General features: G+C 25.8%; 11 protein-coding genes across 11 annotated transcripts; 7 read left to right on the top strand and 4 right to left on the bottom strand.

Moving 5' to 3' along the window:
* Positions 1-11747: 11747 nt before the first annotated feature.
* On the top strand, positions 11748-12630 carry OCT59_004423 (uncharacterized protein; the record flags this gene model as incomplete). Its single annotated transcript, XM_025316357.2, has 1 exon — positions 11748-12630. The coding sequence occupies exon 1, from the start codon at positions 12133-12135 to the stop codon at positions 12628-12630; it is 498 nt and encodes a 165-aa protein (XP_025180728.1). The 5' UTR covers positions 11748-12132.
* Positions 12631-13833: 1203 nt separating this feature from the next.
* OCT59_004422 (uncharacterized protein) lies at positions 13834-14277 on the bottom strand (the record flags this gene model as incomplete). The annotated part of the gene is made up of 2 exons (XM_066148262.1): positions 13834-14115; positions 14245-14277. 2 exons carry the CDS (start codon positions 14275-14277, stop codon positions 13834-13836), a joined length of 315 nt encoding a protein of 104 aa, XP_065996881.1.
* A 15049-nt stretch (positions 14278-29326) lies between these two features.
* OCT59_004421 (Developmentally-regulated GTP-binding protein 2) lies at positions 29327-31671 on the top strand (the record flags this gene model as incomplete). Its single annotated transcript, XM_025316356.2, has 10 exons — positions 29327-29390; positions 29485-29573; positions 29641-29863; positions 29931-30094; positions 30175-30265; positions 30414-30588; positions 30667-30814; positions 30894-30947; positions 31080-31152; positions 31413-31671. 10 exons carry the CDS (start codon positions 29327-29329, stop codon positions 31427-31429), a joined length of 1098 nt encoding a protein of 365 aa, XP_025180727.1. The 3' UTR covers positions 31430-31671.
* A 3018-nt stretch (positions 31672-34689) lies between these two features.
* Positions 34690-35366, bottom strand: OCT59_004420 (uncharacterized protein; the record flags this gene model as incomplete). The annotated part of the gene is made up of 5 exons (XM_066148261.1): positions 34690-34873; positions 34968-34975; positions 35071-35125; positions 35214-35226; positions 35300-35366. 5 exons carry the CDS (start codon positions 35364-35366, stop codon positions 34690-34692), a joined length of 327 nt encoding a protein of 108 aa, XP_065996880.1.
* Positions 35367-39025: 3659 nt separating this feature from the next.
* Positions 39026-39655, top strand: OCT59_004419 (uncharacterized protein; the record flags this gene model as incomplete). Its single annotated transcript, XM_025325551.1, has 1 exon — positions 39026-39655. The coding sequence occupies one exon, from the start codon at positions 39026-39028 to the stop codon at positions 39653-39655; it is 630 nt and encodes a 209-aa protein (XP_025180726.1).
* A 6238-nt stretch (positions 39656-45893) lies between these two features.
* On the top strand, positions 45894-48053 carry OCT59_004418 (uncharacterized protein; the record flags this gene model as incomplete). Its single annotated transcript, XM_066148260.1, has 1 exon — positions 45894-48053. One exon carries the CDS (start codon positions 45894-45896, stop codon positions 48051-48053), a length of 2160 nt encoding a protein of 719 aa, XP_065996879.1.
* A 4657-nt stretch (positions 48054-52710) lies between these two features.
* Positions 52711-54582, bottom strand: OCT59_004417 (uncharacterized protein; the record flags this gene model as incomplete). Its single annotated transcript, XM_025316355.2, has 8 exons — positions 52711-53153; positions 53227-53263; positions 53349-53387; positions 53461-53671; positions 53752-54002; positions 54090-54124; positions 54199-54279; positions 54345-54582. 8 exons carry the CDS (start codon positions 54580-54582, stop codon positions 52711-52713), a joined length of 1335 nt encoding a protein of 444 aa, XP_025180724.2.
* Positions 54583-56139: 1557 nt separating this feature from the next.
* OCT59_004416 (uncharacterized protein) lies at positions 56140-59072 on the top strand (the record flags this gene model as incomplete). The annotated part of the gene is made up of 9 exons (XM_025325550.1): positions 56140-56269; positions 56368-56745; positions 56892-57053; positions 57139-57452; positions 57536-58166; positions 58251-58368; positions 58440-58555; positions 58666-58741; positions 58835-59072. The coding sequence occupies 9 exons, from the start codon at positions 56140-56142 to the stop codon at positions 59070-59072; spliced, it is 2163 nt and encodes a 720-aa protein (XP_025180722.1).
* Positions 59073-60925: 1853 nt separating this feature from the next.
* Positions 60926-62892, top strand: OCT59_004415 (uncharacterized protein; the record flags this gene model as incomplete). The annotated part of the gene is made up of 6 exons (XM_025310608.2): positions 60926-61075; positions 61179-61643; positions 61756-62563; positions 62637-62669; positions 62758-62793; positions 62870-62892. The coding sequence occupies exons 1-6, from the start codon at positions 61001-61003 to the stop codon at positions 62890-62892; spliced, it is 1440 nt and encodes a 479-aa protein (XP_025180721.1). The 5' UTR covers positions 60926-61000.
* Positions 62893-64133: 1241 nt separating this feature from the next.
* On the top strand, positions 64134-65997 carry OCT59_004414 (uncharacterized protein; the record flags this gene model as incomplete). The annotated part of the gene is made up of 4 exons (XM_025310607.2): positions 64134-64177; positions 64341-64714; positions 64790-64870; positions 64946-65997. The coding sequence occupies 4 exons, from the start codon at positions 64134-64136 to the stop codon at positions 65995-65997; spliced, it is 1551 nt and encodes a 516-aa protein (XP_025180720.2).
* A 4710-nt stretch (positions 65998-70707) lies between these two features.
* On the bottom strand, positions 70708-71094 carry OCT59_004413 (uncharacterized protein; the record flags this gene model as incomplete). Its single annotated transcript, XM_066148259.1, has 2 exons — positions 70708-70944; positions 71011-71094. 2 exons carry the CDS (start codon positions 71092-71094, stop codon positions 70708-70710), a joined length of 321 nt encoding a protein of 106 aa, XP_065996878.1.
* Between the last annotated feature and the right edge of the window lie 475 nt (positions 71095-71569).

Raw genomic sequence — 71569 nt, 5'->3', positions numbered from 1 at the left:
ATTTTAAAAAAAAAAAATTAAAAATTTAAAAAAACTATTTTTGAATGGAATAAACATTTAACATTTAATAATTTTCTTGTTTGTTAAATGTCAAATCACATTATTTATATTATTTGTTTACAGAAAAAATATTAAGTGCATAATATTCGCGTCAAATATATCGTGGGTAAAAAAAAAAAATAATAATAATATTTATTTATTTATTTATTTACACAATTTCTTAAAAAACAATGTAAAGTTTATTATATTTAATACTATTTTTACCTGTACAGGTACAGATTAGTTCGGGTTATATTACGGGTTATATTACGGGTTATACATAAGAAGAGTATACATAAGAGTATACATAAGACTGATAAGAGTATATATTATATATAAGAGTATATATTATACATATAATATTATACAAGATTATATATATAAGAGTATATACATAAAAGTATATATTATACATAAAAGTATATATTATACATAAAAGTATATATTATACATAAAAGTATATATTATACATAAAAGTATATATGATAGTAATGCAACTGTAAAACTATAAAAACTATAAATTTTTATATATATAGTCATTTTCTATAATTTTCTATAACTTTGTTTTTATTTTTGTTTATTAAACTTTATTTTTATTTTATGTATCATTAAATTTTATTTTCGTGTATTTCTTTCTATTTCCAATTAGAAAGAAAATTTTATGCTTTTCGTGTATTTCTTTCTGTTTCCAATTTTCCAATTAGAAAAAAAAATTTTTATGCCACAACTTTATTTTTTACTTTGTTTAAATAATTGTTTAAAATTGTTTAAATTGTTTAAATTTGTGTAATCTTCTTCCAAACACCAATCCGTGAATATATTGAATCAATTGTAAAAAAAAAGTATAATGAATATTTGAGATTTTTTAGTTGGTAATAATGATAATGCAGATAATGCAAGAGAACTGGAAATGAATGAAATGAACGTAACTGGAAATATGAACTAACTGAGAAATATGAACGTAACTGGAAATGAACGTAACCGAAATGAATGAAATGAACGTAACTGGAAATGAACACGAAAAACTGGTAGTGAACACGAACGGAAACGAACGCCTAAAAAAAATTCATCTGCAAATTAATATAAATTAGTTATAAGGACCCGTCCCGGGGAATTATAAAGAGATTTTCAACCCACAATCAATAAAATTCAATGAACTTTTATGATGAAATTCAATGAAAATTTAATAAAAATTCAATAAAATTCTACATATGTACATAAGACGTTCAATGAACCCCTTAAAACAAGGAAACACATCAACTTTAAAAAAAAAATACAAATAATAATAAAAATAGTAATAAATAATGAAAATTAACAACAATAATATAATTATAAAGAATTAATCAAAAAGAGGATGGATTTTCAACAACAATTTTTATAAATTGTAAATTGTTTATATTTATTATATATTATTATTATTAATTTGAAATTTATGCTAATATTTATTACATTATTACACTATTACACTATATGCGAAAATCACATTCAAAATTTGTTTAAATGACGATAAAACAATAAAAAAAAACACAAATATTTCGTAAATCATTACCCATAAAAATAAATTCTAGACTTTTTATTTAAAGTTTTTTTGAGACAACTATTATAGAATTATTAAACACGTGGAAAAAAAGTTAGGATTAGTTGTTAAGATAATTAATTGTACAGTACAGTCTATATACTTCTATAGTACGCACAAGTACGTACGTACTTGGTACCACATAAAAAATAAACAAATTTTTTATCATCCATTGGTCAAAAGATACACGTTTTAATAAACATAAAAAACGTCAGAAAAATATTGTCACCTTTTTTCGAAATTTTTTCCTTTTTAAATGTAACTTATTAATTTCCTGAGTTAAGTTTATAACTGTAAATGATCTTATCTTGTACTCCATTTTAGGATAGAAAGTTTCATTGATGCATGATTAAATAAATAAAAAAAAGTTTCGTAATTCTTTTGTCTTGAAAATTAACTGTATTCCAAAATTAGCTCATTTCATATTTACTGTATATACAGTATGAGTGTATGACTGTATGATACATATATTATATATATTTATTTACATATAATTATTTCATTTGTAACTACTTAAATTGGATTTTGATTTATGCAATAAAGCTTTTAAGCTTAAATATATTTTCTCATGCGAATAAGTAATTTTATTCCGTAAAGAAAATCTTTGCATTTCGTTATTCTCGTGTACTTTTTAATATATTTTAAATATATTTGATTAAGAATTACCAAATTAATCGAAATAATAGTTAAATGTACCCGTTATACCGGTTATCAACTGAACAATTTTAATTCACCCCTTTCTTCCCCACAAAAGATGTTGCATTGCATCTTTTGATAATAAAAGTTCATATGAAAAAGTTATGAAAAGGTATTTCTATACTATTCAGATCAGATGATCATAATGAATAAATTCGCTAGATACCGAACTTTAAATTCTGCTAAGATTATCTTTTTTTTTTGTTGGCCAAATTTGGATCATGCATTTAGATAATTTAGGTAAATTAAAAGAATTATACAAACATACATACATAATATACTATATATGTATACTTTTTATATATATTTTATATATATGTATATGTTTTTTTTTATGCAAAATTCGTTCATGCGAAAAAAATTATGTAATTGAATTTTTTCACGACATGTTTGTTTTAAAATTGATCTTATGTAATTTTATTTTTATTTTATTATTATTATTATTATCATTATCATTATTATTATTATTCAATTTTAAATTCGTTCAATGAATGAACAAATTTGGTTTATTTATTATATTACGTACGACGGTTTAAAATTATAAAATTATGAATTTTATTTATAGTCTTTATAAACTTTTTTGGAAAACAATTACTGTATAAGTTATATATGTTATATATGTCGTAATTCCAGGGTAAAGGTAATGATAATCCCAAAGGTAAGTCCCAAGGTAATTCCAAGGTAATTCCAAGGTAATTCCAAGGTAATCCCAAGGTAATCCCAAGGTAATTCCAAGGTAATCCCAAGGTAATGATAATCCCAACTCCCAAGATGATTAAAATTTATGATTAAATAGATTATAAAATATATTTATAAATACACTTTTTATAAATAGCTGGAACGTATATATATATAACTAGCCGAAACATATATTATATATAAACTAGCCGAAACATATATCATATATAAACTAGCCGGAACATAATATATATAGGTATAACCAAACGCCATTGAAGTTACTAAAAATATTTTAGGTTTAGGTGAGAAAAAAAGTTTAGGTAATCTAAATAATAATAATAAATATTTTAAAGGTAAACTTTAAAGAAAATAATTCAAATTTATTAAATAACGAAAATCGATAATATTACATTTTAAAAAAATAAAATAATATAATTATAAAAATAAAAAAACACGTATTTAAATTAAAAAAATTTTAAAAATTCTATTTTATTAAAAAATAATTCTTAATTTAAAAAAAATATTTATAAAAAAATATCGCGAATTTTAAAAAGAAATAAAATAACTTTGTTAAAAAAGAAGTTATGAAGATCTACAATATATCAATATATATATGTATAAATATATCATTATTTATTTAATATATGTATCAATTTTTTTTTAAATTTCACAATTTCATATTTTTGAAAAAAAATAGAATTTTTAATAATTTTACTTTTTTAATCTATAAAATCCATAAAGTTTTAAGTTACGCGTTTTCGTAAACAAGTAAACATGTATGTTTACTAATCGTTAATCAAATATCCTTCAAAGATTTTCAACATTTGATTACCTAATTTTAAGGGGTATTTTTAAATATAACTTTTAAAAGTTTAATTAAAAAAATTCCCACTCTAAAATAAATGATTCTAGACAAAATTATTTTAGAAAATATGATCTTTTGATAGATTTACTTTAAACATGCAAGATTAAAGATTAGCCTTATTATTGTTATTCTATTATTCCGAGTATCCCGAGTATCCCGATTATTCCGAGTCTCGTTATTCGGTCATCCAAATTTTTACTATCGCGAAAATAAAAAAGGTAAACCTTAATAAACCGGTATTTTACAAAAAAAGTATATAAAGTTTTTAAAAAATTTTTTCCCCCAAAAAAAAACGCCTTTTTACTCATCTCGTAAATAAGCCCCGTAAAAAAAAAATTTTTTTTTTTTCACAATGAAAAAAAAAAGCGCACAGGTTAAAATAAAATACTAAATATGCATAAAGGTCAATGCAAAAAAAAAAAAAAAAAAAAATTTTCCTTTTTGTCCTTGTTAATTTTATTGTTTAAATTGATTGTACTGTATCAATAGCCGAATTTGAAAGTATCATTTTATAAGCCTCCCCCCCAATAATTTAAATAATCACAATAATAAAAAAAAGAATAATAATAATAATGAACTTTTTTTCCAAAAAATGAATAAATTAAAAGCACATTATCGATTTGCTTACATACTCACATGCTTATACATAAATTGTAACAAAGAAAGATATCACCAACTTGCCCAAAGCTTTTCTTGTTTAAAAAAAAAAAATCTCTCTTTTTTGATCATATTACCTAAAATACCTAAAATTAAAATTATCCGTAATACCTATATTAAGATTTCCCTGATTCTAGAACCTTAAAAAAAAAGAAAAAAAAAAATTTTTTTTTTAATATTTCCCGATCTTTGTTATCCTTTTTACCCGAAATATAATTCACAAAGTATAAAAAAAGTAAATTTTGAGAGGGGCGGACGCACATCAACTTGCATTAAAAATCCGATGTTCGTATGTTATTGTTGTTATACATATATGAGTCATCAAAATAGTTATATTATTATTTATTTTCTTCCCCCCTGTGAAACTTTTCACCTTTTTTTTTAATATTTCTCTAATAAGTTAACCTATTTTACTTCTTGACCTAAAAATAATTATATACTAATTAAATAAATGAAGAAAATTTACTATTGTGTCCGTTAATGGATAAATTTGATATAAGATTGACATGTTAATTTAACCTAAACAGGATATATTATTTCATTTATTATGAAATTATTTTAGTAAAATGGCACATACCGAGAAAAATTGGCGGAATCCATGCATTTTCCTAGTTAAAATGATATTTTATATTTGGAATTTAAGAAAGATAGAAATGTATTGTGAGTGAGTATTGTGGAAATATTTTCTTTTTTTGCATTAAATTAAATCAGGTTAAATGAACTTTTTGAAAAAATTTTAGGTACTATTAATAGATTTTATTTTTATATAATATAAAATTTTCTGTCAATTTTAATTACCTAATATTTTCTTTTTCAACTCTGAGTCTTTAATATCACGAGGGTGTCAAAAAAATTATTATTGTTAGTAAATAAAAGTAAATAAATTGTAGCGTGACGTGAGACTAGTGATATTCATTATTCATTATTCATTTAGTCATTTAGGTCATTTAGGTGTAAACAAAAGGTCATTTGTCAGAGTCAATTTATTCATCTTATTCATTTTTAATTGCCTGGGTAAAATTATTTTTAAAAAAACTTTATAAATTTAAATTTAAAATTCGAATTAATAATAAAATCAAGTTAACTTTTCCTTTTTGTTTAAATTGTAACCAAAACAACAAAAACCATATATTACATATATTGGTATTGGGTATGAATCCGTATGATAAAGAAAAACAGTTTGATAAGATAACTAAAGATAACGGATCTCTTGTTTTTTATATCTTAATATTTATTTATTTATTTATTTATTTTTTATAAATTTATTTATTTATTTACTTTATTTATTTATTTATTTATTTTATTTATTTATTTTATTACATATATATATATATTTTTTATCTTTTTTTATAAAAGCGAATGAATTTATTTTGCCAAAAATATGCAAATATGCCAAACTATCTTATCTATTACTATTTGAATAATGAAAAAAAAAATAAAATAAAAAAACGCCCAAAAAGATTAAAGCCTTTCAAGATTACTTCTTTGATTATCCTGATTTTTTTTTTTTTTTTTTTTTAAATGCCTTTTTTATTTTTTTTATTTTTCCCTTCTATCTAATAAGTTTTTTCCTTGTGTCACTTTAAAAAGTATTGAGTGTAACACATCAAACGCGCCAAGTTATGTGGTGTAATGTTTCAAAATTTTACATAAATGTTTATCAGGTGTTATCTATCAACCCGAGTTCAACCATATTAGGTGACTTATACCTAGTTTAAATTACCTTGTTGGCGCAGTTTGCTATAAATATTTCGTACGTGTATTCAGTGTATTCACGGGGAATGGGGGATTCATGGATTCATGGGTATATTCATGGTTATAAACAACTTTTATAAGCAACTTTTATAAACCTTTTATAAAAAACTTTATAAAAAACTTTATATAAACAAACTTTATAAACAACTTTATGACTAATACTTATAACAAACTTTATAAACAATTTATAACCAATACATTGCAATACATTTTAAACCCTTAAAAAAAAAGGTCCTGTATAAAATTTCCAAAATTGTTTAACATTGATAAAAAAAAGTCATGATCTCACGCGAAACAAGTTTTTATTTATACATACTTCAGATAGCATCATATATATACTATATATGCTTCACAAAAAAAAAATATTTGTTTTAAATAAAGTAAACAATAATTTAAGGTTGTCAAAAACCAGTTAATACCGGAAAAAAATAATAATTAATTTTTAATTATAAAATTACCATATTATCGTTTTTCCAAAGAAACGTTCCAAAAGATTAAAAGGAAACTAGTTTGAGTAACTTTGAAATTAAAGTTATTTATTATAATCTTTTTTAAGTGAGTGTACATACTTTATAGTCTACAATAACAAACGTGAGTGAGTAACACACATTTTACACATTTACTTGACACATTTACATTTTTACCATATTTTTACAATATTTACACTATTATTGACATACTTTTATACTTTTTTATACTTTTTTATACTCTTTTATATTTTTTTATACTTTTTTATACTCTTTATATTTTTTTATACTTTTTTTATACTCTTTTAAATATTTTTAATTCATTATTTATATATTTACAAAATTTCAAATTGTAATATTTACCTTTTTTAGCCTTATTTGTTAGTCGAGATCATAATAATCATAATATGAAATATTATAATCACGTCATCAATTTATGTTACGTAATTTATCAATCTTATACTATCAATCAACAATAGCTACAGACCCGTATATATTGAATTCAAAAAAAAAATATTATTATTTATTATCACTATTACTATTATTGAAAAAAAAAACGTATGATATTCTATTAACCCATTTCTGTAACAAATGAAAACTATTATTTGTTTTTCTCAGAGTATTTTAACTAAATTATTTCAAGGGACAATATAGTAAATGTATAATCATACCATATTTATCTAAATAATAATTATTGTCTATATTGTTTGATCCCTCATGCGAGTTTCAAAAAAGAAAATCGATTTAAAATATGTATTATTGTTGTTAGGAAAGAAAGAAATTCGGTGAAACTAATCTTAATAAGGGTTGTTTCAAGGGTTTTAAAGTGTAAGTTATGAAATGCAACGTTTATCTTTTTATATTTGACAGTAAACAAAAATTCACCACATGCCCAAGGATTTCTTGAAGGCTGTTTCAAAAAAACTTTTTTTTTTTTCGTTGTTTAAAAAAAGAAATTATTTTATTTTTATTTTTATTTATTTTTTTTGGGCGTGCTTGCTTACGCCCAAAATTTTTTTTACCGTAACTTTAATCGAATATTTATTAGAATTAATTGGAAAGAGTTTAATCAATAAATAACGTATGTAATAACAATTTTCTCGGTAATTAATCCAATCATTAATTAAAAAAACTATAAAACTATAAAAAAACCTGTAACGTTACGTTACGAATATTTGGTACATGGAAATCTTTACACGACATATAAACCAAATTATTTTGGTATGGGTTTTTAAATGGTTTTAAAATAAGTTTACAATTGTTACCTTTAAATTGATGGCTTAAAAAACTTAATTTGGGAACTTTTTTTTTTGCGGCTTTGCAGGCACAAAAAAAAAAAAAAGATTTTTTTTTCATATTTTTTTTTCTTTCAACCTTTCAACAGGTTTTTTTTTCAACCGTTTTTTTTTTTTTTTTTTTTAAAAAAAAGAAAATATTCGTTTATAGTAAATTTTTTTTTAATAATGTAATAATAATAATGAAAAAAAAAACAGATCATGCATGACAATGTTTTTTGAGGCGTGAGTAAAAATTAGTTTAGTCACAAAAAAAATCTTGTTTAGTGCTAAAAATGCTAAAAAAAAATTGGGCGTGCATTTATTTATAAAAATTTTAAAATTTTATAAAAAAAAAGCTTCCTTTTTGAACAAAATGTTTATAACAAAAACAAAGTTATCAATTAAAAAAGAAAAATCATTCATTAACCTTTTTTGAAAGAAAGTTTTATATAAAAAATTACATCTGTTTTTTTTTATTTTTTTTTCTTTCTTTTAAGAAAAAAACAAATAATAATAAAAAAAAACCGTAAAAAAAAATAAAAAATAAAATTAACCCTAATAAATTTTTCTAAGCCTCCTCCTTCTCCCTTTATTTGATGTTTAATAGTCTAGTACCTTTGATACCTTTGATCATGATTTATCCTAATTAGTATTCATTATACAAAACGTTCTTTGGTCGTTTTACGTTTCACAAATATGGCACATTTTTGATTAACGTTTCATGGGATTTACGTAATTTTACGATTTTTTTTTTGTGGGAAATTTTTTTTTCCTTATTTTTTTTTACGATCATATATACGATCATATACATTATATACATTATATACATATCATATAACATTCGATAATACAACAATAAAGTCTCCGAATATTGATGATCTGATATACTGCGCATAATTTGGAATGAATTTTTAATTCCTTCTTTGGCTGTATTTTTTTTTTTATTTCTTTGTGGTGGCTGAAATTATGTAAGGATCCAAATACTTACCACATTCTCTAAATTTTCCATCGATAATATTTTTTGATAATCAAAAAATCTCCTATTTAGAAATGTATTACCGAAATAAAGATCTACGATGTCGTTAAAAAAAGGGTAATTATAAAATAAGCAAAACCCGATATTCCAAAGAGAGGAGAGGGAGAGAGAGAGTATTATTATTATAATTATAAATGCTGTTTGAAAAAAAAAAACTAAGTATTTATAGAATAAACAATCCGTTAAAGGGAAATAAGGGAAATAAGGAAATGAGGTGATTTTATAAAAAGTTAATATTGCATTATTTGTATAACTTTCGTTCATATCCTATCGTTATAAATAATATGAATCAAATATGACATATTTATTATATTAATTACTTCATTTGTTACACATATACGGAATTTCTTTGGATATGGTTTTTCTTTGTATGGTATTTAAGGCTTAGAATAAATTTACCCGAGTTCCTATTACTACGAAAAGTTACGAAAAGGGCTACAAAAGGATACGAAAGGTTCCGAAAGGTATTTCAAAAAAGTTTTTAAAGATGAAACAAGGAAATGCACGTTAAAAAAAAAGATTAAATGTTATCATTATGCATGAAAAGAGATATAAGTATATAAGATATAATTATATTATATAATTATAAATATATAAATATATAAGTATACAAGTATACATGTATATAAGTATATAAGTATATAAGTATATGACATCGAAATAAATATTCAAATAATATCGAATAAAATATCGAATAAATATCGTACAAATATTCAAATAAATTATCAAATAATATCGAATGATTTAATAATAACGATATACGTGCATCCATTACTTCATTGCTTATACGTGCATCTTTACTAAATCGATCTAGTTCGAATGTATTTGATCATCAAAGGTCCGAGTACTTTTTTTTTTTTTTTAAAAAAAAACAACAAAAAAAAAAGAGATTGATGAAAACCCCAATTCCCCAATCAAAATTTATTAAATTTATAAGAAAGTTTAACAAAGATTATTTCATAAAAAATTATAAAATTTCTAAAAAAGATTGAAACTTTTTACAAGTGTACATAAATGCAATAAATGCATGTCGGAGAGGGATTCATTACACAAAATAATTTTCCTCTAAAGGAAATTTATACATTTTTAGTCAATATGAATATATTTATAATTAAGATTTAAAAAATCTCTGATTTTTTTTATGTAACATGCAAAGGAATTTGGAATTCTTCCGAAATTAGTTATTTTCTTCCTTTTTTTTTTTAAAAAAAAAGTAAACCGTAAGAAGGTTCATTTCCTGCGATGAGATATCTTATTTGTATCATGCAGTACAGAGATTTTTATTCGATTTATTCGGAAAAATTATGTATAATGGTGTACTGTTCTTTGTTATAAAAATTAACTCAAAAAAAAAAAAGGTTTTATTATTGTTTATTACCTCATATCTTACGATATTTTTGCGACATTATAGACGTTTAATATTTTGATTCTAAAATAGGTCATTCGATTCTGTTTCAATAAAAATCTAGATCGAATGATAATAATTACGAAATCAAAAACAACTTGAAATTCCATCTTAGAAAATCATCTATGACACGAGAAGTTTGATAAAAATCATCTGGCTCTGCGTGTAACTTTAATTGGTCAACGGAAGACGATGATCAAGACTTTATTATTACCCCATTATACTTCCTGCAATTCTTATGATAAATTAATTTAATCATGAGGGAACTTTACAAGGGATTTGTCTACAACTCGTGAATTCAGGGTGTTATAAAGAAACAAAGTTTTATTGATTCTTTTCGGATGTGAGGGTAACCAATTTTTATGAATATCGTATAACAAACATAAAACGTGGTTGTATATCTTGAGTTTTTTTTGTATATCTGTCATATTATAATCACATTTTATATAATGTTCTTAAATTTAAAAATCATAAACTTTAATGGGAATAATACACGGATTAATAAATTATTAAAATTTTAGGTTACAATCGAATTTTTAATTATATAACGAATTTTCAATTCATTCTATATAAAAATTTCTTTTTTCCTTATGCCTAAATAATAAATTTTTTTTTTTATATGTATAATAATAATTATGCATTCAATGTTTGTGTGACTATGAACTTTAGGCTCCGAATTTTCAAAAAAAGTATTTTTAATAGAAAAAAAAACCAGATTTATACCAAAAAATTCATGGTTCAAACGTGGGTCCAAAAATAATAATGTAAAGGAGACATTGAAAATTTTTTTTTTTTTTTTTGAAAAATATTTTTTTAGAATAAAGAATGAAAAAAGAATGAATAGATTTGTAAAAGAATTTCAAGTTCAACACTTACGTTATCAAACAACAACGGATTATTAATTGAGATGAAAATGATAAGCCAAAATTTTTTTTTTTTTTTTTATGTATAAAATTGTATAAATATATATATATAATATTAAAGTATTGTTTTTTATCCTCTTGCCCCCTTAAAAAAAATACTAAGTAGTTTAAAAAAAATTGTCAATCTTGCTGGCTGCATAAAAAAACTATAAATAAAATAATATATATAAAAAAAAATTTTTTTTTTATATGTCGTATTGTGAAAAAAATGGTGGGTACTCAAATATTTGTACTTTGGTTGTACAATTTTAAATTTTATTTAATAAAATAAAAAAAAAAATTTTTTTTAATTTATATTGAATTGTTACCCGAATATAAAGTAGGATAATATTATAAAAGGGACAAAATCTTCCTTTTCTTCTCCTCGACAAAGTACAACAACAACTCAAAATAACCTTTTCATAAGAATCAAAAAAAAAAACCAACAGTATTTGCACTTTCGCTTATATCTGTTGATTTTTTTTTATTTATTTTTTTTTTTTCTTTTTTCTTGTAATTTTTTTTCTCAAGAAAAAAAAAAATAACGAAAAAAAAACACTTTTTTTTTCTCTCTATTTATTCCTTTTTTAACAAAAATTCCTTCGATAAAGAGAAGTCATATAAAATACTTTTCTACATTATAATTCATATTCTCCCGATAATTTTACTTAATTACTTTTTACCTTACCTCCCGCTCCTAATTTTTTTATTTATTGTAATATTTTGAATATCACGATACACACATTTATCATTCACTTAACGATTCATCATAATAAAAAATGGAATTAGACGCTTGGTGCATTTGTGGAAAACTTGTTTTGGACAATAACGCTTTGTATTGTTCAAATGAATGCAAGAATGCTGATAGCAATAATTCGATACCCTCCTCTTATCATCAATCACAAAATCCTCAGAATCCTCCAATGAATTTACATTTTTCTATTACCATCACCCCAAACATGTATAAAGCTTCGGATTCTAATGCTAAAATCTCATCTCCCTCGTCAATGTCTTCTTCTTATTCTGATTCCAATTTGTCTTCTTCATTTAATAGTTTGAGTACTTTAGATCAAAATTTCAATGATAATTATAATTATTTATACACTCGCTGCTGTAATCAATTTGAAGATGATACATTTGATAATGATTATTATACCTCGTATTACTCCACTAGTAATCCCATTGACATTCCTAGTCCAAGAACTCAAGCTGCGAGTGATCCAGCATTAGAACCCAATAAAGGGACGTTTGGAAAAGAAAAAAGCCTTTTTTCTTGAATCTTGAACAATTTACGGGGGGAAAATGGAAAAAAAAGCATATTTCGAATCGGGAAAAAAAATCAATTCGCTATATTACTTCTTTCATAATCTTACTTTTTTTCGCACAACTCGATTTATTTTAGCTTAGTTTTTAAGCAATTATTTTTAAAAATTGAACCCATTCGGCAAGCAATTATAATCACACAAATAATTACCATATAATTTAAGATTTTTTAGATTATGATATTTTTTATGTATATAATGTATTTATATTTACAAAAAGAAACAAAAAAAAAAAAAAAACTTTTAAGAACAAGAATCTCCAATTTCTCTTTAATTTTATTATTTTTGAGTGAAACGAAAAAGTGAAACGAAAACGTAAAAGAAGAATTTATGCAACTATTTTTTTATATATATATATATATTTTTAATTAAGATGTAACGTACCTTCCACTATTATTATTACTTTTTAATTTTTTTTCTAAAAAAGACAAAAAAAAAAAAACAAAACAAAAAAAAATTTTTTTTAAGTCAATTAAAAACGTGCGAAAAAATTTAATTTTATTCGGAATTTTCTTTAACAATTTTTCTAATTACCTCATATTTTTTTTCTCAAACTTTTTTTTACCCCATTTAAAACAAATTACAACATTTTAAAATGTTTTTTTTTTTCTATTTTCTCCCTTCAATTATTAATGTTCTGGATTTCCTGATTCTTTTGTAAATCTGAAAATAATTTTCAAACCACATTCCTTTTTGTATTATAATTTTCGAATTATTAGCTTGTAATTTTTTTCCCTTACATATATAAATTCGTCTTTTAATCAAATATATCGTATATTATTTTTTTTTTTTTTATTGTACAAAAACATCTGTATTTTTTAAATATTCGTGAATCGCGTTTTCAGATAAAAATATAAAAAAAAAAATAAAAAATTTATTAAAAACCAAAACTTCTCTCGTTGTATAAAATGATTTTTTTTTTATTTTTGTTATATAAAAAAATATGTATATAAAAAAATATGCATATAAAAAAAAATGCATATAAAAAAATATGCATATAAAAAAATATGCATATAAAAAAATATGCATATAAAAAAAATGAGTTTTGAATTGAATAATTTAAAATGATTTCTGTAACAAACAAATTTAAATTATTTGATAATATTAATCTTATCTATTATTTCTACCTCAAACAGGTTTCAATCAGTAAAAAAGTTACTATTTTTCATCTCGTCCAATCAAAGATTTATATAATTTCTTCCCAGTAAATATATCAACATAATCTTTCTCGTTATTTTTATTCCCATTACCATTTGTTACAGCCTTCACTTTTTTCCTTTTGTTTTGTTTTTTAGTAATTTTTGTAGTAGCTGAAGGTTTTGCACTGTTTAATGAATCTTGTGATGATAATAATATTGAAGATTGAGATTCTGATTTTATATTATTATTATTATTATCATTATTAGAGATTATTGATTGAACTATTTTCTCTTTCTTTGACTATTTTGATTTGTTCAAATTAATAAAATTAATATTATGAATATTATGAATATTATGGATATTATGGATATTATGGATTAATCAAAAATAATTAAAAAATAACAGATAATTAAATATATTTTAACTTACAAGACGTTTATAAAATTTAGCCGATTTTCCCATCTCTAGATATTTAAGATTATCGTGATGTTTTAAGATCAAAAGTCTGTTGAAAAAAAAAAATCAAAAGAGGAGACAAAGGAAAATTTTTTTTTTTTTTTTTTTAAAAAAAAAATTATTAAATGTAAAAAAAAAAATTATGTAATATTCACGTGCGTGGCGTAACTTTTTGTACGACATCTATATTTCGTTCATATGAGACATTTCATATGCGAACATTTCATATGGAGTATGGACATTCATATGGAAGAATAAAAAAAAAAAAATTAAATTATTAGATTATTATTATTGTTATTATTATTATTATTTCTATCATATAAACAAATATTATTTAGGGTGAAACTAGGAGAAAAATACTAATTGTGATACAATACAATCAATCGATCAACTATTTAGTAATATTAAAAATATTAAAGTATTATTTATAATCAGAAAATCAGGATATGCTAAAAGGATTAAGGATTGAAAGGATTGATATATTGTTATTATTTGATATTTGTTAAAAATATTATTATTAAAATAAAATATTTTAAAAATACCTAAAAAAGTAATATAAATTGATTTACCTCGGGGTCTATTTATTTACTTTTGAGTCTATTGACTTACCTCTGAGTCTACTTTAGTCTATTTACTTTTGAGTTTATAATAGTCTATTTGGATTTACTTTTAAGTCTATTCAAGTTTATTTGGATTTACTTTTGAGTTTATAAAAGTCTATTCGGATTTACTTTTGAGTTATTCGGATTTACCTTTGAGTCTATTCAAGTCTATTTACTTTTGAGTTTATAAAGTCTATAAGTCTATTTAGTTTACTTAGTTTACTTTACTTGGACTATTTATAAACACAATCATGTGTATTTACGTCATGTTTTAATTGTTTTTATACGTTGATTTCGAGTTTAATTCACATGTGTACCGTTATTTATTACGTCAAAAAACGGTAAGGAGAGAGAGTAAGTTTTGATAAACAGAAATTTGATAAACAGAAAATTTGATAAACAAAAAAGTTCAGGGTGTATGTATATACAAATAATTCCTTTTTTCTCCTTTTTTAATAAATAAAAAACCCCCCAATTTAATTTGTCTCTTTCCCACGTTTCCCACAACAAATAATACATTTTCTCACTTAAAAAAAAAACTTCATTCATTTCATGTAATTTTAAATAATACATTAATTTACATTTCGCGTGAAATGGAAATAAATATTGAAAATGGATATTTTTAAGGATTATCTGCTATATGATATATGATTCTATTTAGTCCTATTTAGTCTATTTATTATATATATAAATGAGTTATTATAGAATCTAATACCGATAAAAAGTAAGTAAGTACTGTATATATAAATATATGTATATATATACAAATATACAATTATACAAATATGTAAGTTTATTGTTTGATATTTAAGGATTAAATTTCGGAAATTCTTACCAATAATTAAATAGTTAACAACAAACTATATATAATTTTCACCGAGTTCAAACATAGTATATGACATTATTAAAAATATTTATTATTCTCCTTTATTATTTTAAGAGGGACCCAGGTCTGTCATCCCAAACCTCTTCACGTAAATATAAATAATGTAAATTATATTACGTACGTTACGTGATTTTATTTTTAATGATTAACAAGGGAATAATTAAAAATAATTCATCAAGTGTTCGAAAATTTTGAATATCACCACATGTTTTGTTGGCATTGCTATAAATTGATAAATTGATATTGACATTGATAAAATTGATAAAATTGATTAAATTGATTAAATTGATTAAATTGATAGAATTTGATTAAATTGGTTAAATTGATTAAAATTGAACATGAACATTTTTTAATTTATTACTGCGCCAATGAACCTTTTATGACTGCGCCAATGAACCTAACTTTTTTTATGACTGCGCCTATGATCGACAATTCGAAATTTAGAAAAAAAAATACTGTAACTAAGACGGCGTAAAAGGAAAACAAAAAAAAAAACAATCAGATCAAAAAATAATTATTATATTGAACAAAACAAAAAAGAAATAATGTTTCTTATTATTTTTTCTTTTTTCGAAAAGTTAAATTTAGATTTTTTTTTCAGACAAAGAAATAGAGAGAGAGAATAGAAAATAAAGAAATTTTTTTTTAAAAAAAAAATTCCATTTTTATCTTTTTTTTATTTATTATTTTTTTTTTATTTGGCTGTCAAAATAAAAGTGTGCATATTGAGATACATATGAACAAGATTTAAAAGGTACATAATATTTTTAGGGTAACAAATAAAAAAAAAATTATATTTTTTCCTGTCAATAAAATTTATTCCCTTTGATTGATCCATTGTTCTTTTTTTCTCATGCTAAAAAATTTGGTTGGCGTTAAAAAGTTTAAAATCAAGTTGTAAATTCTCTGAGTCATTCCTGATCTTCATGCGTTATTATTATTATAATTATTAAATATTCTTTTAATTTTTTATTTATTTTTATTTATTTTTTTTCGGTTTATTTTTTCGGTTTTTTGGAAAGAAAATGAAAACCTAAAAATCAAAAAAAAAAATAACGCGTAGGATAATTTTTCGGTTTATTTATGAATATCATTTTAAGTTAAGTTAAATAACCGAATTTTAAAACAACAAAAGAAACCATTTTGATAAGTTGGTCTCTTTTCTCCGAGTCAAATAATTTATAGAAATGAACATTATATCACCCGGTAAAGTTTTTGTAATTACGGCAATTACGGCTATACGAGAATATGGCGGTTTAATTAAGTTATCAGCAATTAATGCATAACAATCTTTAATCAGGTCATAAATTAGATAAGATAATAAATCTTCGTTGTTATAAATGAGAGAGATAAGAAAAAAAAAAATTGCATCATAATCATTATAAATTATCATAGTTATCATAAATTATCATAGTTATCATAGTTATCATAATTATCCATTTTAATATAATTAATATAATTTCACGAACAAATCGTTGATCTAATCAAACGGATTGATTTTTTTTATTTCGTTCCTTAATTTTTCCGTACTTATTTGTCAACAATGAAGATTATAATAAATACGTAATAAATAACTGATAAGAATGTTTATTATTATTGTTATTTTTTTGTGCTGTAAAAAACATTTTGTAAACTTGTAAATTTGACCCTGCTGTATTGTTTATAATGTTTATAATTTTTTTCTCGTTATCTATTACCGGTTCTTTCTTATTTCGTGTGGGTCCCTCGCTAATAATAGATAATTATTTATATTAAAATATATTATTTACATTTAACTCTTATACATTTTCTGCATATGAATTCTGAAATATGAAACCAAAAATGTTTGCTTTTTTTTTAAAAAGGAAAAAAAAAAAAAGTCCGGTTAAAGAAGTCCGAAAAACGGCCGGTTATCTAGTTTTATACTAAACTCAATATAACAAAGATACAACTTTTAGTTTAATAATATGAAAGAATCCTAAACATTATGCATGTGTCTTTGTGAGTTGTTTTTTTTTTTTGTTTTGAAAATAAATTATTAAATAATTTTCTCTCAAAGATAAGAAAGATTACGAGAAAGAAACGTCAAAATAAAACTTTTATAGTAAGCTAGTTTAAATTTAGTTAATCTATAAGGGATTTGATTGACATCAATTTAGGTAAGATCCGGGAAATTCCGAAATTAAAATCGAATGAAAACTATATAGAACATAATTTATTAATCCGTTTATTTTTTTTTACACAAATTCCAAAAATTGAAAATTTTTTCGGTATTCGGAAAAAACCAAAATTCACCAAAAATCTCGAATATTTTTTTTTTATGTAACAACATTTATTTTCTCTGAGTCAATATGTTTACGAGTTAATTTTCCTTTTTTTAAAATTAAGTTAATTGAGAATGTAAAAAAGATTCTTTGTCTTTTTTTAAAAAAAAACATTCTGGAACTTGTTCTTTATTATAACTGAATGAGATTGAATGAGATTGAATGAGACTGAATGCGTGTAACAAATCTCATGACTTCTTGAAGTGCTTCGAATGCATTGTCAATCACCATTAAGACTTTTTCATTTTCAGAAAATGTTTCGCTGAGAATAAATTCGAATTTTTTCTTTTTTCTAAACTTCTTATTGTCTATTATACTAAATTTTAATTAAAAATTTTCCTTTAAAGAATGACAAGTTAAAAAAAAAAAGAATTTATTCTTTAATTCGTCCCCAATAGTTGTTGTCATTACCCTTTAAAGATTATTATTCAAGTTTTTTTTCAAGTTTTTTTTATTTATTTATATTTTATTTATTTTTATTTTTTATTTTTATTTTTATGTTGCAGGGAAGAAAAATATTTTGATAAGTTCTTTTTTTTAAGTTAAGATTAATAATATAGATTAATATTGTTAATTATAATAAATTGTATGTATGGTTATGTGTATATGTTATGTTATGTTATGTATGTATGTTTTTTTTTTTTTGATGAAATGTTTATGTTTTTAACTGGTTCTTGAAAGAAAGAATCTTCATTCGTTTATTTTGAAAATAAAAGAAGGTTTTTTTGAAGGTTATGCCGATCATGTACTGGAAATTGCTTGTCAGAAGGAAAAATCCAACGTAATTAGAACAATAGTTATTCGATGGTTACATACAATATTACAGCAATATAGACTGATATGTGATCTTTATAATTATAAATGATATCATCTGATTGTTTAAACCTTGTTTCTTCTAATAGATTCGAAACAACTAAATTTTTTTTTTGAAAAAAAAAAATCTTAAAAACAAGTTTGAAACAAGTAATATCAATAGAACTTTAAAAAAAAAATAAATAAACAAATAAAAAATAATAACAAAAATTGAAAGAAAAAAAATTATATATATATATATATATATATAAAATAAAAAAGATTTTTTTTTTTGTTTATTTATTTTTAATAAATAAAGTTCTTAAGGGTTTTTTTTTTCGGACTTAAGACAAGAAAAAAAACAAATATAATAATATAATAAATGCGACATTTAAAAAAAAAAAAAATGAAATGTCCAACCTTTTTCACATATCACAAAAAAAATTATTGTTTATTTGACAAATCCGCCATATTGCCAAATTTTTCAATTTTTGATTGATTAGATGATAGTCAGATAAAATCATAGTTTGGGCCTAGTCGGGTATATATTTTGACCTTTTTGGTTTATTATTTTTTATTTTTTCAATAAAATTTTTCAGTGATACATAATTAAAGAATAAACAAAAAGAATAATATTTTTTTTTTCATTTTCTTTCTTAAACCTTTGTTCTTATAAGTGATACATATCTTTTTTTCAAATATGTTTGTCAAATATGTTTGCAATGTGTTACAACAATTTTAAAGATGCCGAATGCTGGGTTTAATGTTTTACCAGAATATATTTATAGTAATTTAAACCAAGATTCTAAAAAATTTAGTATAACAAAAATTCTTATGTAATATTATTCTGAAACTTTTTTTTTTTAAAAAAAAATCGGATTATCGAAGGATTAAATTACACAAGGAAAAACAAGGAAATAATGAACCTTAATCCAATATATTATTACAAGGTACCAAGCCACCAAAAAAAAAAAAAATTTATCTGTTTAATCTAACCAAAAAACGGGATTTGTTTTCAAACTTTAAAATTTTTAATACAAAGAAAATATTTTTTCAACATATGATTTAAATAAATATATCTTTATAAAGTTTAACCCTATTTTTTTTTTTCTTTCTATAAAGTTTACCGGGTATTATGAAAATGGATTGTGCCCTGTTTTCTCTCTGTCAGCGTGAACCAAAGAAGATTACATGCATAATCTTTTGAGAAAAACAAGTTTTTTTTTTTTCTTTATACCAAAAAAAATTATTAATTAATAATTAAATTCTCGTTATTAGTATTACCCGAATAACCAAAAACAGGGAATAACGAAAAATAAATATCCATTTTAAAAAATACGTTCTACATAGAATTTAATATAATTTGTAATTTCGGTTAATTCTGTAAATTCAATTAAATCAATTAAATCTGGTAAATTATAATATAATGAATAGATATATTTTGGCTTGCAAAATATCCAAAGAATAAATAGATAAATAGATAAATAGATATGAATAGATGTATTGAAATATATCAAAGAATAAATAGACATGAATAGATGTATTAAAGAATAAAAGAATATACCAAAGAATATATCAAAGAATATACTGTATCAAAGAATATACTGTATCAAAGAATATACTGTATCAAAGAATATACTGTATCAACTGCTGTATTAAAGAATATATAAAATATTAAACTAATATCAAAACAATATCAAATAATATCAAACTAATATCAAAACAATATCAAACTAATACCAGACTAATATTAAACTAATATTAAACTAATATCAAACTATCATTAAACTAATATTAAACTAATATCAAACTATCATAATACTCGTCGCTTGCGAAACATTAAATTATTTAAACAATTTGGGTAATGTTATTCCCGAGTACTGGTAAAAGAATATTCCTGTTGTGTTAAATTACTGATAGACAAAAAACCACAAAAACCAGTTATTCTGATTTCACATTTGGAACATTTCTTTTAAAATCATTTCTTTATTGTAAACTTTGAATCTTCCTCTTTTTAGTTAGGAAAAAAAGAATTTTCTAATATGTTTTGTGTAATCATCTAAATATGTTTTAAATACGCAAGTGATTGTATCCAAATCCAGATATTTGTTTAATATCATACTTTTTTTTATAAAAAAACTTTTTTTTATAAACATATTTTTATAAAGCATATGATTCTGTAAACTTTATCAAAAACCGTTCTTTTAAGTGACCAATCAGAAAAAAATGAAAAAAAAAATGTTTCTTTGTTTTTGAAGCCACCCGTAAATAAATAATAAAGTACGCCTTAATTAACTTAAATAACTTTATTATGAATTTCTTAAAACATAATAATATATAATATAAATTTATTGTTTTAATTGTTGCGGTAACAACTGTGTGTGTAACATAGTTTTTCCGAATGTTGGATCATCCTCACCAATGTTAGTTAAATTTATTTTAAATTAAAAATAATTAAATAATTATTATATATATATATATATATATATATATTATTATATTATTATTATTATTATATTTTAAGACCTTAATGGTTTATATTTATTTATTTATTTTTTATTGTTTGGATTACAAATGAACAAAGATAAGGTTTTTGATTGTAAAACGGAACCTTTCAGAGTACAACACCAAATTTTTTTTTTTATTAAAGGTTTTAAATAACAACTTTTTTTAATCTTAAAAGATGACACGCATTTTTCTCATTTTCCCCAAAAAGGGATAACTCAAATATGATGTAATTTAATACATGCATATTTTCCGTTTAATTAAGATTTTTGGTTAATCCAAAATACTTAATTATTCAACCATTTAATTATTGGTGAACATCTTCCAAATATATTAAGAATCGCGATCAAAGAATCCATTGGGAAACAAAGGAATTTTTTAAAATAATATAAATAATAATAAAAAATAAATAAATAAATAAATTATAAATTATAAAAAAAATAAAATAAAAATAAAAACAAATAAAAAAATATTTTGTCATTTCATGTAAAAAGTTTACTACAAAGTTTGACATTGAGCACAAAACTTTACACGTAAAATTATTTGTAATTTGAATTATTTCTAATTAGTTTCATCAATTAACTCTTTGAAATCCTGTGAAACTGTTCAATTTTATTCCCGATAACATTTTCGATTATTTTATTGACTCAGAGAATCTTGACTTTGTTATTACGATGCACAAAATATAACATATCCTTACTTATTTAAGATTATACTGGATGAATCTTAATCTTATTTGGTGTATATTTTATGATTTTATGTTAATTATTGTAACTCTAAAAATGTGAAAAGTTTATCGTTCTTTCTTAAATTTAGATAAACTGGCGGGAAAATTTTTTTGAGATCATATTTCACGTGAAGTAATCTCAATTTTCGTCTCACATTTGTTATTTTTTTTATGGATCTAATTTGTCTGCAATTTCTGGAAATTCGTTAGATTTTTTAGACTAAAGAAAATCTTTGACATCTTTGATTGTTCTTTTTTAGAAAGTTTCCTTGTTTTTTTTTAAATTACATAAACTATAAATGGTTAAAAAGAAAATCATCTCCTATAAATATAAACTCATACGGAAAATTAAGGAACGTACGATATTTAGATTAAAAAATATTAAAAGATAATTATTATTATCTCTAGAATATTCAAGAGTTTCGATCACGTGGAATCGGACGATCAATCACCTGTTAATTACATGATACGATACGTACGAAAATTTATCATTAACATTGATTTGCGATGTACAGAATTCACGATGAGATTGACGAAATTCAATTGTAATATTTTTTATAACTTGCAATTTGCATTCATTTTTAAACTTTTTTTTTATAATTAATTCCGGAAAAACTTACACAAGAAAGTGGGGAAATTAATTTTAATCATTATGAATGAAACCATTTTTTTTTTTTCTCATTGATTCACAATTCATATAATGACAGTATTGACATTATAATGACAAAAAAAAAAAAAAGCGATTAAAATTTTTTTTTCTAAATTTCACCAATTTTCACCATAAAAAAAACGCATAAAAACGTCTCAAGTATTTATACACATTTAGTATAAAAAATTAATTACTAAAGAAAAATTACCTCATTTATGAGTACAAATGATGATATTTATTTAATTATTATGACAAAATGGTACAATAAGAAATTTTTTTTTGTTACTATTTTATTTCTGGAAAATTTCAATAATATATTTAATCAATCATATATATATAAAAAGTCATTCTCTTTGTAAATCTTTTTTCTTTTCTAATTAGGTTACGGGAATGTGTCACAACACAAGGTTGTTATACCCTTAAACATTTTAAATAAAAAGGTAAAAAAAGGTTCTTTTGAAAAAAAAATATTTTTTTTTTTTTTTGATTCATCATAATATATTCGAATATAGTAATTCATAAAAGTGATCGTAATATTATGTTTCTCTATGATATCAAAATAGGTGAAATTAAGTTTCACGGGTACTATTACACTATTACACAAGCACAACAAAGAAAAAATATGTCGATCATTTATTAGTGTTACTAACTACCCTGAATTGTCTTAATTTTGGCCCTTTAAAAAAAAAGCGTTTACTATCGGCGGAATTCTGTGAGAAATTTTTAAATCCTTAAAAACTTGAAAAAATAATAAAAAAACAAAATAAAAAAAAATAAAAAAAAAAATAAAAAATAAATTAAATTATTATTATGAAAAACAAAAAATTTGGCAAAAAATTTTTTCAAATTAAATGAGGATAAAAAAAAGTCAAGTACGTAATACTTAAATTATGATATCATATCATCATTGTAATATTTGTACTTCCTTACTAAATAAGGATCCACTTTCATTAAATTATTGTTAATTATTCTTTAATCTTGTTTTATTAAGGTAAAAAATTTGCCGCGGGCGAAATATTACTGTATACGTAATAGTTATTTCACGCGAATTGTTCCGTAGATAAACTGTGATGACGTATTGTTATGATGATGATGTGAATGATGTGACTAGTCATGATAGGAATTGTTCAGACTCGGTCAACTCGTGAAAATTAAAATTTATGGAAACTTAATTAGGAAACAAGGATAATAGTTATATAATATAAAACAATGTATTTAACATATTCGTCATTCGCATCATCGCAATCACCGTAATCATCGCATCATCACCAAACCGAAGATCAATATTGTTGAACGGAGGATCTTTAAGTATATGCCATAAGGGTAATGCAACTTTATCTATATGGTTAATTTATTCTAATTTATATTATATTTATTATATTGAATTAATTTAATGAATTAATGAATTAATGAATTAAATGAATTATTGAATTAATTGAATTAATTGAATTAATGAATTAATGAATTAATAATTGAATTAATGAATTATTAAATTAACGAATTAATGAATTAAATGAATTTTGTTTTAATTAATAAATTTTTAATTTAAGTAAAGGGAACATTACGTATTGTAAGAATATTGTAAGAATATTGTATGGATGAAAATAGTTGATGTTATAGGTGAGTATTACTAAAATAAATAACAAGTAAGAGTAGAATGTTAGTAAAGTGTTAGTATGATGTTAGTAGAATGATAGTAGAATGATAGTAGAATGATAGTAGAGTGTTAGTAGAATGATAGTAGAGTGTTAGTAGAGTGTTAGTAGTTAGTAATGTTAGTAGTGTTAGTGGAATGTTAATAGAATGTGCAATTGGTAATCACTGATTAATCACTGATCATTAATTCATTAATTCATTAATTCATTATAATTTTAAAATTTGTCTGGCTGTTATTACAAATTAAAACTTTTTTAATTGATAAATGTTGGAATGTATGATTTGAGACGCGAAAAAATTGTTGACCAAAACAAATAGACAAATAGTCATGTTAGAGATTAATTTACGAATTTAATAATAAATTAGAAATTCAATATCTATTCATTTAACGGATGATTATCAAGATAATTCACGTTGTGTGAACAGATTGGAACTCACGGCATCATCGACACTTAATCAAATTCGGTTAGGTGCTTTTATGCGTCCCCTCATGGTAAGAATTCGGTTAGGTGCTTATGCGTCCCCTCATGGTAAAAATTCGGTTAGGTGCTTATGCGTCCCCTCATGGTAATGATCATTTCACATGATTAATTCCATTAATTAATAAAAATTTAAAGGGTATTTTAAAAAAAAGAGAGTAACCGTTATTTTTAGAGTTATTTGAAATGCGAAGAATTGATCTTTAATTAATTTGTCAAACGTGGTATTAATATTTATTACTTTCATCCGTTCATACATTATAAGTTACAACAGCATAACTTAATTATTATTTGTTTAAATATTATTAGAAAATTTATTATAATATCTTATGTAATACACTTTTCAATAACATGATCGTGTTATATAAATATTTTTTTAGATGATCATAAAGATATTCATTGTGCATTTATTACTTTTTTTTTAAGGAATTCAAAAAAAAAGCCACTTTTTTTTTTAACTTGATTTTTCTTAAAGCAGTTTGTTACATATTATTGTGAATAAAGATCAAATGCATTGACCCAAAAAAAAAAAATTGTCCGAATATAAAAGCAAGTTCATAATAATTTTTATATATAACATGTGAAATAAATATAATTATTTTGTGATCAATTGTTAAATAACAATAAATTTCCGCTTGAGTTTCCTGAGTTAAGTTAACACAAGGATGTACTTTCTTATGAAAGATAATTAAAAGAATATAATAAGTCAATTATAATATGTTTGTTTGATTTTGAAATCTCACATGTTTCACATGTAAACGCGAAAGTTTTACATTATTTAGAATCCCTTTAAAGAAAGAAATTTATCTGTAAGGTCTAACCAATTTTATTTTATTAAAAAGTATGGTCTGTGCGTGCAAAAAAATAAGTTTTTTTTATATATACGAATTTTTTTCAAATTTGTTTCAAGTTTAATAAGTTTTAAAAGTAATAAGTTTTGATATAATTTGATATAATTTGATATAATTTTTATAATTATTTTTTTTTTATTTTTTATTTTTTTTTATTTTATTTTTTTTTTATTTCACTTAAAAATAAATTGAATGCGTGATTTGAAACCATAATTTTACGGGTTCTGCAGGTTAAATCATGTAATAAAAGAAATTATTTTATCTTGAAGAGATCGAATGATCGACTTCCATAATTAGCGAATAAAAAAAAAAAATTGAAATGATAATGCGCTTTGAAAATCACCTCAGTTTTAGTATTCTAAATAGGGTTTTTTCTTTTAATATATTTAGAATAGATTTTCATTATGAGAAATGCATTCATGTGCAACTACTTTTAAAAAATTTTTAATCTAAAAATAAACAAAGTTTTTTATTATATAAAAAATTAATGCGCTTTGTAATTTTATCATCTCCGATAATTTTGATTATGAAACATATTTTCATTTTATAATAGATGAAAATCATCCCATGTCGTTTGAATTGTTCATTTTTTTTTTGTCGATTAACGTATGATAATTTTCTTGTTAAAAAGTATCTTTTTAATATAATTTCATGTATTTCATGTGAAAATATATGGAACATACCTAAAAATGTTCATTACCAAACTGAGAAAATTTCTTTGTGTCTTAAAAAAAAAAAAAAAAATTATTTTCCTTTCTTTTCTTTTTTCTTTTTTCGGGTTGAGAATTTTTTGTATGAGATTCCTTTTTATATTCTTTATCAATAATTTTTTAAGTAGATTACATGGAATAACATTCTGCATCTTTTACAATCCTTAATCAAATTGATGGGTTTTTGACCCTTTCAGTTTCCTGAAAATTTTAAAAACGCGTGTAATTATACAATTGGGTGATCTAAATTATGAAATACGCTTATATAATATTTTATTAATCATATTTTGATGATATACAACAAACAGGCATCGAATGATTATGATTATCTTTTCTTGTTATGTTAGAAACTTTACTGTTATACAAAGTGGGGTTAAAAGTACGGCGTTTGGGGGTATTAAGATAATATACATACGGTATATACGTTTTGGGTTATCCGAATGATTAAGGATCCAATAAAAGATCGAGTTATTAAATGAGGTACCGGATTACTATCTGATTACGTGATTACGTGTAAATTTAGTGTTTACGCTTATTATATTTATTATATTTATTACATTTTATCAATTATATCTAATTATTTATTATTATTTCCATTTTTTTTTTAAAAAAAAAAAAAAGATGTTAAAAAAAAAAAAAGTTGAGAGAAATGAACTCAGAGAAACAAGATGTTTTTTACCTAAATAAAAGATTATATAATTATTAAAAAAATCATGAGATTAAATTATAGAAAGAAAGTTTGAATTTCGACTAACCGGCAAGTTTTTTTATAAGTATTGAAGTTTACTTAATAATATTATAATATTTTGAGATACTTATTAATATTAGATTAAACCTTAAATAATTTAAATAATGGAGTTATTTATTAATATTATTAAATATTCTTCTTAAACAATCTCTTATCTCTTTAATGAAAAATTATATTGTTTTATAAAAAAGATTTGATAATTATATTGTTTTATAAAATGATTTAATTCTTATATGATTGAACTGAATTTGAATCAATGATAATAATAATAATAACTTTGAATAATTTTGAATAGTTTATGATAATAATAATCGTGTTGTTAAAATTTTCAGTTTGTTTTTTTTATGAAAATGTTGAAAAATGTATTCAAAAAAAAATTTAATCAAATTCACAGACAATTTATATTAATTAAAGATTTACCATCTGATTTACTATCTGGATTTAATTTCCTCGGGGTTTATTATGGAAAATTTAAATAAGGAAATTAAGTCATGCATAAATTAATAATTTAATTCCAAAATTCTTAATTGACATAATATCGTAAAATATCCTCTAATAAAGTATATAGAATACACGCAATGAAATATTTCCATTTGATTCGCTTATATAGGAAAATCTATTGTTTGTATATTTTAAGCTAAATTATTTTCAAATAATTAAAATAATTAAAAAATGTTGTATATAAAAATATAAATCCTTGAAAAACTATATAATCATATATAATCGTTATAATTAATGAATTCATCTTTGGTATAACAAATATATTTTTTTGTTTCTAACTTTTCAAGTATTATTATTTAAAAATTATTCGCGAAAATTTAATAAAGCGTCATAAAACATTTTATAATTTTTTGCTTTAATACCTTAAATACTGTTTAATACTGTTGAAAAAAAAAGGACGCGTTGGATTTATACCGAGATATTGGATTTTAAAAAATGGTCCGGGTTACTTCTAAATTGTTAAATAATTTTCTAGTACCCAGACTGCCCCTCGAATTTCCAGACAAAAATTTTTATGGGACCCTTCCAGAATTTCGGAATTATTCAATTCTTAATATTGGCACGTAAATAGGATATAATCGGCCTTTTCTTCTTAATGTGTCAACATTTGTTGCATCTGAGTATCTGAGTATAGTATTTGCTTTCCATCCCAAAATGGATTTTCCGCATTTTCCCACCATTTTTCCCATCATTTTCCAGTATTTTGCTTTCCGTACGCCCTTTCTCCGTCAATCTTTACAAATCAATAATATACAATAATATTAGTTTAATATAATCGCTGTTACTCAATTAAATTGATTTTAATATTAATATGCAATTAATGTAATTGATTTTTTTTATATAAATCGATTTTTTTTTTTTTTTTTGCGTTTTTAATATAATGTAAGGTAAGTAGAGTGATAAGATAAAAATATATTTTAAATAAAATGTTATCATATAAAAACATACGTTGGTTTGCATTTTCGTAAAATTCTGGTAAAATGACATAAAAGTGCATATATGTATATATATATATATATGATTAATTACAAAAATTACAGTACAGTAATTGGAAAAGGCCGAAACGCGTAAATAAAAAAATTGGTTATCTTTTTTTACAATTGTATTTAAAACTCATCTCGTTTATATAGAGATATCATTAGTACAAGGACGTACAAGGACGTACAAAGACGCAGTGATGAGTTTTGGACACAATTTTTAACTTTAAAGGTTTTGGACAAGGTTTTGGACATAAGATAGATAATTGTCCAAAACCCTGTCCAAAACTTGTCCAAAACTGTCCAAAACTGTCCAAAATTGTCCAATTGCCCAACACTGCAAAGACGTACAAGGTCGAGAACAAAAGCTTGTCCCTCTTATAACAGATCGATCAATTTCAACCAAATTATTCTAAAACTTGCGAATTTTAAATCAACTCTCAACTGTCAAGAAATTATATCGAATTCTAATGGTCATCGCACTCATCACACTTTGTATTTGATGTATTTTGATGTTAAATATCGAAGAAATCATGTGATAATTTTAACATAAATTAATCTGGTGACACCATAACTTAATTTGGTTAGATGATTTAATTTTTGACGTATAAATTTGAAATCGAGAAATTTTTTTTAAAAAAAAAATCTCCCCTACTTTAATCATTAAAAATGGGTATCTTAGAAAAGATTTCAGAAATTGAAAAAGAAATATCAAGAACTCAAAAAAATAAAGGTGAAACTTTATAAACTTTTTATAAACAAGATTTAATAAAATAAGTATACGTTTATATATTCGAAATGTTAATTTTTAGTTTCTCGTTAATTAGCTACCGAGTATCACCTTGGTTTACTAAAGGCAAAGTTAGCAAAGTATAGAGTTCAATTATTGGAACCTACAAAAGGTTCCGGTTTAAAAGTAGGCGTCTTTAATTTAATAATTTATAATGAAAATTTTTTTAACTAATTTTCGTTTAATAAAATAGGGGGAAGGATTTGATGTTATGAAATCTGGAGATGCTCGTGTAGCTTTAATTGGATTTCCTTCAGTTGGTAAATCAACATTATTAAATAAACTCACAAAAACTCATTCTGAAGCTGGAGCATATGAATTCACAACTCTTACATGTATACCTGGAAAGATTGAGCATAATGGAGCAAATATTCAATTACTTGATTTACCGGGAATCATCGAAGGGGCTGCACAAGGTTTTTATTAGTTTCACTTCAATTTGTTTAATTATATTGAGATCTTATTTTCTTTTTAATAATTTAGGCAAGGGACGTGGTAGACAAGTTATTGCTGTAGCGAGAACAGCAGATTTGATTGTAATGATGTTAGATGCTACAAAAAGTGGTCAACAACGTACATTATTAGAACGTGAGTTAGAAGCAGTTGGCATTCGATTAAATCGTGGAAAACCGAATGTTTATTTTAAGGTTTTATTTTACGAAAATTATATTTTTTTTAATTTACTATTAATATATACGTATTTTAATTAGTATATTTTTTGTTATAGGTTAAAACAGGTGGCGGAATTAGTTTTAATGCAACTGTAAAATTATCACATTTAAATGAAAAAATGGTTTATCATATTTTACATGATTACAGTATCCTTTACTATACTTTACTATACTTTACTATACTTTACACTACTTTACTATACTTTACTATACTTTACTATACTTTACTATACTTTACTATACTTTACTATACTTTATTATTATATTATATTTAACCAATCTTTTGGTAATTAAGAGATATTCAATGCTGAAGTATTAGTGCGTGAGGATATTACAGTTGATGAGTTTATTGACGTAGTTTTGGGAAATAGAAAATATATCAAATGTCTTTATGTTTATAATAAGATCGATTCTATTACATTGGAGGAATTAGATAAATTGGCTCATGAACTAAATACTATTGTCATTAGGTTTGCTATAATTATTTTACAATTATATTTAAATTAATATACAAGCAATTAAAATAATAATTTTTTTTTTTTTATTAGTTGTGAAATGGATTTAAATCTTGATTATCTAGTCGATCAAATGTGGAGACATTTGAATTTATTACGAGTTTATACGAAAAAAAGAGGAGAATATCCCGACCTTGAAGGTGGATTAATTGTTAGAAAAGGCGCTACTGTTGAGCATGTGGTTAGTGTTATTTTGCACATAAGAAAACCCTAATTTCCTTTTAATAATTTATATTTGATTTATATTTGATTTATATTAGTGTCATGCAATTCATCGTTCCTTAGCTGATGAATTTAGATATGCATTGGTTTGGGTATGTTGATTCATTATAAATTCTACATTGAATATGGTTGAATTATTTATACGTTGAATATGGTTGATTTATTATAAATTCTGAATTATTTATACATTGAATATGTAATAACTTTATGCTTATATATCATAGGGAACTTCTACTAAGCATAATCCACAAAGAGTTGGATTATCACACATAGTAGATAATGAAGACATCATTCAAGGTACTGTCTTGATTAATTCTATGATTTATTATAAATTATTGTTTAGTCGATTAGGAATATGCGGAGATTTAATGACCGATATTTTATGGTACATCCAATTTTTGAAATCAGTATTAGTATCATTAATTCATATTGGTCACCGCAGTATTCCTAATGACCGAACAATAATTCATGGATTTTCGACCGATATCTCTATTCCCCATAAAATATTTATAATAATTCTGATTTGATTAATGATTTTTGTCTTTATTTTTATATAGTCGTTAAGAAGAAATAGTCGAAACAATTATTGGAGATATTGTAAATTTAATATTTATAATATTTATAGGATTAAATTTACAGAATTAAGAAATATTTATATTGTTTGTCCGATTTAATATAAAAGCAGGGAATTTTCTTTTATTTAAACCTAAATTTACGTAATTTGTAATAATTTTGTAAACAGTTGTACCAAATTTTTTATTTAGAAGTAAATTTCTATTTTTAAAATCCAAAAATATGTAAATAAAAACGTTATTTAAATATAAAATAAATATTACCAAGAATTTTGGTTTGATAAAATTTATACTGTGTCCCTTGGATGGTAAATTGGTTTTATAGAACTTCGTCCAGCGAATTTTCTTTTATTTAAACCTAAATTTACGTAATTTGTAATAATTTTGTAAACAGTTGTATCAAATTTTTTATTTAGAAGTAAATTTCTATTATTAAAATCCAAAAAGATGTATTTAATAAAATTTATACTGCGTCCTTTGGATGGTAAGTAGCTCCAGCTATTCATATACTCATAAGGATACACACTCTTCTTAAGATATATCTCGAGCATTTCTTGGGAGACGCGTTTGGCCGTACCTTAAAATTTTTCAGGATGCGCAAAGCATCTACTCTCATCTATGCGCCAAAGTTCATTCATTTACGCTTACCAAAACAAAGGAATTTAACTATATACACAGTGAAATTCGATACCGGATCAGTCATTCCAATAGTGAAATTTTTTACTCACGTCATGGCTTAAAGGTAAAGATTAAACAAAAGATTTAAACATTGAAAATCAAAAGTGAAAATCAAAAAATCAAAAGGATTTAAATAATTAATGCTGATTTTAACTTGAATTCATTAAATTCATTATAGTATTTCCATCATCATGATTGATTCATCATTAAAATCAATCAACCGATAATACAATTAATTGTACTATAACAAATATAAAATAACATTTACCCTAAAACCATTTAGAAGCTAATGATTAATAACAGTGTTACTGTGGACACATGATTTTTATTTAATAAAAATTTAAATTAAGTGTACATATGCTATTTCGTAAAATTCTACGCAAAAACAGACTTATTTATTCAAATATAGTACTCTACTGATTGTGACTAAAAAGTCACGGTATCCTTGATTATTGTATCCAACTGTGTGAGGAATTTTGTTGATTTCCTTGGCCGTAATAAGACATCCGCTTACATTAATTAACCATGAAGAGAAACTCAAATAACTTATAAGTCCTGCCAATGGTCTTAAATTGTAGAATTTAGGAGATCAAGAACTTCCTCGTCCGTTAAAGCAGCAAGTTCTCTTTGCGTCGAGGGAAAATTCATTGGCTCTCCACCATCATCTGTTGGCAATGGCTCAATTCTTCGGTTGTAGTCTGTCGGTCTGGTTCATTCACCGACAACCATTTCACCAACAATCATTTCACAAATTTTGATATATAAGACTGATATTTTTGGATAAACTTCTCAATATTGAATTAAACTTTCACTGACAGGATCAATTTTACCGACAGTCATTTCACCAACAGTTTTGAAATCTAATCCACTTATCCTAATCCTAACCTTATCCCTAAACCCAATCCTAACCCTAACTTCCTTAACTCTAATCCTAAATTCCGTTATCGGTGAAAAGTATTTGATCCGTCCCTTACTATCAGTGTATCTTCTTGGCTGTTTTATATGTGTCTGGCCGCTTAGGTAGTTGTTTCAAGATCGCCTAATTCCACCTCTATCCAAATTTTTCTGCTAATAAAAATTTAAAGCACTTATTTTGAGCTAGAATGCAATCCGCAATCCGAAAATTCGGATCAGTATTCACCGACAATAATCCACTGACAACCATTTCACCGACAATCATTTCACAAATTTTGACATATTAAAGGCTGTCCAAAACCTGCCCAAAACCTGTCCAAAACTGGATAAACTTCTCAACATTGAATTAAATTTTCACGGACGGGATCAATTTTACCGACAGTCATTCACTGACAGTTTTGAAATCCCAATCCACTCCTAACCTTAACCCTCATCCGATTCTTCCTCACCCTCATCCATCATCATTTCTGAATCTTCCTCCCCCTCATCCACCATCATTTCCGAATCTTCCTAAACCCAATCCTAACCCTAACTTCCTAACTTCCTTAACTCTAATCCTAAATTCCGTTATCGGGGAGATGATCGTAAAAGTACTTGATCCATCCCTTACCATCAGTGTATCTTCTTGACCGTTTCATATGTACTAAAGTACCTGAGACCTTTGACGACTTTGAAAAATTTTTCAAAGACATGGTGGAATTGATGTATTGGCAGGGGGGCCGCATTCATTTCACCGAGAAACCGACATGGTCATTTCGCAGACAAATGTTTCGCCGACCTTAAGATAACCGTTAATAATTTGATACTTTTCTTATTACTCAAACTTTAACAAAAATACTTACTGGCAAATTGTATCAAGTAGATTCGCGCCTTTCCCTTGGTGACGGGTTGCAATATGAAATTTAGGATTCTCATGGTATTTCAACAACAATCATTCTTCTCGCTTCAAGGTCATAAATTATGCTAGTTCTTCTGGCTCTAGAAAAGGAATTTCCCTGGATTGAGAGAAGGATAAATTTAAACTCCCATAACAATTAACATGATTATCGTTTTCTTTAGTTGAGGATGCCTTTCCGCTACTTGAGAATTCGATAATAGTTATAACTTGATTATTCGGTTTTGTTCTTATCGCTTTAAATAATCCATCGAATTTATGAAGTTTAATGTAAGTAGTCAATTCGATCAAAAAAAATAATTGATACGCTAGAATAATTTAAAATTTATAATAAATACTTACCATCCGTTGTCTATAACATCTTGAAAACCGATTTAAAATGTGGATTATGGTGTCTATTTCAATTTTCGTTTTCGTTTTAAGTTAACATTCTTGGATTCATAGCTCATCAGAGCTTCTAATCGGGTGTACAATTTACAGAAAGGTTAATAATAGGCTAAACGAATGCCCACTTTTCCATAGGAGTATAGCCAGATATGGGCAGACTCTCCAAGCCCAATTTCCAGACAAAATTTTCAAATCCTGTTCCCTTACGAAAATTGGAAGCCTGGGCGGGTGAGGAGGAATCAATCTCTTTTCATACTGGACCACTATGATGAGGCGCAGTTACCGCCTGATGGAGGAGATTTTGACCGATGTGAGGGATAACCCGCCGACCTCAGGCGGATGCAACGGGGAATTCAATGACTGCTTGTACCAGTGCTTGAAGTATATCTATGTCACATTCTTCAAAATGCCTAAGGCCATCAAGACCGAGTATGTTAAAAGGCACTGGACCTCCCCCAGAGACGCTCCAGTTCCAGCCTCATGCATTGACGAGGTCGATGATCTAGCAAGAAACCTGGTACTCGATATCATCGGGGATGTTACCCTCATCTTCAAAGAGTAATAGAAATTACTAATGTTAAATAGTAATAAGAGTAAGTATTTAAAATATGTTGTTTTTTAAATCAAAAAAAAAACGCCATAATTTATTATTTCAATTCTTTTACCTCAATATCTTTTGAAAAGTTTCAGGCGAAATATTTAGTAATTTAATATGATGGCAAGTATACGTTCAGATTGGTCTTTTGGTACTATATTAATGTTCACTACGTCAGATCCGAATGCTAGTTTCGTTGTTTTGTTTTCGAGGAGATTCTTATCATTGCTAAGTAGTTTAGTTTTGTTTTTGTTAATTAAAATTCTTAAATAAATTCTTCGCAAATAAGGTGAACCATATGATCTCTATTACATACGTTTGATTTTGAACTCGTCGGTTTGATATAAAATTCGTTTTTTAAGGATCTTGTTAAACCATAAAATCTAATCTTCGTCTAAGGACTTTTCGATTTTCTGCGCATCTTTATATCAGACAGATCCATTATATTATTAAGATATACTGATGTCATGTCGATTTTTTTTTCTCATTTGACATCCGGCTAAAACTTTGAGTATCTTATTCCGAATTTAAATTCTAGAGATTAAGTATAAATGAAGATAGTTGCTATACATAAAAGATAGCAAATACCAAAATGCTTCTTTAAGATTCTTGATTTCATCTTCCTCATCTATTTCGATCTCATCTGTACCAAATCATCCAAAGTGATTCATCATCAGTGTTGGGAATTCGGATTACTTTTATACGTGCAGAGCGCATATTACTCATAAAGGTTTCAGGCGCAACCTTTGGATGTTTCGAAAAAGGGCAGTCTTTTGCAAGCTATGCAAGAAATGCGTACGCCTCTAGTATTATTGGTGATGTCGATCAGGCTCCATAATGTAAAGGTCCTGGTTATCCCTCTTAACGAACCAGTGCTCATCGTATGTCGATAAAATTCCATACTGAAACTGGTTCTCCGACATGAAATAATAAATTTGTTGTACTACATTCTTTACTATGAAGTCATATGCACTCTTATAAAATAATATTAACGCCATTATGAAATATCGCGCTTATCTACATTCAATCACATGAACGGAAATTTAAAACGATGTACGCTACGCCAATTGCGCGGATTCAATTTCCATTACTGTTAAATAAATAAATCATCACTACATGTATTATTAGAGGGATGGTGTATTATCATCTCCGGTATTTGCGTATCATGAATATAAGCGGAGGATATTTCAATTGTTTTCCAAAGAATCATCTTTTTCTAGAGATTTAAACCTACATATCAAAAAGGCGAGACAATATTTAGTGTTGTCTGCAAACGAGGACTGATTCTTATGATCAGAATGTGAACTCCCCTGGTTAATAAAATAAGACTAATCCTCCTAATCATAAGAACGTGGATTCTGGTTAAATAAAGAAAAATATTACCTTTCTCTTTAAAGTTAAAAATTCGTCTGGCTTGATCTCTTTCACTTATTGAGAGTCCCAGGCGCCATCGAGGCCGTTACATTCAATTAAATGGTAGTGAAGAAATAATTGTCCTGGTGAATAGTCAAAAATTCGGAATACAACCAGATTGAGTGTTAGATGCAAGAGCTGGGGATAGGTCAAAAGCTTGGAAAAAAATATTCAGAATGCAAAATGAACAACGAACTTACCAAATTAACCAGGAAGTGAAGACGTGTTTGTAAAAGATATTTAACTGGTACTTTGATATCGTGATGCAATCATGCGTTATTTCCTATAACGGAATAGATAAGCAATAACAGAAACCAATCTAACTGTTGGAAACATCCTGTGTCACGGGTAATTCAATATAGTTAGTCCTTCGGATCTTATGGATCATCATGATCTTATGGTCATCTCTGATATAACGATACAGTCAACTCACTCTAAGTGTCCCCCCTTGAGACCATAACGAAATTTGAAAAAATGTGTATTTAGAGAGGGTGTGCATTTAGAGAGAGAATTTTTACATGATCTCTATATACTTGAGATTGAGTAAGAGAGTGCATTTAGAGAAAAATTATATAGTACTTATAGAGAGACTGTATAACAATTTAACCATAAAAGGACTAAATTGAAATACTTCAGAGTATTTCAATTAGTCCTTTTATGGTATTATTGAATGGGATCTTTAAAACACGAAATCTTTTAACATACCGTATTTAACAAAGAAATGGAATGAGAAAAAATACCTTTGCGTATTATTAAAAGATTACATCACAAATGGATAAATATTTACTCGGACAACCGATGAATTTTTTTATAAAAACCTATAAAATCTACGTTATACAATAACAAATATTTATAATATAAATAACATTTTATAATATTTTCGATTGTTAAAAAGATTACTTTATAATCCTCCTGCATAAATTTCCTTAATAGAAATAATGGCTTTATGATAATCTGAACCTTCGCTGCTTTAATCTTTGTTTCTTTAAAATATTGAAGCCATTCATGTAAAATTTGTAGAACTTGTAAAACCAAAAGCTGAAAATCGTCAAGTTACGCATGAAGAAGAGCGGAAATTCAAGAATTCTGAAGTAACACGTGAATGTTATAAAAAATTAAATCAACTTATCGATCCTTAATTAAACGTGGTTGTATATCTTGTTTGTTTATCTTATTTTTATATAATGTTTATAATTTCATATTTAAAATTTCTTTGATAATTGAATAATGTATTGGAATAAATTAACTTTTTAATAATCATTATTAGCGGCTTACGCATTATCGCCGTTTTCTTTTTAGTGTGATCTAGTTAAAATAATAATAAAAAAAGATGAATTTTAGAAACCTGTGATTACTAAAATTTTATTGTATTTTCAGGTAGAGAAGATGCAAATACAAGCTGAAAATGCAATAAAATTTTAGTAATCACAAGTTTTAAAGTAAGTTTACTTATAAGTAACTTTTAAGCATAAATGTTACACAAATTTTTAAGGAGTCACTTTTGTATTTGCACCCTCTCTACCTGAAAATACAATAAAATCTTAGTAATCACAGATTTCTAAAATTCACCTTTTTTAATTATTATTTTAGCTAGATCACACTAAAAAGAAAAAGGCGATAATATTCGCTTGATCTTTTTAATATTTTATAAATTTTAAAAAGAATTCAAAAATAAATATAAACAATGTTTTATGTATAAATGGTACAGTATTAATTTTATGTATAATTCAATGTTTGTGTGACTATGACCGACCTATTTCCTATAGATTTACTATAGATTTACAAAAATATTTTCCCCTTTTTTTCTATTTTTGGATATTTCCTATTTTTAATAGAAGAAAACAAATTTGAGCTTTTTTTTTTTTGTTGAAAACAAAATATTTTAGAATAAAAAATGAAAAAAAATGAATAGATTTGTAAAAGAATTAAAAGAATTTCAAGTTCAACACTTACGTTATCAAACAATTTTTTTTATGTATAAAATTGTATAAATATATTTTATAATATATTAAAAGTACCTCTTGATTTTTTTTTTTATATGAAAAAAAATATTGTATTTTTTTGCCTCATCAACAGTTGCCTCATCAACTCTCACTGTTTTTTTTTTATTAGTGTTCTATAATGTTACTCAAATATTTGTACTTTCACTTATGCTCTTTGGGTTGCACAATTTTAAATTTTATTTATTTTAATAATATAAAAAATTTTTTTAATTTAATATTGTTAAATTGTTAACCGAATATTAAAGTAGGTAAAATATAAAAGGGACAAAAATCCTCTTTTTTTTTTTCGACAAAAGTACAAAAACAACTCAAAATAACCTTTTCATAAGAATCAAAAAAAAAACCAATAGTATTTGCACTTTCGCTTATATCTGTTGATTTTATTTAATTAATTAATTTATTTTTTCTTTTTCTTGTAATTTTTTTTCTCAAGAAAAAAAATAAATAACGAAAAAAAACCACTTTTTTTTCTCTCTATTTTTTCCTTTTTTAACAAAAATTCCTTCAATAAAGAAAAGTCATAAAATACTTTTCTACATAATAATAATCCCAAATTAAAATTACTTCTTTGATTGCTATCTAGTACCTTCCATTTCTAATTTTATTAGAGAGAAAAAGTAACTTCTTTCGACCTATTTTTTTAAAAAAAATTGTCGCGACAAAAAGCACGCATAACGAGATTTTCATAATATTAGTATTTGCACGAATCAATATGAACCAAATGTATTATCTTTCATCTTCCACTGTTAATACTATGAATTACGTATCTCAAGATAATGTTATTGCCGAATACTCATTTTTTTATAAAGCAGGGAACGATCATCAAATTTATCATATTACCTGCAAAGAAATCTCATTTGAAATCGTTTCACATCTTTTAAGCAATCCCGTCTGCTTGACTCAAAATTACATTCAATCAGATAATTTACATGTATTTTATCACCAGCAACCTGATGATAAAAAAATTTATCAAGTTATTTGTGAACTGGTTTCGTACAAATTCATTATTGATTTGTTGAATAAAATTAATTATGGGATTGAAATTAATGATCTACGACAAGAAAATTTGGATTTCTCAAGAGAATGTAAAGAAAATTTGGAATTTTACTTGAAACAAGATTTGACTCATTGTTTGGCATCAAACAAAATTTACGAGCAATTAAATATGAATGATAACGGCGGTAGTTACTATACTACCAGTGGTTCAGATGGTTCTAGTGCGAATTTTGTTAATATCTCTCAACATGTGTCAGATAATTATGACCAATCACAACAAGATAACAACTCTCAAAATGTTATTACAGATTATACTCAAACTCATACTACTAACATCTACCCTTAGAAGAATGTAGCTTTTTAGGTTTCATATATTATTTATTTCATAATATATTATAAATTATGTAGTATACGTGTATTTATACTTTATATTTGTATTTGACATTTTTTAAATAAATTTATTGAAATTTCCATATTATAATAATTTTAAGCCTGTATTATTTGTAATTTTTTTTAAAAAGACGTACTTTACATTTAAACCTGTTCGTAAAAAAGTTATTAATGAATTAAGTATTATTTTATTTCATCAAATGATTTGTTTGTGTTCTTAAATATGTTTTCCGGAATGTGTGACCGATTACGGTGACAAATAACGGGTGACAAATAAGGATTGACACTAATTTAGTAAACGTGTAGTGTATGGTTGGCTATGTATGTAAGGTATGGTTAAACATCACATATAAAAGGATCACGTGACCATACGTGGTACAGAATAGAACGGTCTAGGCCTTTCCTTATTTGGTAATAAACAATGTAGATCTGTATGGAACAATTGGAACATAGGTATCCATACACTACATGTTATCGTAACACCCAAAAAAAAAAGAGCATCCTTATCCTAGACCCCCGGTTCAGGTTTCTTATTCTAGACCTCTGGGGTTCAGGCTTCTTATCCTAGACCCTCCTTAAATATGATTGGTTTAATCAGCCACTGAAATCCATTGGACAAGACTTATTTTTGCATAACATTTATCTTAGAAAATTTTTCACAATGTACTGTATACACTGTATACACGCGTAATAACCATCTTAGAAAAATTTTCATAAATTTTTTTATAATATATACATTAATACACGCGTAACATTTTTATCAGATAAAATTTTCATAAAATTTTTTTTATAATATATACATTAATACGCGCGTAACATTTTTATCTTAGAAATTTTCATAAATTTTTTTATAATACATTATATGCTAATACGCGCGTAACATTTATAGAAATTTTTCAAGATTTTTAAATTAATTTTTTTATTAAAGCAATATTTTACAACGAGATACGAAGTATGAGCATTTTTCTTGGAATATTTTATGACAAAAAATTAAACTAAACCAAATATTAGAAATGTTTATCAAATATTTGACAACTGGGTAAAGAATTATCTATTATATTATTATTTATTCTCTCCTTACAAAATAACCTTGTATCAAAAAAATACCATTATTAAAGTGAAAATATTTCACAAATTTCCATTGAAATTTTGTAAATACAAGTATTCAAACAATTTTATTTTTCAACATACCAACCAAAGCCAATTAATTTAATCAGAATGCTAAAATTATACCATGAAAATCTACAAAAAGCACGTACATGTTAGTAAAATCACAAACTTTAGTTGAAAGAAGTTTCAAACAATACATACCGTAATAATTTAATCCAAAACTTAAAGAAACCAGAATAAACTTACCTATTGCAAGTGTTAAAGCGTAATTATTAGAGAAAGAACACTTTGTATTTATTAAAAAGATTTTTTTATTGTTCTAATAAACACTATTATGAAAATAATGGTAATAAAAAATATTTATTATGAAAAAAAGAAAAATAATTTGTATAGAAAAAAATAATATAAAAGAAAAAAACCAAATGAAAGAGCAGAGTAAGAAAGAGAGTGAGCGTAGCGTTTATTTCGTGTGAAAAAAAAATGGTGGTAAATAAACAAATGAGGCTGATAATGATCAGCTGTGCCACAAGGTCTAAGATAAGAGGTCTGGACCCCCCAGGTCTAGGATAAGAAGCCTAAACCCCCCGGTCTAGGTTAAGTTTTCTCAAAAAAAAATTCAATGTTTTGAACTCGTGCTTACACGTGATCAGTGACGCGTAAACGACCAACTTCTACACATATTGTGAAAATTATATTAAGAAAAGAGGGCTTAATTTAATAATTTCATACTCTTTTTACATATTCTTATTATATTTATTATATTTTAAAAAATTATATTTATTACTTTATACCAATAATATTTAACATTTTGAACACATTTATTTTAAATAAATGACTGATCTTTGTTATTATTAAATAAATATGAAAGATCAATTTAGAAGACAGTCTAATTTAATAGCGGCAATATTTATTATTCATAGTTTTCGTACAGTATTTTGATAAAGATTGTAAATTGTTTCTTTTAGTTATTACTGTATAAAAATGTGAACCATATGTTTTTTTTGTCAAAACTAATATAACTCTGCCGTAAGTGCTTCTAGTGATCCGTCCAAAATCCTGAAACTCGAAATCCCGAAGGTACAGTATATTTCTTAATAAATTAAGATTTTTCATTTCGGTATTTTGAATTTCGAGCTTATGAAGTGTCGGGCTTATGAAATGTCGGGATTATGGCAATTCTGGATTTTGACGTTTCGGGATTTAGAGTGTCGGCATAATGTACCTTCGGAATTTCGAGCTTCGGGATTTCCGTGTTTTAGGAGAAGGTACACAGCTAATGTGCCCACTGCTCACTGTCTTACAACGCAAGCAAAGTCACTTAATACAATTATTGTTATTCTTTATGATTATGCGCTTACTGTGTATGTGTAGCACAGAAAAATCAATTGTGTAATACAGTTTTTTGGGATAGAAAAAATTATAAAATGATCTATTACTAAGTAAATATTAGTTCAGGAAATGTTAATTTCCGCCTTAAAGATTAAATTTTAACGATATTAAATTGACGGTTTACCGAGTTTTATATATGAACTCAAGTCGATTTAATCGGTTTATTTAATTTGTCAAATTTTTCACTAGTCCTGTTATCATTCATCTTTCGTGTAATCTCCGATCTTACGTTCATTCATCTTATATGGTAAATTCCTTCCATATTAATATTATGAATTATGCACGGATAATGATAAAGTGGAAAAGCTTATAAAGTCTATTTTGTTATCCAATGAAGTTTTAAAACCTTAGCCTTTAATTTCTCAATGCATGATTATCTTTTTATTGTCTCCTTCGAAAATTTTATGTTACAGAAAAAATATTTTTTTTTTTATAAAATCGAAATTCGCGAACATGCAACCTTTTTGTATTTATGTACAAAGTTACAGCTACAAGATTGCGCATTCACGTGCCACGTGTGACTAGTAAAAAATTCTTTCGTTATTAATACCAAGACAGTAAGTTTTTAACTGTTCCAGTTTCTTTTTTGAGGAAACTACTGATTACAATATCACATATTATTAAACATGTATCACATTATTCCTTTATCTTCTGTCTATTGCTGTACAGTACCTCAAATTTCTTTATCTCAACCTCAAGAATGTCTACTTATTTATTGACGGAAAGATTCTCAAATTTATCATATTACATGTAAATAATTTCTTTTGAAATATTTCTCATTTTTTTTAAGTAAAAAACTGCTGCTGCGGCCCAAAGTTAAATGATTTTCTTGTTCAGTATTTTATCATCAACTTAAATTTATTGATTTTACTATAAGATATAACATAAAAATACAAGTTTTGCGAGTTTTAGTAATAATCAAAGTAAATATTTACTACGAGACTTACTAAATAAGTAGTATTGACACAGAAATTAATGCTATTGGATTTATGCAATTAAAGTATTAATTAATAAAGCAATCAAAATTAAATTTATTGTTTTTACTATTAAAATTCAATCCATGTGTACTAATAATAAACCTTACTTCGTGATCTATCTTATAATCAAATATGCTAAGTATTTACATCATGGTTCAATAATATTATAATAAGTATTCTCAGCTTACATAACATCCCTAGTTATTAAATAAAAAAAAGATTTTTTTTTTTTATACTTTTAAGGCAAAATTTAAAAATACTGATTTCATGAAAACAAAGAAGGATTTGGTCATTTAACCTCATTTGCAAGTACTAATTAGTATACCCCTGTAAAAAAAGTCAATCCGTTTTTTTTATTCCATCTTTTTTCCGTAAAAGGCTCATATTTCCGGAATTAATAACTTTATAACACAGAATTTATCGAATTATTTACATTTTCCGTGAATGGATCCGTGAAAGGCCCATTTTTACGGAGTTTTTACAGAAATAACGGATAAAATTTTTTATAGGGATACGCGTATATATCCTACTGACCTACTAATTTTTTTTTTTTGGTGGTATGCAGCAGAAATTTTTAAGTCATTTATTTACACAAGACAAGCTTTCATTTTCATATTACACGTTTTTCGTTTTTCTGTAAGGACAAGATATTCCGTAAAGAATAATTTGGATATATAGTAACAGTGTACAAGATGAGCGAGCTTCATATAGACTATGTCTAACCCATGTAACCATTTGGTTTCTTCAAGGTTCGAATGTCCTTTCATTTGATGAAATTTGTGAGCGCATTTTATATTGTTATAAAATTTTGTAATACAGTGATCAATTAAAAATATATAATCCTTACTATTTTAATAGTAGACACTACGTCATCATTTATTTGCGATAAAGATACTGCCCTATTATATCATGACACATTGAAATAAAGGAACTATCGCGTAGCGAACAAATAGTAATATCTGATATGAAATAAATAAGTTAATTAATATATATAAAATTACATCATCTCATATTTTTGGGCGGCTTCTTAACGATTTACAGTACATTCTTTTACATCAATTGAAACCTTTTTGGTCTTCATTCAACTATTAGTCATACTGCTCGACAATTATTTGATAATATAAATTATTTAGATTATAACGTAAAGATACGCACGTACGCAGTAAATTTGTTGCGCCTCCTGCTGCGGTTTTCTTTTTTTTACAATGATCGATCAAATTTAAAAAGTTATAACGAAAAGAATTATAGATGTATTCCAATAATGTAGAAGGAATGACTCACAATAGGAACAAAATAAAGGTAATCAAAACAACTACTACAAAAAAGAAGCGACTGCAGGCTAAGTGTTATTAGTCGTAAAATTTACTGTTTTGTGGCATGAACTGTACATCATAATACAGTTAGGAAATTGGGCTTTTTAATTTACTAGTTATTATTATAATTTTCCTTATATATTGATGAAGCTAACCATAAAATAAACTGTTTAATGCTAGTTGTTATTGTAAGTAAACCATGTGTTACTTGAATCTGGTATGCATAATCGATGAACACAAAAACAGAAATATATTCTAAATTTCTAATATATTAATAAGAGACAGTATTAAAAAGAGCGAGCTAATATATTATAAGTTTTAACCTTTTATGAGATGGTAGTACGGTAATACGCAAAGATAAAAAATATCTGCAGCTAACGAGTATGTAATAATTTTATTAAAATAAAAAAAATAAAAAAAAATAAAAAAATTGATAAGATTGATAAGCAACGTTAAGTCTGAGACGAGTTAAAAAAAAAACTAATTTTAAAGACAGGATCAATTTTTATTAGCCTATTCCGCATTTTTTTTGAAATAGATCACTGTCAGCAGTAACATCAAATAACGTTACAAGGTTTCTTGTTACATATATGAAATAGTTACCACCAAAATTATTAATTATTATAACAGTCATTTTAAATTTAATTCCTTTTTGATACGAAATTTAGCGCCAAGTACAATGTAAGTGACATTTTTAACATCGCTCATTCGCTCATGCATATCTCATATGAAATCGGAACTTTGCGTGCAATTTTCAACTCCTCCGATTTTCTAATAACAACAATAGTTATAATAATTCATTAATCAGTATATTATTTACTTAAAAGAAAAGAAAATGAAAATAAATTAAAAAGCGAAACAATCAATAAAATATATTGTAAATGACTGACTATTCATCAGCTACTTTGAACGTTACAAACAATCCAAACTTTATAATCCTATGGGAAGGTTCATTAATAAACAATCTTCCCTTTTGTGGATAAGTAAGCGTCGCATCTAATTGAATTAAACGATAAAAAAATTCAAAAATCAGATAATCGGCGCTTGGAAAACTTAAATCCGATTATTGAACGTGCAATATATTATCATTTTATTGTGACTCATTTCATAATATTCATTGTCCAAATTTTGAACTTTTATTTTCGTATTAGAATCGTTCTTTCTTCTTGTTTTTCATTGCAAATCACTACCTTCTCTTTACCATATTGTTTACCAATTATTGTTCTGCGGATAAAATGGAAGTTATTTATACAAGGGAAGAAGTCTCAACTTTTTTTTCATTCCTTTTTATTCGGAATAAAAAAAAATAATCCATTTCATTAATTAATATCTTAATTGATTGAATATTATTTTTTTTTCGTTTTTACTTAAAAAATTAAACATTTATTTATTTTCTTTTTACATCATGTCTGACTTGTCCGACTCTGAAATCTTTCAACCTTTTATTGATTTATTCACTCAATCTCAAGTGAATTCGATTCTTTTAGCATGGCTTCCAGTAAAATTCGGTTCGTATATGACCGGAATAATGACGGTTGATATGTTTTTAACAAGTATTATAGCATCAGGAATTTCCACTTTAGCTCTCGCATTATACAATAGAATTATTACTAGTTCGACAAAATCAGATGATCCAATAAGAAGTGATAATATTATCACCATTCAGATTGAATACTATACCGAAGGAACTTATGGTGATTTAACTGTTAGTGTAATTTATAAAGCTTTATCTTGGTTAATTTCTCAACAAACAAAGTGCTTAGATAAAGGTTCATTTATTGTACGACATACAGATTCAGTCAATCGTAATAATGATGATGAATGTGCTCCTCCAGGTTTTGATATTCTTCCTGAAAAAAATCAAAAAATTATGATTGAATATAAAGGATTAAAATTTGATGTCACATATAGTGTGCCTTCCGAAGAAAAGAAAGATGAGAAAGATAATAATAATAAAAATAATAATAATGATTATGATGAAAGTTATTATTGTGGAAGTTCAAGTGGAAATAAATCAAAACCTTCAATTTTTATTACAACTACTAAAGAATCGAGTACAAGTATTGATATTATAACTGATTATTTAAATGAAATTACACGATCTTACCTAGAAACTCAAAAAAAAGTAAAAGTTCGTTCAAGATATGAAAGAAACGGTCATTATTGGTATCGCGTTCAAACATTATCTTGCGTTAGAAATTTAGATAGTGTTGCATTAGATGAATCACAAGAAATTTTATTAAAAAAAGAATTAGATACATTTATAAATGATAAAGCTTTTTATGATAGAATTGGTATACCTTATCGACGCGGTATTTTATTATATGGGAGTCCAGGGACAGGAAAAACCAGTTTGATAAATGCCATTTCTTCGCATTTATCTCGTGATACTTATTATTTAAATCTCAAGGGTATTTCGAATGATAATCAATTAAGCGCTGCATTTAGTTCGGTTCCTGCTAATCAAATTATTGTGCTTGAAGATGTTGATACACAATCAACAGTTCTTCATAAACGAACAAGAAAAAAATTATTTTTTAGTGTTACAAAATCTACGTCTATCGATAAAAAAGATACTGAACAAGATGACCAAGATGTTCCAACGGGTCCATCATTTTCGGGTTTTAGTTTATCAACTTTCTTAGGATGTTTGGACGGCAATATTTTGGCTGAAGGAAATATTATTGTGATGACAACAAATCACGTTGAACATCTCGATCCTGCTTGCATTCGTCCTGGTCGTATGGATGTACATCTTAACCTTGGTTATTGCACTTGTTATCAAATTAATAAAATGTATAAAATTATCAGTGAAAATCCCAAAGTCGAATTTCCCGAATATATTATTGAAAAAATTCCCGAAAGATTATTACCTCCTTGTGAAGTTATGATGACTATGGTTTTATATCGTAATGATATTCACCTTATTCCAGAAAAAGTTTATGAATTAGTTATAAAATACAAAGATATGAGCCCTGAAGAAATTGCAAAACAAATAGAAGAAGAAGCTTTACGAGAAGCTCAACGTATTAGTGAGAAAATCGAGGAAACTGAAGAGGAAGCCAAAGACGAAAGCCAGGAGAAGAAAGAAGAAGTTGAGGAAGTCGAAGACGAAAACAAGGATAAGGAAAAGGTTGTTGAAGATGAAAGTGAAAAAGAAGTTGATGTCGAAGACGAAAATAAGGAGAAGGAAAAAGTCAAAGAGGAATTCAAAGACAATAACAAAGATGAGAAAGAAGAAGTTAAATATGAAAACACGGAGAAGAAAGAAGATGTCAAAGAGGATGTCGAAGACGAAAACAAGGATAAGGAAAAGGCTGTTAAAGATGAAAGTAAGGAGAAGAAAAATGATATCGAAGACGAAAATAAGGAGAAGGAAAAAGTTAAGGAGGAATTCGAAGACGATAACAAAGATGAGAAAGAAGTTAAATATGAAAACACGGAGAAGAAAAAAGATGTCAAAGAGGATGTCAAAGACGGAAACAAGGATAATGAAGAGAAAATTAAAAATGAAAATGAAAATAAAAACAAAATAGAAAGTAATAAGGATGCAAAAGAAGAATGATTAATAAAGAAGTTGAAAGAGTGAGTAGTTAAATACGAAGTAATTAATAAGGAGGAATAACCTTAATAGAACTGAGAAAAGTGGCACATAGTCCTATAATTCGGAAATGAAAAATATTGTTCTCATATCATTATATTTTTTTTTTAGCTTTTTTAATAACGTACATTTAAATAAAATTATTTTTATTTTATAAGATGAACACTGCTGAAACTAATCAACGTATATTATCAAGATCGCTAGTCGTAACAATAGCTGCTTCTATATATTAATATAAGCCATGTCTTGATTTGTATTCGTTGTAGGTGTATTCACGTAAAACTTCTGCTGGTATCACAAAAAACTTCCCTCTATAAACTCCCCATCATTACGCATTAACGTTAGCAAATGAACTAATATATTATTTTCCAAATGAACAGCTAAGAGCTCATCTACATAAACCAAAATTATTTAAATATTTTATATCAGCTAAGTACATTTACATTCAAGACATTTGAATGATGCAAAGTATTCGGTTGTAGTTATTATCAAAATTTTACTTAAGTCTTTAGTATTACAATGATATCAATATACCGTTCAGGTGATTTGGATCGTTATCATCGATAATATTGATAGGCGCGCACAAACTCCGCAGCATCATCAACATCATCAACATCAATTGCAGAATCATGTTAGTCATCATTTTTTTATTTTTTACTCACGAGTCGCGAGTCGCGATTTTTTTACAAATATATATATACTCCCAACATATATATATACCATCAGTTTTTCTAAAAAAAAAAATACTCTCATACTCCCTAAAAAATAAACACTCTCTAAAATTCTTCATATTATGCAATCGTTTTGTATTATTCGGACTATCATTACGGCGTGTTTACATTTCGGATGTTCCTTTATACAATATTTATTTCTAAGGCAGTTTGAAAAGACCGTTCTGAAGAAACCTAACAAACAAAGACGTCGCGCCGCGTACGCCTAAGTAAGGGACGAAGTGATGTCCGTGATCAAAAAAAATCGTTTTTTTTTATTATAGAGTGATAGGGTAAAACGAAGATGAAGGTGCACACAAAACACTCCTCGCGCAGATTTCGGTTGTTTTATAAACTTATTTTCTTAGAGGAGTTGAAAAAGAGTGCGTAACAAGTATTAAAAACGCGAAAAAATTTTTTTTTTTTGATGTTAATACTTTATATTTGTTACTTTATATTTGTTATCTGACTGACCTCTTATCATTGGATCATATTTATTCCTTTTTTTATTTATCAATTATAGCACTATTTGTATTGAAACAGATGAAAGCTCTCTGAATGGTGCATTACCAGTTTTCTAGATGAGTGTAAAATGGCTCAAGAGACTTTAAAAGAGGTGTGTATTTTTTTATTTGCAAAGTGGGTAACTTCCTAAGCTAAAATTAGAACGGATAACTCATTTGAGTCGGGGAGTTCACAAATTTTACTTAGGAGGGTACTGGATTTATTTGTTTGGGTTGGGTAAGGGTGAGCAAAGTGGGTAATTCCTATGAAATTACCTGCTTTTTCTTTTTTATTTTATTTTATTTTTATTTTTGTTTTTTTTATTCCCTTTTTTTCTTTTTTCTTTTTTTTTCTTTTTTTTTCTTTTTTTTTATTTCTTTTGTTCACTTGATAACCAACTCAAGCAAATAATATCCTACTTTGTTATTGATAAAGTCTGCTAATTCTAAAGGAGGAATTGGCTATGTCTTCTTTACCATTAAATAAAAATTTAGCACACTATTAATAATTTTTTCTTTCTTATAATAGGTAAATGCAGAGATTTACAATTACTGGTAAAATGAAGAAATTTCCTAGAGGAATTCTTGAAAATGAGTGCATATCAAATATTAAAAATGTGAAAAATTTTTTTTATGTTTATACTTTATATTTGTTATCTGATTTTTTATTATTGAATTGTATTCAATTATTTATTAATTACAGCATTATTTTGTATTGAAATACTGGACAACAGATGAAAATTCTCTGAATGGAGCATTACTGATTTTTAGATAAGTGTAAATGGCTTAAAAAGAGGTGTGTATTTTTTTATTTGCAAAGTGGGTAATTTTCTAAGCTAAAATTAGAACGGATAACTCATTGTAGTCGGGGAGTTCACAAATTTTACTTAGGAGGGTACTGGATTTGTTTGTTTGGGTTGGGTAAGGGTGAGCAAAGTGGGTAATTCCTTGAAATTACCTGCTTTTTCTTTTTTATTTTATTTTTATTTTTTTTATTCCCTTTTTTTATTTTTATTTTATTTTTATTTTTTTTTATTTCTCTTGTTCACTTGATAACCAACTCAAGCAGATAAAATCCTACTTTGTTATTAGTAAAGTCTGCTAATTCTAAAGGAGGAATTGGCTATGTCTTCTTTACCATTAAATAAAAATTTAGCACACTATTAATAATTTTTTCTTTCTTATAATAGGTAAATGCAGAGATTTACAATCACTGGTAGAATGAAGAAATTTCAACTTTAAAAGGAATAATATATGGTAAATAATTAATTTGAAAATTATTCTAAGAATATTATATTTATCTTTTTTCTTTTTTCTAGTTAATGTTTCTATTAGAAATACTAATTATGTAAACTGAATCATTTACTACTAAAATTAAAAATATTATAGGTAATATAACTTTAGGTGGTGATCCCGGTGTGTGGTAAAGGTCATGTCATTATATCAGTCACTAAAGATAAAGTCACTAAAGATAAATTAACTAAAATCAAAAGATAAAATTTAATAAAAAAAATCATTTGTTTATTTTTTTTTCAAAAAAAAAATAAATCACCTAATGTAAAAATTTCAAATTCGGACTTAATCTATAAAATTTCCATTTTTTATTCACGCTCTTAGACGAGCCCAAATATGGAAAATTTGCTGAGAACTTTCTAGATTGTCAGGTATGTAATTACAAATTTTTGTTGCTTATTACAGTAAGTTGCATTTTGCCGAGAACTTGCCGTTGTTCGGATGTCGGCAAAATAATAAACACGTGATTTAGTCAATAGAACGTGACCGAATCTATGACGTACCTCACAGAATGTAAAATTGATTGGCTACCGACAGATTGCTGTAATTAATAAAAAAAATTAAAAAGGGTCGCATAATAATACCGATTTTTTTATGACCGAAATAGAAATAATACCCGAGGATGGCCATGTTAAGAAATGAACATAAATGTTCTCTTGATTAAGCCAATTCAAATTTATTATTTGATAGATCTTACCAAACCCGACTGGGTTAGTTATATGTCTCAAGTTTGGACGTATGGATATAATTTATCTTTCTTTAGAAAATAACCGAACGGATCTCGGGCTCCATTTCTTAGGGTAGAAAAGGAATAATTATTTAATTAATATACCGGAACTCTGATTGGTATTTATTTCAAATTTAAATAATTTCAACTTTTACGAAGTTTTACCACTTAATTCTAATTTCGATTAGTAAGACTTTGATAAATCTTTATCCCGTACTTCAAGAAAAATAAAATAAAAAATAAAAAATTCTGTAGTTAAGAAAGAATTAAGATTTTAAACCCAATTTAAGGGGATTCTACTATCAAGTTCCTAAATTTTTATTGCATAAAAGCGTTCGTTATTTTTGCAAGCTTAATAATATATTTAATAAGCATCATTAAAAATTAAATTTATAAACTTTATATACCTATACCTTGTTTTAATCTAAAGGGAAAGTTTTTCATTATATAATCGCCTAACTCATTAAATTTAATAATGATAAATTTTTATAATAACATTGTGCATTTCATACGAAATCCGCTATTACGATTAACTGTGTGAGACAAATTGGAATAGTGGGTGAAATCAACTGCAGTTCGGGTGATATTTTAACCGCAAAAAAATTCGTGAAATTGCTATACCCGGTTTTCCTTGTAAAGTTTATATTCAGTGTCTAAAATTAACTTGCAGAATTTGCGGATTTTTTTGTTTTTCGCTAGTAAAATTAAATATGCATATGCGGATTTCGTAGTAAATTTAATTTGGATAATGTACAAGTTCTGCATGTTAGATTTTTTTAATATACTGTATATGCGGATTTACATCATCGAATGGCCTGGAACTTCAAGATTTTGATTTGAAAGCGTTTGATGTTTGGCAAAAGTTTCAAGACTGTTTAATAAATAAATTGTAATTTTTTTTTATTTTTGATTCTTTTTTACTATACTGCGGGGTAGTTATAATTAGCGTAACCTTACAATTAAATTATTAAATTTGTAACTAAAATTAATGGTTCGAAACTAGGCTATTTTTTTTTGGTATCAGGTGCGCAACTAAAAAAATAAAATTTTAATTTAGAAATAGATGCTATAATACTTTATTTAATAATGTAAACACAACTAACAAATGACAACAATATTGTTATAGCGAATTCATTTGACTAAGAGAAAAGATGGCTAATAACATGCAGTAATATTTTTGAATATTACATTTAATTCACTGTATTTTTTAAATGTATTTTTTAATTTTAATTTTTTTTTTTTTATATTTTGTTTTTTGATTTGGTTTTTAAACTCAGAGCAATATATCATTATATCGGTTAATGTTTAATATTGTGAGAATTATGGAAATCCTTATTAATCATAACAAAAAATTTTTTCTTTTGTTAGGGAGCAAATGATGGGCATGATTATGAACTAGAACAATGACTGGTGTACTCCTTTATTTCTTCTTGAAAATCATGATCATCATTTAACAAAACGTTTTGTGAATTCGCTGACACCAAATTTGTACCATCAAATACCGTCAAAACATCATCGTCATTATTCGATAAATCATTTTCATCTATAATACCTCTATTAATATCTATTGTATTCTTATCGGGTTCTGAAGGTAAACGATTATTATAACAAACAATATCATTTATATCATTTTGTGTTAAATCAGACTCGTTTATGTTGTTAACGACAGTAATTTCATGGGTTGTAACGGAAATAATGGGTTTGGATACAACAGAAGATTCCTGTTGCATATTTTGGTCCATTGTTGATGATGGTGAATTCAATTTGTTTGAATTTAACCCTTCATTTATAGCGAATTGAACAAAATTGCCAATTCCTCCAAAATTTATTGCTAAAAATTTAAGAATGAATATTAAAGAAGTCCAAATAAATCAAAAATTTTAAGAAATAAGGGAGATGCTTACTTGTAATGGCCAGCACGTCCAACAATATACTTTCAATCTAGGTTATAAAGTTATAAAAAATATAATTAATTTTATTTAGAAGTTTAGAACAAAGATCAAAAAAAGGAAAAAATTTTCATTACCTCGGCCAGAGTAAAAAAGTAATAAGTGAGAAGAGGAATCTGTTAATTAGAAATAAAACATAATTCAGAGATCTTAAAAAATGAAAGTAAATTGTACACTGATCTTACTTACGAATTGTAAAAGGAATGTAAAAATATATGATATTAATTTTCTTAAAGCTCGTTTTTCGACAGGACGTTGATAACTTGAGATAAGCATATTATCATTACTTCTAATTTTCAATAAAACCTTTATATAACAAATGAGAATTGTCGCCAGAATTATAATTATAAATACAATCATAATAATAGGGACGAAGGGACTATGATGTCTTCCAGCACACCTGAAAAAAAAAAGAAATTCAATATCAATATAAAAAATTATTAAAAAAAAAGAAATTAATTATCAAGTTGAAGTACAAACCAAAATTTTTGTTGACCGGATTGATCCAATGAAAAAAAAAAGAATAAAGCAGACAGCACTAAAGTTACACCCCAAAGTCTATAATCGTATGTCCCAAACTCTATATAATATTCTCTACATACACAAGACCATGTTGTCAAAGCTACAAGACCCACAAGAAATATATTTAATGCAAATAATGTTGATACAGAAGCGCCGAATATTTTACATGCCGGATTTGGCCATGGCAATTTCCGTATAATAGTATAGCCCTATTAAATGTAAATTAAAAATTTCGATTATATTTTACTTTTCTTTTTTTTTTTATTTTAACGAATGGGATGTTTACAAATAATTACCAAATTTGCTGTAAAGACAAGCGAAAGAAATGTATCTATATAAAGAAAAAATAATTTAGAACCAAATTATTTTGAAAAAAAAAATAGGGTAAATTTTTAAAGGGCCTACCAGTTAATGCGATATAGAATGGAAATCTCAAAGATAAAGGAACATTATTTTTTCCAACACGTCTTAATTGGATATATGTTCCTAATCAAAGAAAAAAGGATTTTAAGCACAATTATTCTTAATTTGGTTTTATCACAAATACTTACGATATATAACGTATAAGCTTCCAAGTAAATTTACTAGTAATGCAGATAAACCAAAAATCAAGACGATGTAAAAGTCTCGAGTAGCATATGGGCCATAAATTCTTGTATCATCAAGTTTTGGTATTTCACTATAGTTAGTATAAGTATCGTCCTCAAATTCCAGATCTATGTGTCTAGAATCATTAGCGTTACAATACGAAGCGAGAAAGATGAGAAGGAAAGTAGCGGATGCAATCATGGTATGGATGGATATAGGGGGGATAAAGTTATTTATAAGAAAAGAATGTAAAGAATAATATATAATTTAGAAAGGTTCATATATATATTTTATATTTAAATATTTATTTATTTCGATAGTAATATTTTTCTCGTTATTTTTTCTTTATTTCAAAAGAAACAAAATCATGATTTTTTTATTTATTTTTTATTTATTTTTTTTTTATTGGAAAAAAAAAATAATAAATAAAAAATAAAATGTAAGAACTATATATATAACAATATACTTAAATTACGAGAATAATGATAAAAAATTTTAACTTGTAAATAAAGATGTGATGTCAATATCAAACAATTTAAGCATTATATATTATATTTGTGAAAAGACTTAATTAGTGTTTCTGTGAGGTAGTGTTACAAACATTCGCTCATTGGTTTATTATATCGAAACAAAATTCTATAATATAGAACCTTTAAAATTCAATAATGAATGATCTTAATATTCTTAGTATGCAAAAAATAACTTTATGGTGTATATCATTTCCCAACTAGTTTGATTTCAATTAATTTTACATGACGTACCGTAAAATTGGTTGGGAGTCCCTGATATTTCATTTCTCAATGCAAAATTGTTTCAGCCTCAAAAAAGATCATACCCATTTTTGCTAATGTTAAATGATTCTCGAAAAATTTGATTTGTTCGTTAAAAAAAAAAATCAAAGATAACAAATAACCTTTCACATATATTTTGTGTCATATTGGTCATATTGATCATGTTTTTAAATAGTAAAAAAGCTTTTATTATTCTGCATTTGTTTTTTATAAGGTATATCGGCAATAATATTAATACCGATTAGTGTGTTAGTAATTCCGTTTAATACATAAGTTATTTCATTCAATCTAAGTTAGGAAATTAAATATTCGAGAATTTCTTATTTGTTTTTTCCCTAATATTTTTCTATGAATCAAAATAAGATTATGGCGGTATTAAATCCCCGTATCCCCCCTTTTACTTTTATAGAAATCCATTTCAGTTCATTACCTATTTGTGAGAAGGACGGAGACAATTGTATATATATATATGCTAAATATTGAAATATCAAAAGTTTTTTTTTTTTTGATTGGTTCTAATAAATATATCAAATTTTCTGCAGTCTTAGTAATATCATATTAGAAAAGTTTTAATACGTAAATTTCGTTTTTTTATATATTTTAGGTTAACTTAATTTGGGTTTGATAATAAATTTGTGCACGCTTATCATAATATTTATTTGTTTACTGTTTATATCTTAAAAAAAAAAACATTTTCCTAATGAATTATCAAGTTTTGGTCAAGTTTAGGTAGAATTACCTAGTAATTGGTAGTATTTAGTTACCATATAAAGCCTTTTTTTTGCACGTGACTTGGAAAATCATACACTTTTGTGTCAATATTTACGTCGGATTTTATTATTGTAGGTGATACATTCCACGTGGTCGTTATTTAACTAATTTCAAAAAGATTTTTTTTCGAAGTTCACATTCTGCTCTTTCTTCACCTCTTTTCTATTTGTAACGATAATTAATTTTTGTTGTAAGCATGAGAGCTCAGGAAACGTTATTTAATGAGTTGACCTTGGACATTGCTGTACCTAACGGAAGTATACAATGTACCAAGGAAGAAGTTGATTCTATTTTCACTACAAAGGCGAGGACTATTGCGTATTATGGTTCTTTTTTTTTTATTGTTATTAACTCTTTTGTTAGGTATTCTTAATAATTATTATTTTATTTAATTACTAATTTCCTTTATTTTTCATTTTTAAAGATGAAACACTTCATTTTTATCTTATAATTGGTCTTCCTGCTGATTCTGGTCTATCTGATCAAGATGCTGCAATAAATTATTTTCATCAATTGGATATATTTGTTGAAGCATCAATTATTGATGCTAGTACTTTATCTGTTCCTTCACCAAATCCTCCTGCTGTATATCGTTTACCTTCTCGAGCAAGTTCAACAGCTACTTCACCATCAATACCTGGAACTCCTTTGCCACCTCCAATGGATAAAAGAATTAGTAAACCAACAGAAGGTTCTGTTATATACTCATATTTATACAATCCAAATTTAAAGGATCGTCAAATGGTGGTCATTGAAAGGAATGGTTGTTGGAATGGTGTTTTTCCCCTAATTGTACCCGTAGGTGAGTTATTTATTTATATATATTTTTTTTCTTTCTTTCTTTCTTTTTTTTTCCTATGATTTGATGATCAAGATTATAAACTTTTATAAACTTTACATTAATCGAATTTTATTTTTTATTTTTAATTGTTAAAATTTTAATACTAGCTTATGTTAAAACCCGAGCTCAAACACCTGCATTAGCTCTTAGCACAATAGTGACGCAGAAACCTCAACCCAAAGTTCAAATTGACGTAAAATCACCAGAAGCTGATTTATATGCTCCTGAGAATTTTGGAAATATGAATCTATTAGAAGGGTTAAATGATGGTTTGTAATAAATAATTTAAATTACATAAAAAAATTTTTTTTGATTGAATTTATTTTACTTTTTACTAATTATATTTTGTAATAGATCCATCTTTTGAAGAATCTACAAATAGTCTTTTGTTACCTCCATCACGTTTATATCCGGATATTAAAAGAGTAAATTCTCATTCAAGTTCATACCAGTCTAGACGTGATTTTCGAAAAATTCTGTCAGTAAAATCAGCATTGAATGTTCGTATGAGAACTACTAGTGTGTCACCTTTAGATAATGCTTTAATGATGTCTGTTGAGTTAGAAAATAATACAGATGCAGGTGGCTCATTTTCTGTTGAGGTGGTTAATGTAGAAATTGCTTACGGTTTTGTGACAAGATATGATTGGGGACCCAAGGATAAGAAAGTGTGTAATACTTTACTTATTGGAGTTTGTTATTCGAATATTTTAATGTTTTTTTTTTCTAAAAATATAATTCATTATTTTAGGATAAATTCCCGTTAATTCTTAATCCAGTTGACCAAGTGACATTTTTATATAATATAACGATTCTTGATGACCCTTCTTTTCCAAAATTAGCTCCAACATATTACCCTACACCAAATCCCCACTCACGACCTACTTCACGTCGTTCATCTACAGCTTCAGTCTTTTCAGTCAATTCTTTATATACACCATCATCTGAAGATCGTCAACGACATGTATCCATTGTTGTTAAAGGGTCACCCGTTCATGATGGTATGAAAAGTAGAAGTATTGAATCTAGATGGAATTGTATGTTAGATTTATCTAATTTGCGTAGACGTGAAGATACCTATCCGCCGCCAGGTGTGCCTCAAAATCAAAGATCTTCACTTCAATCAAGACCGGGTCAAATAACATCTCCTTCATCGGCAAGAAGTGGTAATTTATTTTCACCAACCGGTTCAATGACACCTACAGCTAAAAGTTTTTTCTCAGCTGAAACTAATGGACGTGGAAGGAGACAATATTCAGGTCTTCCCACAATACCTGATGATCATAATCTTAGTAATGGAATTCTTATAAGTGGAAGAACCCCATTAACAGAGAAACCCGCAGAAGTAGAAGTTGGCGATGGAGTTGTTGTATCGTTTTTAGGTATTTTTCACTATTAATCTTATAAAAGTCATTATTTACTTTAATAATAATGTTAATCAATTTATTATTCTTATTACTCTACAGTTACATCTAAAGTATATGTGGGTAAAGTATTTACAATACATGTTTTTGTCGTTAACAGATCAAAACATGTTCGAAGATTTACTGTGATGGTTCCTAATAAAAAGCGACCTAATGAGAAGTAAGGATTACTTTATTTCGTTGATTTATTTTTATCGAGATTATATTAATTATTTTGTTAATTTCTAATAGAGCTATTAGAAATTTAGTAGCAGCTCCATTAGGAGCAAAGGTAATACAAAATGATCAAATCGTTATTGGGAATGGAAATCAGCCAAATCAATTAGAACCATTCTTGGATGAATCAGGTAATATAATTAAGAAAATAGAAGAAAATTCATTATTATTATTCTCTTCCTCTTTTTTTTTTTTTTTTTTTTAAAAAAAAAAGGATTTTAACGATATTGTAAATTACTAGATTTCATAAAGAAGTATCTAGAAACGGAGACACCAGATGCAGATATTGTTTGTTTAGAAAATAATGTCAGAGTTGGGTAAGACATTATAAAGAATCTTTCTTTTTTTTAAAAAATTTTTAATTAATAACTTTGTTTCTTTACGACCTTTTTATTTACAAAATTATTCAGTCCATTACATCCTTCAACATGTGAATCAGTTGCATTACACTTTATTGCAATTAAAGAATCATTACACATGATCGAACTTGTGCAATTAGTTGATAATGATACGGGATTTATCACAAATTTACGTAATGTATTGGAGATTCATGTTTCTAAATCCTTTAATCTTAATTTAACAAAGGATAGAAGTTCAGAAATATATAATAATTCTACTACTAGTAGTAGAGTAGTTGAAGTTAATTAAGATATCTTTCAAGGAATTGGTTTATTATATTTAATAAGTATGTTGATTAAGTGTTGATTAATATTTAAATTTTCGTCATTTAGTTAAAAATATTATTTAATATTATATTATTCATTTTATTAATAAAAAAAAAATCACTTTGCCGCATAATTATTTCAAAGGGTCCACATATATACCGTACTGTTCTGTATAGTATCCTGGTAACTAGCCGGTAGTTTGCACGAAAGAGGGATTTCAAAATTATTCTGGTCACGTCTGATCATAATTAAGAAATACTGCATATTGGATATTGGCGAATAAAAATGAAAATGAACCTACGAAATTTTCCTTTTTGATAATTCCAGCCGGCATTACGTAAATCCAGCTATTAAAGAGGTGTACACTCTGATGAGGAAATTGTGATCGACCCTAAAAAAACGTGTCAAAACTGAATGGGGAATCAACTGGTATCTTACAATTTAAAATTCGTAAAAAGACAAATGGTACATATACAGTATGTATGATATATTATATTTTCATCTTCTATTATTCTATTAAATATAAATACCGATATACACCTATTATATTTAATCAAAATTTGCTAAGTGTTAAAAAACACAATTCAAAATGTAATTTACAATTTTATTATTTTATTATAATTTTTATAATTTAAAATCTATAATAGTTATTTAAATCATAATTTATAATAAAATACTAAATTTAATTCTTTAATTATCAAGATAAAAATAACAAACTAGTAAATTTTAATGTGAATGCAGGAACTTTGGAAATTTGGGTCTACAAAATTTAATATATAATATGCTGTCATTATTTATTCGATAAACTTCCTCTCCAATTACACTAAAAATTTGTTCAATGATATTATTGGATCAGCTATTTCAGGATCTTTTGAAAGATTTGGTAATAATAAAATACTTTCATGTACGTGTCAATCTTTGGCGGTTTTTGAAAATAACTGTATGTGTACGGTAATTGATTCTATAGTAGCCGCATCTTACATGTGAGCATTTTTGATAAGACCCATAAGGCTTACAAAAAATTATTAAATTACAAATTCAATAACATAATTTTTGTAATCATAAAGACTTCTACACTTTTTATGCACGTCTAATCTGAATATTTTTTGGGAGCTTATATGTACCATAAAAAGTTAATCGATCAATTAAATTTTTAATCATAAAATGCAATCAATCCCACCGTATATCACGGGCCATAGTACCTCCCCTAGTTCCCTATGTATGGTACCCCTCAAAAAAAAAGTCACATTCTCCATTGATTTTAATATTATTTAAATAATCCAACAAATATCTTAGGTGTGACGTGCAACAATACCCTAATTAATTTATACCTTCTATTAATAATAAAAATTCGCGTAATAAGGGGGGTACAGGGCAATTGGCCAAACCTCCGAAATTTGCCCGCGATATACGTATGTATACACTGATGGATTTTTCTGTCAATTATTCCACCGGTATAAAAAATTATAAAATCCATCGGTGTATACGACATATACAATGAGATGAGCCTGTTATTCCATGGATACATCGATGCTCACCTCCTTCGGAGGGCTCCAAGGCATCGGTGAATATTGTGTTTGGCGTTTTCATTAGTCCGGTCTAGAAAAGTCTTGATAATCAAAAAAAGTTAAGTTAATACAATTGTGTTCTCGTGAATCATGGACTCAACAACTAATCACATTGTTTGGAGCAGTAAATTCGCTTCCGTGGTGTAACAAAGAGTAACGCCATCAAATCTAAAAATAGTTAATTATTTATCATTTATTTCATTTGCCGCATTTTTTGTATAACAATATTCTCACAATAAAAACGCTTTAAGTGATGACCTTTTCCTTCATATTAACTTTACCTCTCTTAATTTAATTATCTATTTATTTAATATTAAAAACGTCCAAATTTAATTAATAAAATATGAATACGAGTGGAACTAATCCTAAAACAAAAGCTAGAGATTTATGGATTAAAAATGCTAATAATAAATATCAGGTAAAAATAATAATTATTTTTAATAAACAATGTTAAATTCTTTAAAAAATTAACTTTTTAACTAAAAATTAATCATAATAATTCTTAATCATTTGTTTAATAGCTTAATGTTATAATTTCTCCATTAGAAGGTATTAATGAAACAGGTAGTAAGATAATTCTCATGGAAGATTTAGAAAAAAGAAAAAAAATTTATGGAATTTGTGGAGAATGTAATGAACCGGGAACAGGAAGGCGTTGGTGTCAATCTTGTAATTCTAAAAGATTCAAAGAAAACTTTAAAAATTGGACTAGTGGAAACAAAAATATTGATGAATTAATACAACAATCACAACTTAATGCTGTACATTATAAAAAATGTCTTGAATGGATACCTTATGAAAAATTTGAAGATATCACTTACATTACCAGAGGTGGATTTGGGAAAATTTATTCTGCTAACTGGCCTGAAGGATTTATTAGATTTTGGGATATTGAAAATCAAAAATGGGATAGATGTCCAAATGTTAAAGTCGCGTTAAAATGTTTGGATAATTCTTCTAACTTAAGTAAAGTGTTTTTAAATGAGGTAATTAATTAATTAATTAACCAATTAAATTATTAAATTCAATATTAGATCACATGATTTGTTTATTGTGTAACGTAAAGTATATATTAAATTGATTTTTTTTTTTAAATAGATCAAATCTCATCTTCAGATTTATATTTTTGATATTATTCAATGTTATGGGATAACTCAAGATCCAACTACTAAAGATTATATGATGGTTTTGTTTTATTGTGCAAATGGAAATTTGAGACAGCATTTAATTAATAGACATAAACCTATTAATTATAATTCAAAAATTGAGAATTTAACAGAAATTGCGAGTGGACTTCTAAATATTCACAATTCTGGAAGAATTCATAAAGATTTTCATTCAGGCAATATATTATATGGTGAATTTGGTCGTCCACACATTAGTGATTTAGGAATGTGTCAACCGGCAAATCATGATAACGAATCAGGTAATGAAGGAACTTATGGTGTGATACCTTATATGGCACCAGAAGTTTTACGTGGACATCCATATGAAAAAGCATCAGACATTTATTCATTTGGAATTGTAATGAATGAACTTATGTCAGAAGTAATTCCCTATAATGAGGAACCTCATGATCATATTTTGGCCATTAAAATATGTAAAGGACATAGGCCAAAAATTTCTGAAGGTACTCCAAAATTAATTGCAGATTTGATTACTAAGTGTTGGGATGCTAACCCTAAAAATAGACCAACCGCAAACGAGTTATATCAACAATTAAAAAAATGGAAAATTGAGATGTATAATAATAACAGTGAAATTAAATCTCAAATAAAAAAATGCAATAAGAATAAATTAAAAAACAAACCTAGAAGTCAATCACATCCGCAAGCAATTTATATTAGTAGACAAATAAGTTTCAAAAATCTTCCAGAACCAACAAATTCAACTAATTCACATTCAGGTAAATTTTATTTTTTAAAAAAATTAATGTGAATCATATTCTCATTATAATCTATCCTTGATGTTTTAAATAGATGATAACACTCCTTCACCATTATCAAATCTAAGTATGTGTTATATGCATTTTAGTTATAAATAATTATTATGTTTATGTAATTATAATTTACACTATCATTTAATTTATTTGATTTATAGTTTCTGAATGTATGGATTGTCAATTAAGTGAATTAGGTAAAGATATTTTTCTTTAATTATAATTCTTTTTTATGTAAATATATTAATTGATTTTTATAATTATTATGTATAGATCTTAATGAAGACGATGAATGATGGACAGTTAATATTTTGATATTTGGTAATATTTTTATTTGTATCCTTCCACTTTTAAAAGTATTAAATTTTATATCTTTTATTTAAGGTAGTTTTTTATCACGTATTGTAATATTTATTATCATGCGCGCTTTATTTTTTACGAATTAATAAATAATTTTATTGTAAGTAAGTTTTATATGCACGAATAAATAAAGCACGATTCGTTTTTTTTCCGGTTAGCATTCCTACAACAAAATAATAGAAATCATTTTATTTAAACTGAACGCAAAGGTGAACTGGTTTAATATCACTTTTTTGATTCTTTTTGGCGGCGTTAGAAATTTTGCGGTTACACAACTATTCTCGAATCTCGATACATCGTATCCTTATTATAATATCGTTTACTCGTTTTCTCTAATGACTTAAATTTGAACGAACATTTTTTAACCATAAATGTCGTTTTGGCTTATTACGTGACTCTTCTTTTTAAATATGAGTTTATAGTGAAGAGAAAGCGGAAAATCGATTATTTAATCTAATCTGGCGTAATTGATTAAAATGTGACTACTATCCGAAATCACAACCCGGCATGTGTAACTGACAAACTTTTCGGTGGTATTGCTACGTTCATCTTTTTTTCTTGATTTTTGACATGACTCATATCTTTTTTTGCCATTTTCTGTATTTTCCGTCCTTCTTTACCACTTTAACAAACTGCTTTTCTATAAAATAAGAAAAAAGTGTCAAAATGACATTAGAGTTGTCAAAATAACACGAGTCTAATAATAATGTATTACTTTTGAATCGTGGGAAAAATCGGATGACCATGATCAATAAAAAAAAATAGAGGCAATGTAATTTCGTTTTGAAATATAAAAATAATTTTATTATTTTTGCAAGGTATATTTACGTAAGGTACTATAAGAAATATCAGAGTTATAATATTAGTCATGACTCATGAATCAATGAGTCATGATTAATCAATTTCGTTGGCGTATCATGTGAAAAAACATAGCAGATCCGTACAACCGAAAATTTCGTAATTATATAAATATCCGTACTGATGAAAATTTTTTCGGTATACTTTGTATTTGTATATTTTGAGTCAATTTTTGTAGTTGTTTTGATTATTTCGGGTGATTGAGTGGGATTAATTTAATACTTCTTATATTTTGAGTCAATTCTTGTAAACTCAGAGGTCAACTAAGAGTTATTTATGTATTTATCATCATAACTTCTTACTAATAACACATAATAAAATGTCAAATGGGTTGATAAAAAATGACGGTCATCGGCTAAAAAGGTAACTAATGCTAAGAGACATATACAGTAATAACGTATGCCGTATGACTCAAAATTATATATTACGATATATATATGCTTCTCTAAACTCTTTTTTTCCTCACAAATTATTTCTCAAAACCTCACATTATTAACCTCACATTATTAACTCTCGACATTTTCAGAAATATGGCTCGAAGAAATTTATATTGTTTCATTCTAGGCGACTATGTTAGGGGTGTTTTTCCGGCTACTATTAGTGAAGTAACTCACGTCAAAGGTAGTGATATCCCATTTAAAGATTTTACTGTTGCGTACCTCAAGGACTTAATCTGGGAGCTGAGAGAAGATATTCTTAGTAGCTCTAACGTGGATCTTTGGAAGGTTGAGATTGAAGAAACTGATAATATCATAAAAAAACTTGAAAATATTAAAACTGATATTCAAGCAGAATTTGGCGGTGTTAAGTTGTCTAGGATGACTCAATCGATTAATACAATTTTCTTAGATAATCCTCCAGTGGGCATCCACATAATCGTACAACTGCCCGCCACCACTGGTAAGTGTCTCCCAATGGTTTACCTCTCAAACAAGAAATTCGCGTTATCTCACATATTTTTTTTTATTCGATCAGGCAAAAGGAAAGCAGAAGATTCGGACGAGGGAAATGAGAACCAAGCCAAAAAGGGAAAACTAACACAACTCGAACAGAAAGGTATTTTTTTTTCTTTCAATGTTGGCCTTGGCCTTATTAAAAATAAAAAACATCCTGACTTATACCTTTTTCTAGATGCGGAAAAGATAATAAATCTTATTGATAACTTAAACACGATCGACACAAATCAACCAATATTCAGAGTGCCACCATTGCCAGGCGATAGTGAATATACAACTATATATAATCGACAGTGTTATCCTTATTTCCGCGAATTTATATTCAATGATAAAGACTTCAAGCGATATTTTATCACCGGAAACCCTGGAATCGGGAAGACATATTTTGGAAGATTATTGCTAGTTACGCTTCTTAAGAAAGGAAAGACGGTTCTTATGGATCATAAAGATTTCACATTATATATAAATCCTAAAGAAAAAATGACGTTTATAGTGAATACTGACGAATACAAACTATTCGCACAAGATTCAGATACGTGGTGTATAATCGATGAGAGGAAACCCCAAATCAGTCATGATTTTAATGTCGGAAAGCTTATAATGGTATCTTCTCCCAAAAAAGAATTAATTAAAGATTTTGTTAAAGCATCGAAGTGCAAAAGTATGTATATGCCAGTATGGGAAAAAGATGAGGTATTAGACTATTGTGAGCTTCTTAAAATTGATAGTATAACATTAGTGATGGAAAAGTTCAAGCTATGTGGTGGAATAGCAAGGTTGATTTTTGATCCTAGTATGAATCTGAAATGCATTGAAAAGATTATTGAGCGTGCAGTTACATCAATCGATTCAAAAATACTCGATTATCAAGGTAAAACTGTGAATGGTGACGAGCTTACTCACAAATTAATACATATACACACAAATCTCCCATCTGATGATGAGGAAGATCCATATACTGATTCTATCTACTACTTCGCTTCAGAACACGTTGCAAATTTTTGTTTGGAAAAATTAAAAAAGGATAATAATAAGGAATTGCGCAAATTTATGAATAATGCAAAAGATATATCGGAAATGGGAAGTCTCCGCGGACAGTTATTTGAAATGATATGTCATGTGATTCTTCGTAGTGGTAAGGACTTCTCAGTACGTGAACTTCCAAATGGGCATGTTGAAACTAAGAACTTTGGAATCCTAGAAGAGGATTATTATTCTTATTGTTGATTATTTTTTTTTATTACAAGGAAAATAAGAGCAGTATTAAATATATTCCGATTTGTTTCGGACTCAAAGATCTCCGCCAACTCTTTGGGAACAAATTAACCGAATTATTACATAAATACATCTCGAAAAAAAACTATATAAATACCTCTCTACCTTTCCCTCATCTTGTTACTTTTCTACTTACAACAAAAATAATTCTCTTTGATAATTCATTCTTTTTTCAATATTTAATTTTAATAATTCTTTTTTTTTACAACAAAAATATTTCATTTATTTTTTACAATATTTCACTCCAATAATGAAGATTAAATGTTTCAATTTTAATTGTAGTAAGTTGACGAAAAAAAATGTTCTAATGATAGTTAGTTTATTACTTTTCTTTTTAGATATCTAATAATCTATTATACCACTTACTTCGCAATTACTTTTCTTATTAGATATCTAATAATCTATCATACCATTTACTTTGCAATTACTTTTCTTCTTAGATCTAATAATCTTTTATACCATTTACTTTGCAACAGAGAGACTTCAAAAAGACATTAGCAGATGCAAAATATTAAGGTATTATTTTATCATTAAAATGTTGTGAGGGTTTGAAAGGCAATATCCAAGTGCTTCTTATTGGGCTTAGCAAATACTTGATAGGAGTATGATCTAGATGGTGAATTTTAAAATTCACTGTTGAGGAGGAACATACCTTTTCAATAGTATTTTAAAATCACCTGTTAAGAAGGAACACAACCTTTTTAATGGTCTTTTTGACATCTTTTCATGCCAATTATTTATTTTCATTGAGATCATTTTTGAATTCAGAAAACTGAAAGCACATCATGGCCACAGTTTGTTGTCTTAGTTTATAGGGGACAGCTACTGTGAACATTCTTCTCTATTTTTAGGAATTTCCAGATGATTACAAATCTTTGAGTGCAAGCATGAATAACAGAAATGTAACTTGATGCAAACCTTGATGAAAACTAACAGTTGTGTATCACTGAGATGCTGCAACCCTTTTGTTTTTCTGAAGGGCATCTTTACATATTTCAGATTAAGCAAAATGTTCTGTTATCATGCTAACCCAATCATTCATATTTTTTGTATAACAGTATAGTACTCACATTCTGTCTTTATTTAGATCAACTGCACATGATGTTTAAAATTTTGCAAAGTTAACTTCAAGATGCAATCAATGATCCTAATATATTAAGGTATTATTTTATCATTAAAATGTTGTGAGGGTTTGAAAGGCAATCCAAGTGCTTTTTATTGAAGCTAATAAGCAAGTACTTGATAGGAGTATGATCTAGATGGTGAATTTTAAAATCTACTGTTGTGGAGAAACATACCTTTTCAACAGTATTTTAAAATCACCTGTTAAGAAAAAACACAACCTTTTTAACAGTTGACATCTTTTTCATGCCAATTATTTATTCTCATTGAAATCATTTTTGAATTCAGAGAACTGGAAGCACATCGTGGCCACAGTTTGCAGTCTTAGCATATGGAGAACAGCTACTGTAAACGTCCTTCTCTGTTTTTAGGAATTTTCAGATGATTACAAATCTTTGAGTGTAAGATTTTGCTGCATGAATAACAGAAATTAGTGACCGTAACTTGGTGCAAACCTTTGATGAAAACTAACAGTTGTGCATCACTGAGATGCTGCAATCCTTTTGTTTTTCTGAAGGGTATCTTTGTATATTTCAGATTAAGCAAAATGTTCTCTCCCTTGCTTTTCCTTCCCTTTCCCTTCCTGATCAATGTTGCTGTACCTTAATGTTGATGATCAGGTGACAACAAGTTTTTAAAGGCTTGGCTAAGTCAGCACTTTTTGTTCACTTTTATTAAATATATATGACTATAAATTACAAATAATAAACATGGTCCAAAAATTATTAATTATTTCTTTAAAATTCATTGAGATTTCCTTTGATTAAATTCGACAAATGAGACAAGTCATTAAAATTATTTTACATTTATTCACATTACACTTAAAGGTTCCAACCTTGTATTAAATACTTAATTTTTCTTAGAAATTTTAAGTTTCTACAGATATGTAAATATTTGTATTAAATTCATTACTTACTACATATAATTCATTCTGTTTAATTTCAAATAAAAAAATCATATTTTCTATATCGTTTTACTCCTAAAGAAATTAATAATGATAATGATAATTTTTACGTAATTACTTATATAGCCTATGATTGATCGATGATCAATCATTTAAATTCAAACGAACGTGATCGGTTAAGGAATCGATCAATTGATTTTTGATCGATCATAGTAATGCAATTAATCGATCAACAATTTTTTGAGACATTAAATTATGTGTATACCAGCAAAATATTAAATGGAGTTTATTCTTATATAGAACCAGAAGTCCTTAAAATAATATTTTCATAATTATATTATAATAGTTTAAAATATGTAAAGAGCCTAAACCAACTGTTTCTGAATATGCACCAAAATTAATTTCTGGGCTAAGCTAATTGATAAATGTTAGAATACCAAGACAAAAATAGAACAACTGTTAAGAATTGTATCAATAAATTAAAAGGCGTATTTTAATCTCAAATTTTAAAGAATGTGAAAAGTTCGCCTACAGTTCTGCCATTTGGTTCAAGTTTGATAAATTCGTGACTTCTTTTAATATAATCATACAACTTATTGTATGACATCCTAAAAGAACAAATGAGCGGAAAAGTTTCAGAATGAAAATACATGAAGTATTGTAACATAAGCAATCGAGTATTATTATTATATTTTTATATAATATTTGCATATACTTTCCGACACGACTGTACATATACATTAAAAAAAAAATAAAATAAAAATAAGTCTAAAAATCTTTGCAAGCAATTTATACTAGCAGATTTTTAAATTTAGAATTAAGCATAGATTTTTATTAATTTCAACCCAGTTTGGGCACCCGCTTTAAACGCAAACCGGTTTCATAATATGAATCCACTTACAATGATTAAATATTTCAGTAAATCAAATATTAATTTTGTATTTTCTTATTTTAAAAATTTAAGAATTAGTAAATTAATTAATAAAGATTTTACAGATAAAATGTTAGCAAATTTAGTCGTAAATTTAGTACCTATTTATAAAAGACTCTATCAGTTTATATTGATACAAAAAGATCAAGGATTTAGGTAAATCAAATAAATGAAAATAAATAAAATAAAATTTAATATAAAATTTAATATTACAGTCAAACTCCGATATAATGATATGTTGAGATCCATACGAAAAATCATTGAAAAATATCGTTATATCAAATTATCCCAATATTTATTGTCTGGAACTTATATATCTACGCATTTACGGTTTCCGAGTTTTTAATATACATCGGTATATCAAATATATCGAGGTCTTTTAAAAATTCATTATTTCATCATCGTAATTAAAAACTAAATATAAATATTTATCTTACCAATTTATTTAATTTGACAATCCAAACATTCAGAAACTGTAACAATTAAATTAAATGATAGCATAAATAATTATGATTATTAAAATTAATTATTAAAATTTTTAAATAAAAGTTCACCTGGATCATATTGAAATGAATATAATTTCGTTGAATTTATTGATTCTGGAAGATTTTTGAAATTTAAAAGTCTGCTAGTATAAATTGCTTGTGGATGTAACTGAAAATTTTTAGGTTTATTTTCATTTGTTTATTTTTTAATTTATTCTCTTTAATTTTTTCACACTCTTTTATTTGAGAATAAATTTCACTATTTTTATCATCCATTTCACAAGCCCATTTTTTAAATATTTGGCATAATTCTTTAGCAGTTGGTCTATTTTTGCTTTAGCATCCCAACATTTAATAATCAAATTTACAATTAATTTTGGTGTATCTTCAAAAATTTTTGGTCTAAGACCTTTACATATTTTAATAACTAAAATCATGAGGAATATCATTATAAGTAATTTCTTCCGACATAATTTCATTCATTATTATCCTAAATGAGTAAATATCTGCTGCTTTTGTATATTGATATCCACGTAAAACTTCCGGTGCTATATAAGGTATTACTCCATAAACTCCTTTTCGCTCATTATCATTTACTGGTTGACACAATCCTAAATCACTAATAAGTGGTACATTATTATCAACTAATACATTTCCTGAATGAAAATCTTTATGAACTTTTTCGGCATTATGAATAGCTAAAAGTCCATCTATAATAAAAAATAATTGATTAACTTTAGATTCATAATCCAAGTCATTCATTAGATTGTTTCTTAAATTCCCATCTTTACAAAATACAAAACCATCATATAATCTTTGGTATTTGGATCTTGAGTAATTCCAAAACATGGAATAATTTTATTACAATGAAAATGATCTGAAATAAAATATTTAATCTAAAATCATTAAAAAGAGATTAAACATATGTTATATCATAAATATATACTGTAAATTAAAGCAATACTTATTACTTACCTCATTTAAAAAATCTGTACTTATATTAGACGAATTATCTAAACTTTTTAATATCACTTTATCACATTTTTCTCTATTCAATTTTTGATTTTTTCAATATTCCAAAATTCAATACATCCTTCAGACCAATTAGCTGAATAAATTTTACCAAACCCACCTTAAGTGATATAAATAACGTTTTCAAAATTTTCAAAAGGTATCCATTCAAGAAATTTTGAGGGATGCAAAGCATTAAGTTGTGATTGTTAGATTAGTTCATCAATATTTTTATTTCCATTAGTCCAATTTTTAAAGTTTGCCTCAAATCTTTTAGCATTACAAGGTTGACACCAATATTCTCCTGTTCTAGGTTCATTGCATTCTCCACATATTCCATATACTTTTTTTCTTTTTTCCAAGTCTGTAAAATTCACTTTTTGATATATGTGACAAGTTTCTTCTGATTCAGTAGTTGAATTAGCAGATGAAATTGTAACATGAAGCTATTAAAATAAATAACTATGAAGTTATAATACAAATTCAATATTACTTGTTATAATTATAATAACCTGATCAACAGTATCATCACTTTCCTTCCATAAATTTCGAGCATTTTCATTTTTAATTGTTTTTATATGCTTTGAAGTATTCATTTTATGAATAATTAAAAAATTGTAATGGAACTGACTATAAACCAAGACGGTCGTTATAAAAAAGAATTAATCGGGATAATTTGTTGATCGGATATTAAATAATTAATTAGTTAAAGTCGCACAGATTATTTTGGAAATTATCAATCAATTTTATTTTAAACTTTATTGGATCCTAACTGAATGAACAAAGTTCTTTATTTATTATTCGTATTTTTTTTTTTTTTTGCGAAACATGTTTTTAAATATTTGTTTATCACTAAAAATAATTGATATATCCGTTTTAATTTTATCAAAATATATATTTCATTTCTAGAAGGAATTAAATAAACGAAAAATATTTATTGTACAAAAAAAATAAGAAATCTTTAAATTTTAATTCGATTCAATTTGTTATGCAAATATTTATTTTTTTTTCTGCATCTTTTTTTTTTATATTAAGGTCAAATTATTGTCATTTTGATGCAACTGAGATCAC

The sequence above is a fragment of the Rhizophagus irregularis genome, chromosome 12, assembly GCF_026210795.1.
Source record: "Rhizophagus irregularis chromosome 12, complete sequence".
In the NCBI taxonomy this organism is placed as follows: Eukaryota; Fungi; Glomeromycota; class Glomeromycetes; order Glomerales; family Glomeraceae; genus Rhizophagus; species Rhizophagus irregularis.
This window is presented reverse-complemented; position numbering and strand designations above follow the sequence as displayed.